At 38.1% G+C, this 72,089-nt stretch overlaps 1 protein-coding gene across 2 annotated transcripts; it reads left to right on the forward strand.

The window, feature by feature from the left end:
* The first annotated feature begins 6,748 nt into the window (after nucleotides 1-6,748).
* Nucleotides 6,749-55,799, forward strand: Pnpla8 (patatin like phospholipase domain containing 8). Of its 2 annotated transcripts, none has more exons than XM_051145218.1 (10): nucleotides 6,749-6,914; nucleotides 21,776-22,898; nucleotides 22,989-23,138; nucleotides 27,521-27,672; nucleotides 32,231-32,325; nucleotides 35,462-35,633; nucleotides 38,948-39,005; nucleotides 43,775-43,969; nucleotides 52,108-52,303; nucleotides 55,241-55,799. In XM_051145218.1, the coding sequence occupies exons 2-10, from the start codon at nucleotides 21,864-21,866 to the stop codon at nucleotides 55,513-55,515; spliced, it is 2,328 nt and encodes a 775-aa protein (XP_051001175.1). In that variant the 5' UTR covers nucleotides 6,749-6,914; nucleotides 21,776-21,863; the 3' UTR covers nucleotides 55,516-55,799. The 2 variants fall into 2 exon arrangements, with proteins under 2 accessions (XP_051001175.1, XP_051001184.1); XM_051145227.1 differs by having other exon boundaries at nucleotides 6,754-6,914; nucleotides 21,908-22,898.
* Nucleotides 55,800-72,089: the final 16,290 nt, after the last annotated feature.

Consider the following 72,089-nt stretch of genomic DNA (forward strand, 5'->3'; position numbering starts at 1 on the left):
AGTTAGATAAACTGATCTCAATTATATAGATAAGCAACTCTTGAAGGTTACTTGGGGGTGGTGAAGGAGTGATTTTATTAAGAGGCTAAAGAGGAAAAGAGTGTAACAGTCCTCATCATCTCCTTCAAGCTCTGCCCTCTCTCACTATCAAAAGCAATCTACTTACATTTTAATATATTATCCTTTTGCTTTAAAATCTGATTGGGACTCAAAGCACCTAGAATAACAAATGAAAATTCAGCCTCAGTGTTCAGTCAACCCTTTTATTACATTTCCAGTACTAGAGAAAAGGAACAGTCATTTTCATACACACATCATGATGAGCCCTCAATGATTATGTTCTTACCTAACTGCCTTTGATGATGATTGTTGAGGCCTGGTCTTTTGACATAGCTGCAGCCATTTCTATATTCAGCTTCCATTTTGTTTATAAGATGAAATTAAGTTTAAACTGCTTTAATGTTTTACTTCTGCTTCCTAGAAGTAGTTATTCACAGATGACACTAACATTCCCTGCCAGAAGATCAAGCTAACCTACACTAGAAGACTCAAAGCTGTAATAAGTCATACTTTGTTACCTACAAACTTCAATATAGTCTGGCTGCACTCTGGTTATACTTTTGTTATCTACACACCTGCCTACACTTTAGATGTACTCTAAAAGACCCTAACCACTACCTCACTCACTCACCTCACTTGGCACCAATCAGCTTAAAGGTTAGCTGAATATACTTTGTCTAGCTAGGCAAAAGTATAACACTGCATTGTATGGTTAGCCAAAATGTATTACTGCCCCTCCTTGTATTCTGCTCTTAGTTTTCCTATAAAATACTGCCTTGAGAACAGGTCGATGTCACAGGTAGGCTCCCGAGTCCTTACAGTGTTCCTGATCGATCAGCTTGGAAAAGGCATTAAAGTAAACCATCAATAGCTCCTGAGATAGTGGTGTGAGTGGTTTGTGTGACAATCCTTGTACTACAACCGTGATGTCCCTTCTCCCTAAAGCTCTAGACGTTTACTGTTTATCAGTACTGCATACAACACTGTCTGCTACCTACCTTCTAACAATTTTGTCTTTTTTGAGACGGGTTTCTCTGTGTAGCTTTGGCTGTCTTGAACTCACTTTGTAGACCAGGCTGGCCTCTGCCTCCCAATTGCTGGGATTACAGGTGTGTCACTGTGTTTGGCTCAATTTTATTTTTCAAAGACATGGTTTAAAACTTCCAAACCTGAAACCAACCCTTCAACTAAGTTTAACCTTGAGTTCCATGAAGGTGCCATTCTTCACACCCAGTGAAATGCTGATGCTAAGCATACAGAAGACACTCAGAAACGATTTGTTTTATGATTCTAATTGATTTTATATGCACTCACCAAATATTTACTGAGTGCCTATGAAGTACAACACCTCAGTGCTACAGTTTACATATCCAAATTACATGGAGCTGAGTTAATGAATTTTCTATCTGCTGAAACAAACACTATATAGTTAGTAGCTTAAAACAAGTTAAATGTATTTATATCACAGTTCTATAGATCAAAAGTTTGGTAGAATTACTAGCTGGTTGTTCTTTCATGGGTCTCAGAAGAATGAAATCAAGTTATCAGCAGACCTAAGCTTTTATATGAAGGTTCAAAGAAAGAATATGCTTTCACATTACTAGATCACAATTAAACCCATTATTTTGTACAATATACATTAATGAAAAAAGTGTATACATTTAAAGGTCTACTAGGTTGATGGGAAATTCAGATTCAGTTCCTGCTGCTAAGGACTTAAGGCCTCCCATTCCTTGTTGACTGTTAGCCAAGAGCTTCTCTTGGTTCTTTGAAGTCACCTAAATATGTGAACTAAAGTTTCTAGAAAAAAAAGAAAAGAGCATCTGTGTTAAAGACTATACAAGACTAAGTAGAAACACTGATTGCAGAGAGGTAGAATGTACAGGTCTGGAGCCAAATTGACTTGATCTATGTCTAGATTCTTGAATAGAGATAGCTTACTTTTGTATTTGACCAAATCTTTGACTATCAGGCAAAACAGACCACTACTTTCTACCAACCCAAACATCAAGAATGGTGCCAGGTAACATCTGAAACTTAGGACAGAGATTTCCATGATGGAAGCTGCCTGCCTGATAGTCCCAACAATACATTTTAAAGGTGCCTTGATCTGTTTTTCTTTTGTTCTGTGACTATAAAAACTTACAAAACTGTTGCTACATTGGAACATGGTAGTTGAGGCAAACGAATCCATGTGCAGAGGCCCTGGTCACTGGTGTTTGGCTCCAGGATGAATTATCTTTTATTTCTTTTGAGGTGAGAGCTCTGTTTTTAGATAAACACAGTTCCCTATCAAACTCCTCACTACCTCCTTACGCCTTGAATCTGACTTCATTTCTGACACATCTTTGCTACTGCTATAGGCTCTGCGGCTAGGCTGGCCGTGTGAGAATGCAATATTAGGTGCCTAGCTGTTGCTCAGGCCTCAGTGCCTTGCTCTTCCTCTCAGAAATCGACAGGAAACTCACTGAAGCCAGACTCTGTGAATCTCTAGTTAAGAGACTCATGGGTGCCAAGATCTCTCATTTGCGGAATAAATTTACATTAGATGAGGTATAAATGACTGGTGGAAGGACCCTGCAGTTTGAGGTTGCAGTCCTCCCAGTCGGGATAGCCTTTCTGAGCTTGGCATTAAGTGTCGGACTCCTCCTCCCCAGTGGGGCCTCCTACTTTCTGCCTGACTTCATGGAGAGAATGTCTTTAGGCGTAGATGTCCCTAACTACATTTGCTATATGGCCTTCGACACAGCTCCCTGCTTGCTCTCCCCTCCCTGTGCCTAATAGTATAATTGGGTCTTATGCCCCTGTCCATAAGGTAGGAGCATGCTGCCAAATGCAAAACAAGCAACCTTAAAGTATCTGGTTTCAAGCAATTATGTTACACCTATTGTGGAAGCTCCCCACCCACCTCCAAGCCTTTGTGGTTCCCATAGTGTTCCATCTCCTTCCTGCTCATGGCCTTCTAAGCTCTGTGGCCTCATCTTCTGCTCCTCCTGCCTTTGTGGGCTGGTGGCCAACAGCCACCAACAGCACCCGCACGGGAGGAGGAGAACCATAAACAACCATGCATCCTACCCTCTCACCCCTTGCCTGCTAATCAGAAAGTTTGGCATCAGGATTTGTAATCAGAAAGCTTGTCTTGTAAAACCACCCTCACCTTAGAAAGATATGAGACCCCTAGCTTCTGCCATGTAAGGCCTGCTTTCCTTTTCAGAGCCCCACTCATACTGTTGTCTGTCTACAGCTTTCATAACTCTTCTAATAAACTCTTTAGTCCCAACGCTCTGTCTTAGTGTTCCTCTTGAACCCGCATGGGAGTGTGTAGAGCGTACCCATGAATAATTTGAGGTAACTCTCTTTCTTCAAAGCTGTGATTTTAATCACTTAGAGAAGACTCCCTTGCCGTGGCAGCATAATATACTCACAGGCTCTAAGGACTGCATGTCACAGGACCTTAATAGGCCCCCAAAGCTTAGGACATCTGATAGAAACACCATCCAGGCCTTGAAATCCACCAACCCAATTCATGCCAAAAAAGGAACAAACACCTAGCCCCCCTGCTGAAGTGAGAACAAAGGTTAAGTCAGCATTCGGAATGTGGATAGGAAAGTCCCAGAGTGAAAAGTTCCTGAATGTACTAACCATGCCTTTTTCTTCTCTAACTGAAATGTGCCAACCGGTGTGTGTGTGTATATGTGTGTGTGTGTGTGTGTGTGTGTGTGTGTGTGTGTGTGTGTGTGCATAAAAATCTAAAAACTGTAAAGACACAGAGCTGCACAATTTGGGAAAGTTCCCCATATAGCCGCTGGAGTGCAATAAAGAGTTTCTTTTCGGCTTTAAGAGTTTCCATGTGGTAGTCTCTGGTGGGCTTACTCAAACCAGCTTATTCACATTTGGGGGGGGGCACCATTTTCTGCCTTCCATGGTGACTATCATGGGAATTATTTTCTGGCATATCTCTTACATAATTTGTGCAAATATCTTGCAGCATATGGCTAATTCATTTTGGTCACATTATTAAGATTTTTTGAACGAAGAAGAGATTAAAGGCTCTTTGAAGAAGTTATCTGAACTAGACTTTAACAGTTAATAGAAAGAGGAGGGAAATACCCAGAACAAGATAAAATAATCAATAAACCTTTAACTTACAATGAAAGGATCAAGTACATGATATGACAGCCATGTGGACACCTGTTTTACATAGGTGAAGAATGTGGCGTTAAACAATTACTGCATTTATCTTTACTCCAAGCATTAAGACATTACTCTAATGTATTAACACACAGGATAATCTACTTTATACATTACTGAATTTATTTATTTTGTTGAAGTTAAATGAAAAATTATTTTCTTCTCCAAACTTTGCCTAGTGTCCAAAGTATCATAAATTGATTTTATTTCCATCTTAACATAGCAAACTAGTGATTTTAATAAAATTAGAGTCAATTCCATAATACAGAATTCTAAAGTTGATTATTTGCTGGGTAATAAGACATATCAGAAGATATAAATATAACTGCTTTGTACTTCTGGCATGGAGTGAAAATACCAGCATTCATATTAATAAATTATAACAATGTGCAATGAGGAAGTTGGTGAAGCAGGTGCAAATAGAATAAACAGTTTGCTCTACGGGAGCAGGAAGGAAAGATTATTTTTGGTTGAAGTACAAGTCTGAAGGAGGATAGGACAGGAGGAAATCTAAGCCAAGGGCATGAACCTAGGCACTAATTAGGAAACGGCTGACAGCTTGTGGTGAAGTACAGGTGCTTCTGGCGGGTAAAAAAAATTACTGGGCAAGGGGTGGGAAGCCGGATAGTCAAGGGGTGAGAAGCCGGATAGTCAAAGCTTATCATGTCTTTGTGGTTTACCGAGATGCACCGCTGGTCCATGCTTTCTGCTCTGGGAAAACACATGATTGGATTTGCAGTTTTGAAAGGTGACTTTACCTGCACAAGAGACTGGGTTAGAGGTTAGTTACAAACAATAGAACCGGTTTATGTGAGACTGACAAACATCAAGCTCTACACTAAAGCAAAGGGAATGAGAACACAGAGCTGAAGAAAGTGCAAGAGATGGTAATGTATAATACAATTAAGCTTCATTACTGATTAAGAGTTACTGACCAGGGAGGGAAAGGGAAGAATAGGAATTGAGAGGTACACGGAAATTTCTGACATAGCGAGAAAATCCGGGTATATTATCTGACTAACTGAAGGAATGAAGGCACACAAAGGGAGAAGGGCCGACGTCACTCCTTTGCCAACATTTACTTACGTTCTTTTCATGCATCTTCACAGGTAGCTGTCATCCTTTGACTTCTACCTCAGGCCAGTCTGCAGCCAGTGTTAGCAAGATTCCTCTAAGCTGGAATAAAACGAATCCCCACCCTCAGTAACTGGTCATCTCATCATCCCACCTGCCCTCAGCAAGGATCTGATTCTGTTCAGCATGAATGTCTGGTATCTTTGCTGTGATGTCATCTCTAAATAAATTTCCATCCAATGACCACCCCCTCTGCCTACTGGCTCTAAGTTCCACTCTTTGTTGTGTCAGAACTTGGACCTGAGAGCTCACCATGATAATAATTCTGAACAATCTTTTCACCATTTCAATAGTGTTAGTCATTTTAATAGCTAAAAAAAAAAAAAAAAAAAAAAAAAAAAAAAAAAAACAAGAACTAAAGTTACTTCTAAGTTCTTCTAAATTTTAATTTGTGGAGTACATATTTTAACTGTTGTGCAGCTAATTAATAGTTAATACACGGCTAGGTTTTACTAAACATCATGGTGGACACAACTGAACATTTGCGTTTCCCAAAGCCTTTTTCCCCTTTCTTTCTTTGTTTCTTTGTTTCTTTCTTTTGTCCTTTTTAGGAGAAGGAAGTGTCAAGGTCTCCCAATGTCACACATGCTGGCCTCAAGTTTATAATCCCACTACATCCTTAACCTTTGTAATGCTTAACCTCTGTAGTTCATAACCACTTAATTAAAAATTGTCAGTGAATCTGGCAGCATATATAATAACCTTCTTAAAGGGAACCTTCATTTTACAGGGCTACAGCACTCTGCCACCCTTGAAGGTGAACACTGAGGACCTAATCTGATGGTCTAGTTAACTATTTAACACTAGAATTGTGGCTGATTGTAGTTTGCCTCCTTGGTACGCAAAAAATATTAGAATTTCAACGTTTTGATTACAGAACCATCGGTAGGGCAGTATGTGCTAACTTCTAAAGGATATGTGCAAAAAAGCTTTTTTGGGTTGGCAGACCTGGTAGCTATGCTAGAAACAGAAAAAGAGGAGGTGTTACCACAACAGGATGACAGGGTCCAGCCAGGGTGCTCACACCCAGCCTGCTGTTAAAGCAATTTCCAGGCACCTGGGCAACACAGAGCACGCGCAGAACCTTCTGGCATGCTCAACTCTGCTGACTAGGGATGATGACGGGGTAAGCAAACAGTCAGAGACTCTGAGACCCAGGACTGAGATAAAAAGATAGGGATCTCTGCCCATCCGCCACAACAGGCCATAAAAGCATAGCTTGTGGCTTCCCAAGCCAGGGCTCACCCACGCACTTAGCCCCACCTTGCTTCCCGCCCCCATCTTCCCCCCCCTCCCTCCCACAGCCACGCCCTATTGTGCACTCCTAGGAGGGCGGGAGTCAGAAAACCGGACCTAGGGGTTACGTCACTTCCGCTGGGGGCGTGGCGTGGCGGAGGGTGGTGCTTGTCGTCCCAATGTTTGGGGTCGGAACGCCGCAGATGCGAAAGGACGGCCCAGCTGGTGTGGACAACAGCGCCCGCGGGAGGCGAGTGGCGGCCGCGGCGCCCCTGACTGCTGCCTGCGTCCCGGTGAGTAACCGAGGGCCGGCTGGGTGACTGGGTGGCATGTGGCCTCCCGGGTAGAGGCCGGGCGCGCAGGCCATGGGTCCAGGCGAGCGCTGGGCCCTGCTGCCGGGTGCCGCGGGCGTGGCCGCGGGGTGTTTTGGTTGGTTGTGTCCGGCCCCCGCCGCCGGTAGTCCCGTCCAGTCCCTCTGCGGTGCTGCGCCGGGTCCGAGAGGCGGTGTTCTCTGGCAGTTCCCTGGAGAGTTCGACGGTTTCTCCTACTGGGCAGCATGCCCCTTGTGTTTTGGTGGGGCTGGATATTTTTACTTCTAGGCAATTTCATTTTCTTCCCAAATTTCCTCGCAAACGATCCTATCCCAGTTGCTTAAGCAGGATCAGGTGCGTGCCTTTTAAAAGATGAAGAAACTGTATGAGTCAGCAGGTTGTTGTGGCTCCTGTGCCTGTCATTTCCGTCATGATGCTGGGGGTAAACCAGTTTTCATTCCCAGTACAGTAATACTTTTAAAGAAAAGCGACACTCAAGGAATATCTAAGCGATAGACGTGACATAAGTAATTATCATAGGCTACGTTTAATATTACCATTTGTATTTTAGAGAATAGTTTGGGTTCTGGAGCTAAATTCCTGATTGTCAAAAATATACTTAAGGCTATCAAGACGGTACATTTCCACAACGAAATCTAAAGAGTTAAAATGTGAGGATTTTTATAAAAGTACATTATTTTGAGTTGGAAATGCTTACGTTTTAATGAAGCAGCTAATTGTATCAAATTCCACATAGCTCTATTGTGAAACTGGGTAAGCACATAAACTGTACCTTCATATAATGACATCAATTCATAGTTTGTGCTGGCCTCTCTATTTTCTATCTTGTTTTTCTATTTCTACATCTCATTTTAAAATCTTGCTAGCAATAGTCCTCCTCGCTAATGATGTTGGATTAATGAAAGGGTCATTTTCACTAGTTTGTATTAATACATCCATGTAGTGACATGAAGAATTGATAGAAGAACATCCTGTGCTTGGTGTTGGTTTTCTCCGCCAGTAAAGATGGATTTGTTGCTTCATTTGGGGAACATACATCTGCTAAAAGGTCAGAGCTAGACTCTTGTTTCCTCTCAGTTCCAGCTCACTCCCCATCTCTTGTATTTTATTCTGTTTAGAACCCATTGCTTTAAACAGTTGTTGCTGAATTTTATAGACATCTTTCCTTTAGGGCTTTCTGGTTTGCTTGAGTGCTTTTTTCTTCCTTTTCCTAACTTTGGGTGCCACTCAAAGCTCTATCTACGTTGTTCTCCTCAAACCAAGAGTTTAACTTTTGAAACCAAAGTCATCCTAATTGGCTCATGGGTATCCTAAAATGTTAAGGAAAATATAGAGTGTATTTATAGCTAAGCATTTTTTTTTTTTTTAAAAAGTATAGACCTTGTTTTTGTTAGGTCCTGTGTGTCCAAATACTGCAGGCCGTTCTTTGGTCAACCCATTTAGCCTTAAGGGTGCAGTTGTCATTGTGCTGGTTATTTCATACATAAATGCAGTCTCTGCCCTATCATTACTTCATTCTGTAAATTCAAAAGAAAATCTAGTTTTCTTTATATTAAACTGCCTTTTCAAGTCTTTCAGAATATTCACAAGTAGCATTTTTCCTTTGTGTCTGATAGGAAAAAAGAATTTTCCTGACAGCAACTTAGCCCACTGGTGCTTGTCACCAAGTCTTGTTTTTTAATATTTTATTTTTATCTTTAGTTGTATGTATATGTACGTGTCTGTTTGTAGTTAATGCAAACATGAGTGTGAGTGCCTGAAAAAACCAAAGAAGGGTGTTGGATTTCCTGGCAAGTACAGACGGTTGTGAGATGGTAGCTGTAGGCAGCTAGATGTTGGTTCTGGGAACCGAACTACAGTCCTCTAGAAGAGGAGCATACTCTTAACTACTGAGACATTTCTCCAACCCATATCTTTCTTTTACAATTATTCCCTCTCTCTTTACATCATCAAAATGTGCTTCACAGTATAGCCCACTTCTGTGTTCTTGCACTATTACTGTATTCAGACCCTTGTTGCCTTTTTGGTTACATTATTGCAATTATTAAATGACATACTCTGTATATTCATTCCATTCACTATTGGCCTCACACCTAGCATTTCCCTTAGTCTCTTAATATCCATTAGTAAAATTCTACTCCATTCCCATAGAGAAGAACTAAGTCTTCCAGTCCGCTTACACTTTCACTTGTGTTGATCTCTGCTCTTGTGTAGCTCTCTGCTCTTTCTAGCTCTTGTCCCAGTTCATAGCCCTCCTCACCTTTTCATGCTTCTGCTGTAACTTTTGTTGTGCACTAATTTCCACAAAGCATTTTCTTTGCATTTTCTAGTGCTGATATTTGTTCAGTAGCACAGAAGCTTCTTGTTCCTTTCTGTCTTAAGTAATTGTTGCTTGATAGTTGTGGTTTCTGATAGCTATAATTAACATCTCTTATTTGTTTACAGAATTGTCTTTCTGTAATGATTTCCTTTTTGGGGGGCTTTATTTTCTGTATATTGATGCCTAAATTGATAGGTATATATTCATAATTAGGTGATTATAGTTTTAAAACTTTCTCAACTTTTTTTTAGTTTTTTGAGACAGGGTTTCACTGTATAGCCCTGACTATCTTAGACTCGCTTTGTAGACCAGGCTGGCCTCGAACTCACAGAGACCTGCCTTTCTCTGCTTTCTAAATGCTGGGATTACAGGCATGCACTACTACAACCAGCATTCTTTAAAACTTTTAAAAGCACATTATGGTGTGTGTGTGTGTGTGTGTGCGTGCGCGCGTGTGTGTCTGTCTCAGGAATTGGTTCTTTCCTTTCAGTATGAGTTGCTGGGATTGAACTCAGATTGTCCAGTTTGCATGGCAAGTGCTTTTATCTGCTGAGCAAGACTGTATCTTGTTAGAAAGAAACAATGCAGACTATGTGATCATAGTCTAGTTCTGCATTGCTTTCTCTTCTGCCTCAGTCTTTGACTGATCACAGTGAATCTTCTCTGCCTTCAACTACCTTCAATATAAAAAGCTCATTCTGTCACTAAAATGTTGCTTATATTTTCTTCTGCCTAGAATTCTTCATCAAAACTCTCCTAAGAATTCATTTCCTCACTTTATTCAGAGAGCCACTAAAATGCCGAAGTATCAATTCTTCTGACGGTCCATCTAATTAATATTCATTGTGCCCTTCCCTTTCTGCTTTCCTTCATGACATTATTTCATTATTTATTGTGAGCACAAATTAATCAATATGTATGTAAGTGTTAATAATTTGTCTTGGTGTACAAGAATGCCTGAAGTTGAATAAGGTCATCACCTTACTGTACATGCTTCCCTTTTTCTCCTATGTAAGGTGTTTTCCCGTATAGGAGGCTTTTTTTTTTTTTTTTTTTTTTTTTTTACTATTTAAAATATTGTTAGTCCCAAACCACTCTCAGTCCTTATGAGTAGCTTATAGATATGTTTCTGAACTAGTATGTAGCAGCGAGTATTCACTTTTTAACATTTTAGTATTCTTCTTTACTCTATTCTTAGTTACTTTTTCTTTTTTTTCTTCTAGTAGTTTTATTCTTCCTGTTATCTTTGGACATTTAGCCTTAATTAATTTTGTCTGATTTTTAAAGCTTGGTTGCACATTTTCTTGTTGGCTGTATGTGCAGATCCTCTCTCTAGGTGATAGTTCATTCCATGGCGTATTTTGTAATCTTTCTGGGTTAATGTTCAGTGGTGGATGCCCATTGCCCAACATTTGGGCTGACTTTGCCTTGGAGTTTTAGTTGTCTTTGCTAGAATTCCATGAAATTAACCAACTCTGACCAGTTTTCATTTGTGTTGAGACACTATGAGGGTAGTAAGAGTGTAGACTCAGCCCTGTGGTACTGGTCTTAAGCATGGCTTTTGTTCAGTCTGGTTTATGTTGATGGAACCCAGGGCTTTCTTCATGTTAGGTAAGTAAGTGTTCTGCCAGTTGAACTATTCCCAGCCCCACAGAATGAGTTATCTACATTACTTTATTGAGTATTTCTTCTTTTCCTTTTTCTTTCTATTTCTTTTTCTTTTTTCTTTTTTCTTTTTTTTGTTGTTGTTGTTTTGGTTTCGTTTGGTTTGGTCTTTTTTTGAAACAGGGTTTCTCTGTTCAGCCTTGGTTGTCCTGGACTTGCTTTGTAGACCAGGCTGGCCTCAAACTCAAAGGGGTCCACCTACCTCTGCCTCTTTGAGTACTGGGATTACACGTGAGGCTTTTATCAAGTATTTCTGTGTGGTGGAAGTTGCCAGTTTTTATGCTAACTCAACTTTTATCACATTCATTGCAAGTCTTGAGAAGCTCAAAACAAAGAGACAGGAAGGCAGATAGGCTTTTGTCAACTTTCTGTTCTTCCTCTGTACAGGTGAGTGTGTTAAAATAACACATGAACCTACACTGTAGAAAAGATTTTAGTTCAGACTTTTCTTCCCTCTGCATAACTGCATTCAGTCCTTGTTTTGATTTTCTCAGTATGATTTTCTACTGCTCCCTTATATAAGGTACATCCTGAGTAAGAATACATTGTTTATTCATACATACATATATACACACACATATATATACGCACACACATAAATATACACATACATATATATACACACATATATACACACACACATAAAAATACACATACATATATATACACACATATATATACACACACACATAAATATACACATACATATATATATACACACACATAAATATACACATACATATATGTATTGCTCTGTAGCCCAGGCTGGCCTCAAGCTTGTGATCTTGCCTCACCTTCTTGAGTGTTGGAATTACAGGTATATGCTACTATGCTTAACACTTTGATTGTTTTAACCTAGCACTTAAAATGATTCCATTGTTTTTCTAACCAAGACCAGTTTCAACCAGTCAGGGCAGACTGAGGAGGTATATGTAGAGTTGGTGACTCAGGGCCAGAGCTTATGGCTCCTGGCAACTGAGGGCCAGTACTGCTTGTAACTGGTGAAAGATTCTGAGCTCTTTGAACTCTTTGGGGCAGGCCATCCATAAGGAAAACAGTAAAGGGGTGGGGGGTCATACATGTGCACGTACACACACACACACACACACACACACACACACACACACACACACACACACACAAATATGTGCATCTGCTAGATGGAGCAAATCCAACAAGCAGACTCCAGCAACTTTATTTTTCTCCCACAGCTTATATATATCCCAGCAAAATCTTTCAAGCAGTACAAAAATTACAATGAACTTACATTCTGTTTTTCTATAAGTGAACAATTATAATGAATATACATAAGAAAAATATGTTCCCCAATACCTTCAGGTGATCAAATGTTTTATGTATTATGGGTGAGAAACAAATATGAAAAACATATTAGTCCCAAGAACCCACATACATTTCTGGCTAAGTAACTTGTTATAGATTAACAAAGTATAAACAAGCAAGGTAATTTTTTTTCAGCCGGTCCTTCTTTACTGACAGGCTGTAATTTATAGTTACAAAGAAAGAATCAATTATCTTAAAAAGTAATTTTATAAAAATATTAAAAGAATCACACATCTAAACTTTTATATAAAAAACAATCAACCGTTTCTACTTTAAATGCTCAAGGTGCACATCTGTTCATTAGCAATTTTTATTGACTCCTGTCAGGAAGCTGAGGGCAAAAATGGGTATGAGAGATTAATGACCCTGAAATCCAGCTTCTGTGAGAGAGTCACATCATCCAGTACTAATTGCGATACTGTTTTTGCTCATTAACCTCAAAAAGTCTCCACCTCAAAAGAGTAAACTTTTTTTAACTTTAAATTGTTCCTCAAGATTTTCTACATCAGAGCCACTGACAAAAACATCTTAACCTAACTTTCTGAAACTGCCCAAGTCAAGTCAGGAATTCTGTAAAATCATTAATTCATCTAAACACTATTACTAACTTCGTCTTTATATTGCTTTGAAGGAAAATTATCCAATGAGTGGGCTGTTACCCAGGAAGCAGTCACACCAGACCATAGGCTCCGCACACCTAATCACACCATGCCAGGTATATGAGCATATAGCAGTGACAGCATGAGAAGGCACATCAGGAACAGGAAGCAATCCAGAGCCCTTGGGGCCATACATCTCCAAGGAAGTTCACCTGCCCACTGCAGCTCTTCCTGCATGGGGTCCCCCATTTTCTTTCCTAATATATTAGTCATAGCTTTAAAAGAATACATTTGTTTATTATGTGTGTACATGCAATTGCACATGGAGGCCAGAGGACAACTTTGTGAGTCAGTTCTCTCTTTCCATCATATAGGTTCTGGGAAGTCAAACTTGGGTCATCAGGCTTGGCAGCAAGTGCCTTTATCTATTTAGCCATCTCGCCAACCCTCAGTTATATCTCAAGAAAAAAATTAATGATTGTTCTTAGAGTTTGCAATATATAGTTGTAGTTAATCTAAATGCAGTTTGAAATAACACTGTACTTCATACATAGTGTGAGTAACTTAACACAGTTGCCTAATTCTTTCTTCCTTCCCTTGTGTCATCATCACTTGTTTCATCAGTCCATGAGCATTGGACTACTGCATATAAAATCAAACCTCTTTTTTAGTCCATATTAATTGTGTAAAGTTACTATTTTATTGTGACATTTTCACTCATGCACATAGCCTTTTATCACCACCTCCAAGGCTCTTGTCTTATGATCTTCTCTTACCCTTTCTCCTCCTACCTTGTCCTGATTTTCTTTTCTGTAATAGTTTCCCTTTTACTTTTATGCCATGAAACACTCACCCTTCAGATTTACCATGAGAGAAAACTTGTGATACTTTTCTGAGACTGTATTATTTTGCTTAACATGACATTACCAGTTCCATGTGTTTTCTGTTAAATAGTTTTGCTTTATGGATTAATATTACTCCATTGTGTGTCTGTATACTACATTGTACCTGAACTGTTTTCCATAACTTGGCTACTGTAAATAAAAAGGCAAGATATCGGAAGAAAAGGGAGCTTCTCACTCTGGATTTTGAGGAGATTACCTATGTTTTCTGATTCTCAGTATGTTAAGTACTTTGATTCCATTTTGAGGATAGTTTCTAGTTTCTGTATATGTATATCCAGCTTTTAGAATACATTTATTTACTTACTTATTTGTGTGGGAAGGTTGGTGCACATGGTGGTTGTCAAGAAACAGTTTGCTGGAGTTGGTTCTTCTCTTCCATCATGTGAGTCCAGGGGAGTGACCTTGTGCCGTGGTTGGTGTCAAGTGCCTTGGCCAACTGAGCCATCTCATTGACCTACATAGTTAGTTTTTGTAACACCATTTGCTACAGAGGTTGTCTTTAACATGTATTTTTGGCCCCTTTCTCAAGAATCAGATGGGTTTATTTCTTGACCCTCTGTTTTGTTCCATCTATTGGCATGTCTGCTTTATGCTAATACTATGCTTTTGTTACACCTCTAGAGTCCATTTCAGACTCAAATACTGTGATGTCTCCAACGTTGCTCCATTTGCCCAGGATTACTTTGGCCCTGGATTACTGTTTTGAATTTTAGGATAATTTTTCTACCTCCATAAAGAATATCATTGATATTTTGGTGGGAATATGTTGAATACTAACAGTGTTTTATCTTTTTTCTTCTTCAATATTTTATATTTTTACTGTAGAGCTCTATCATAAGCTTTGGTTTACTTCTAGGTATTTTCTTTGTAGTTGGCGGCTCTTTTGAATAAAATTAATTTTCTCTCTTTTTTTCTTAGCAAGTTCATTATTGGTGCATAGAAAAACTACTGATTAGGTAGGTCTAGTGGTACAAGTTTATAAACCTATCTGCCAGGGAAGCAGAGACTTAAGATAGCAAGCTTAAGCTTAGCACAGCTACAGAGTGAGTTAAAGTCACTTCATACAATTTAATGAGACCCTGTCAAAATAAAATGAAAAGAGGCTTTGATGTACATCTCAGTGGTAAAGAGCTTACTTAGCATGCAAGAAACCCTGGGTTCAATATCCCGTATTAGGAGAAAGGTGGGGATGGGAGGAGTGAAGAAGAGAGGAAAGAGAAGTGAAGCAGAGTGGAAGCAGGCAAGCTCCTGATATTTGTAGGTTCATTTGGTATCCCATTGCTTTGCTGAATTTATCTTATCATATCTAAGAATTTTCTGGTGATGATTTAAAGGTCATCTAAGTATAAGATCATGTTCTGTATAAAGAATGGTAGTTTGACTTTTCTTTCTCCTGTTTGTATCCCTTTTATTTATTAGATGTACCTCATTGTGGTAAGATTTCAAATAACATCCTGAGTAAGAGAGGTGAGGATGGACATCCTTTTCTCGTTGCACATTTTAAAGGAAATGCTTTAGTTTTTCCCTATTCAGTTGATATTGGCTGTGCATTTGTGTTGTGTAGACTTCATTATGTTGACATTTGGTCTTTCCATATTTAGTTTTCTTCCAGACTTTTCTCATGAAGGGATATTGAATTTTGTCAGAGCTGTTTTGTGTATGCATTATGATGATTGTGTGAATTATTCCTGAATTTAGGAATGTGCTATAGTACATTTATTGATTTGTATATGTTGAACTATCCTTGCATATCTGAAGTGAAAACCAGTATGACCTACCTGATACATGATCTGTTTAATGTATTGCTGAAGTTGGTTCACAGGTACTGAAGACCTTTTGCATTTATGTATGTCAAGACTATTAGTCTATAGTTTTACTTTTGTTCGGTCCACATTTGGTTGTGGTAGCAAGGTGCTACTGGGTTTGTGGAATGATTTTTAAAGTGTTTCTTCCCTTTCTATCTTACATATTGTTTTGTTGGAGCTTGTGTTGAATGGTAGATTTGACCAGGAACCTGTCCAGTCCTGCACTTTTCTTGTTTGGAAACCTTTTTTCATTAATTTATTTAATCACTTTATAGCCTGATCACAGCCCCTTCCCTTCTCTTCTCCTAGTCCCACCCTCAATACCGCATACACACCTCACCCATACCCCGTCTCCTTCTCATAGAAGAGAAGTGCCCCCTCATCCCCCAGGGTACCAATCCACTCTGGTGGACTGTGTCCTCTCCCACTGAGGCCAGACAAGGCAGCCCAGCCAGGAGAAAGGGATCGAAGGGCAGGCAACAGCATCAGAGAATACAGCTTCAGTCTCATTTCTTATTGACTGGTTTAGGTGGTGGTGGTGATGGTGGTTGTTCTTTCTCCTCCTCCTCTTTTCCTCCCCTTCCTTCTTTCCTTCCTCTCTTCTTTCCTCCTCCTTTCCTTCTCCCCTCTGCCGCCGCCTCCTCCTGTTTTCAGGTACACTCTTGATTCAGTTTTTACAAGTCATTAAGTGTCTAGAAATTTACCCATTTCTTTTAGATTTTTCTCTTGATTGGAATATAATATTTTAACAATATTACGCAAGGATCGTCTGGATTTTAGTGGGGTCTGTTGTAAAGGCGTATTACAGGGTAATTATTTTTTTGTATGTGTCTGGTTTTACTAACTTGTATATTCTTTGTCTTTTGGTTATTTTAGCTAAGTTCTTATCATCTTTGTTTTTTTTTCAATAAATCAATTCTTATTTCATTTTCCACTCTTAAGAGCTATGTTACACCCATTTGATCTGCTTTGATTTGATTGTGACTGTGCCCTGATTTTTCCCTCTTGAAGAAAGTATTTTATTGGCACCTACAGTTAAGAGACTGAATTTTTAAAAACTTTAGATTTTTTAAAAAGTTAGATATTTAAAGAGACTGAAATTTTAATGTCTTTGAACTTGTAAAGACTGTGGGACTTTAAAGTCATGTAGCTCTTTTTGAAGAATAAGGAAGAAAAGATTGTAGCTTAATAGTAATGTGTTTGTGTGTCAAGTTCACAAGGAGTCAGTTGTATTGGTTGGTTTTGTGTCACAACTTGACACAAGCTAGAGTCATCACAGAGAAAGGAGCCTCAGTTGAGGAAGTGCCACCATGAGATCCAGCTGTGGGGTATTTTCTCAATTAGTGATCAGTGGGAGAGGGCCCAGCCCACGGTGGGTGGTGCCATCCCAGGATTGATAGTCCTCGGTTTTATAAGAAGGCAGGTTAAGCAAGACAGTAAGCAGCACCCCTTCTTGGCCTCTGCATCAGTTCCTGCTTCCAGGTTCCAGCCCTGCTTGCGTTCTTGTTCTGACATCCTCTAATGATAGATTGTGATCTGGAAGTGTAAGCAAAATAATCCCTTTCTTCCCCAACTTGCTTTTTGGTCATGGCATTTTAAGTCACATAATAGAAACATGAACAAAGACAAAGGGGTCAGTTCTGAAGTTTTGATTTATGTTTTCCTGATGACTAAGGACGTTGAGCATTTCTTTAACTGCTTCTTCGCTGAAACTGCCATTTAATATTCCTGATTCTCTGTTTAGCTCTGTACCCCACTTTTTAATTGGCGTATTTAGTTTGGTGATGTTTCATTCCTTGAGTTCTTTATATATTTTGGCTATTAGCCCTTTGTTAGATGTAGGGTTGGTGAAGATCTTTTCCCAATCTGTAGGCTACCATTTTGTTCTGTTAACAGTGTCCTTTCTTTACAGAAGCTTTCAGTTCCAAGAGGTCCCATATATTAATTGTTGATCTTAGAGTCTTAACTGTTGGTTTTCTGTTCAGGAAGTTGTGTCTGTGCCAATGAGTTCAAAGCTCTACCCCACTTTCTTTTCTAATAGATTTAGTGGTTTTGGCATTGTGTTGAGGTCTTTGATCCACTTGGACTTTAGTTTTGTGCAGGGTGATAGATAGGGATCTATTTGCATTTTTCTACATGTAGACATCCAGTAAGGCAAGCACCATTTGTTGAAGATGCTGTCTTTTTCCCATTGGCTCCTTTGTCAAAAATCAGAAGTCTGTAGGTGAGGGTTTATTTCTGGGTCTTTGACTCAATTCCATTGATCAACCAGTTGATTTCTATGCCAATAACATGCAGTTTTTATTACTGTTGCTCTGTATTATACCTTGAAGTCAGGGATGGAGATACCTTCAGAAGTTCTTTTATTGTAAAGGATCGGTTTAGCTATTCAGGTTGTTTTGGTTTTCCATATGAAGTTGAGGATTATTCTTTCAGGGTCTCTAAAGAATTGTGTTGGTATATTGATGGGAATTGCATTGAATCTGGGGATTACATTGAATCTGCAGATTGCTTTTGGTGTGATAACATGTTATTTTTACCATGTTAATCCTACAGATCCATGAGCATAGGACATCTTTACCTCTTCTCATGTCTTCTTCAATTTCAGAGACTTGAAGTTCTTGTCATACAGGTTTTTTACTTTCTTGGTTAGAGTTATACCAAGATATTTTGTATTATTTGTGGCTATTGTAAAGGGTATAGTCTCCATAATTTCTTTCTTAACCCATTTGTATTTTGTATAATACAGGAAGGCTACTGATTTTGTTGATTTAATCTTGTATCCAGCCACTTTGCTAAAGGTATTTTTCATCTGTAGCATTCTCTAGTGGAATTTTTGGGATCACTTATGTATACTATCATATCATCTGTGAATAATGATGCTTTAACTCCTTCCTTTCCAACTTGTATCCCCTTGACCTCCTTTAATTGTCTTACTGCTCTAGCTAGAACTTCTAGTACTATATTGAATAGATATGAAGAGAGTGGGCAGCCTTGTCTTGTCCCTGATTTTAATGGAATTGCTTTGAGTTTCTCTTCATTTGGTTTGATGTTGAGAATCAGCTTATTGTATATAGTGTTTATTATGTTTAGGAATGAGCCTTGTATCCCTGATTGGTCCAAGACTTTTATCATGAAAGGGTGTTGGATTTTGTCAAAGGTTTTTTCTGCATCTAATGAGATGATCGTGTGTTGTTGTTGTTGTTTCCTTTCAGTTTGCTTATAGGGTGAACTACATTGATGGGTTTTCGTATTTTGAAGCATCCTTGCATCTCTGGGATAAAGTGTACTTGATCATGGAGGATGTATTTGATATGTTCTTGGATTTGGTTTGTGAATATTTTATTGAGTATTTTTGCATCAATGGTCAAGAGTGAAACTGGTCTGAAATTCTCTTTCTTTGTTGAGTCTTTGTGTGGTTTAGGATATCAGGGAGACTGTGACCTCATAGAATGAACTTGGCAATGTTCCTTCTGTTTCCATTTTCTGGAATAGTTTGAAGAGTATTGGTTTTAGCTCTTCTTTGAATGTCTAGTAGAATTATGCAGTAAAACCAACTGGCCTTAGGCTTTTATTGGTTGAGAGACATTTGATGGGTGCTTCTATTTCTTTTGGAGTCTTTTAGCTGTTTACCTTTTCTTGATTTAACTCTGGTAATTGAAATCTATCAAGAAAAATCATCCATTTCTTTAGATTTTTCCAATTTTGTGGACTATAGGCTTTTGAAGTAAGATCTAATGATGTTTTGGATGTCCTTAGGTCTGTTATGTTCCCGTTTCATTTCTGATTTTGCTAATTTGGGTATTTTCCTTCTGCCTTTTAGGTAATTTGGCTAAAGATTTGTCTATCTTGTTGATTTTCTGAAAGAACCAGCTCTATTATTTTCATTGATTTTTTTTTTTTTTTTTTTTTTTTTTTTTTTGTATTCTCTGTTTCTAATTTATTGATTTCAGCTCTGAGTTGGATGATTTCCTGTCATTTCCTCCTTTTTGGTGTGTTTTCTTCTAGAGCTTTCAGGTGTGCTGTTAAGTTGCTAGTATGGGCTATCTCCAATTTCTTTATGAAGGTGCTTAGTGCTATAAACTTTTCCTCTTAGCACTGCTTTCATTGTGTCCCATAACTTTGGATATGTTGTACCTTCATTTTCATTAAATTCTAGAAAGTCTTTAATTCTTTATTTTATCCCTGACTATGATGGATTAATGCTGGGTATGTTGTGCCTTCATTTTCATTGAATTCTAGGAAGTTTTTAATTTCTTTTTTTATTTCATCCCTGACCCAGAGATCATTGAGTAAGGAGTTGTTCAGTTTTCATGAGTTTGTAGACTTTCTGTTGTTTCTGTTGTTGTTGAATTACAGCTTTAATATGTAGTGGGTCTGATCATACACTAGGGGCTATTTTAGTCTTCTTGTATCTGTTGAGGCTTGCTTTGTGACCGAGTGCATGGTCAGTTTTGGAGAAGGTTCTGTGAGGTGGCTTATACTCCCATATCACTGTTCATCATCAAAACAAGTCCTGACAGGAACTCTCGGGACAGGAACTGATACAGAGGCTGTGGAAAGGTACTCTATACTAATTGCTTATCATGGCTTTTTCAGCTTGCTTTCTTATAGAACCCAGGACTACTAGCCCAGGCATAGCAACACTCCCTCCCTTTCCCTCCCACTCTCCCTCCCTCCCCTCCCTCTCCCCCTCTTTCCTTCTTTCTGACAGGGTTTCTCTATGTATCCTTGATGATCCTGGAACTTATTTTGTAGGCCAGGCTGGCCTCAGACTGGATCTGCTGTACAGGCAGTTTCTTAATTGAGGTTCCCACCTCTCAAGTAGGTTGTGTCAAAAGTTGACATAAAATTATGTCACAGGGATTAGTTTCTTTGAAAGCCATTCATTGCTCAGCCCCATGTCTGACCTAATATCTCTGTGACTGACAAGACATTTAAAATGGTTTTAAACATCACTAGTGTAGTAATGAGAATGGTTTCCATTGAGTTATGTATTTGTGTACTTGGTTCCCAGTTGATGGTACTACTTGAAAGGATTAGGAGGTATGGTGCTGTTGAAGATGTGTCACTGGTAGCTGGCTTTGAAGTTTCAAACACCTATACCATTCCTAGTTAGTTCTGTTTTGTGTTTGTAGATCAAATGTAATTTTTTCAGCTACTGACCTATCACCATGCATGCACACCTGTTCCCATGCCCTCTACCTTAATGGTCATGCACTCTAACCCTCTGAAACTATAAGCCACAAATAATCTTTTATTAGTTGCCTTGGACACAGTGTCTTATCACAGCAATAGAAAAGTAACAAAACTTTAGTTTGTACAAGGGAGTGCGCTATTGCTGATAGGCCTGATCATGTATTTTGGGGGTGAATGAGGGCTGCTTTGGGAGTTTGGATTAGGAAAGCAGTGCTTAACAGGCCATCCTAGTTTGCATGACAGTAGTGCCAGAAACAATGTGGATTATGAAGGCTTTGCTCAAGAAGTTTGAAAAGTAAATATCAACAACTGACCTAGAGAACGTTCTTATGATATTCTAGGGAAAACATGTAGTTGCTTTCTGCCTTTGTCCTGAAAAATCCCCTAACTTCTCACTGACATCTGCAGCAAACACTTACTTTATCTTATTTTAGAAATTGAGCCTCATAAGCTGTCTTGGAAGCATAGCATTTCATCTCTTAAAAATTTCATGTATTACCCGGGCACAGTGGCACATGAGTGTAATCCCAGCACTCTGGGAGGCAGAGGCCAGCAGATCTCTATGAGTTTGAGGCCAGCTGGGTCTACAAAGCGAGTCCAGGACATCCAGGGCCAGCTACACAGCGAAACCCTGTGTTGAAAACAACAACAAAAATTTTCATGTACTGTTATTTTTTATGTGTTTGAGTGTCTTGCCTGCATATATGTCTGTGCACCACATTTGTGGTGCCCTTGGAGGCCACAAAAGGGTATCTGATCACCCAGAACTGGGGGTTATAGACAGCTAGGCTGTGAACTGGGAATTGAACCCTGGGTCTTCTACAAGAGCAACAAGTGTTCTCTATTGCCGAGCCATCTCTCCAGCTTTATTCCATCTTTCTTTGAGATGGCTTGTTGTGGTACAAAGTCATATGTATTAACTCAACTTTGATTCTTTTTTTAAAACTTGAATACTAATTAATCTTTTTTCTTTTTTTAACCATTTCAGGTAAGACCATGAATTATGGGATTCTTAAATGAAGCATTCAGGAGTGAAAGTAAAGAATGTCATATAGAAAATAAATGATTTTTAAGTTATGTCTATTAATTTGACTCTAGATATATATATTTACCTCCTTAGTAATGCAAGAAGTCTTTGTGGGAAGCAAAGAAGCAAACAGCTGCATTTTGTGTGTTCTAAACATTATTGGCGCATGAGCCATATCAATGTGTACAGAGATTTTCACACAAGTAAGAAAGGCTGTAAATGGAACAAAAGTGAAGCACATTGCAGTAAGCACTGGCACTCTGCAAGCAACTATGGGTTACATGTTGGAATTTTGAAACTTAGCACTTCTGCTCCCAAGAGACTTCCAAAAGTGAGCATTCATATGTCCCGTATTAAAAGTACTTTGAATTCTGTTTCAAAGGCTATTTTTGGCAGTCAAAATGAAATGGTTTCACGGTTAGCTCAATTTAAGCCAAGTTCTCGAATATTAAGAAAAGTATCAGATAGGGGCTGGTTAAAACAAAAAAATGTTAAACAAGCCATCGAATCTCTGAAAAACTATAGTGATAAATCAGCAGAAAAGAATTCTTTTGTGGAACAGAAAAGTTACCTCGCAGATAAAGAAGATTTAGGTAAACACGGCCTTTTTCATTACACATACAATATAACCACCAGATTTGGAGAGTCATTCTACTTTTTAGCGAATCATATTAATTCATACTTCAAGGGCAAGGAAAATATGTCTCAAGCAAAGGAAGATAAACATCTTCAGGACAAACCAGAACTTGAAGAAGGAAAATCCAGTTCACCTGGCTCTGACATCCTGACAGACATGCCAGACTCAGGACCTCTCCTAGATGCTGAAGACAAACCTTCCAGCCCTAGCCAGATGCTTGAGGTTCTCCCAGTGTCTACAAAACAAAGTATCGCTAGCTTCCTTTCTCGTCCCACGGAAGGAGTACAAGCCTTAGTCGGTGGGTACATTGGTGGACTTGTACCCAAATTAAAGTCTGACTCAAAGGGTCAGCCAGAAGGACAGGAAGAACCTGCTAAAACTGAGCACGGTGTTAGCAAAGACAAGAAGGCAGAGGAGAAAAAGCGTATGTCACTCCAGCGAGAAAAGGCAAGTCGTTATTCAGTGTGGGGCTAAAAAGTGTTAAGCATTTGTAGAGTAACTTCACCTTCTAATCACATGTTTCATATGACTTTGTAGATTATTGCAAGAGTGAGTATTGATAACAGAACTCGAGCCTTAGTTCAGGCCTTAAGAAGAACAACCGACCCAAAGCTCTGTATTACTAGAGTTGAAGAACTGACTTTTCATCTTCTAGAATTTCCTGAAGGAAAAGGAGTGGCCGTCAAGGTAATTCTAACTTATTTAATATTTGTCCTGAAATAAAAATTTTAATAAAGCTTTCAAAGTAGAGAATTCAAGGCCTTTTTTTTTTTTTTTTTTTTTTTCCCGAGACAGCTTTGTAGACCAGGCTGGCCTTGAACTCACAGCGATCCGCCTGCCTCTGTCTCCCGAGTGCTGGGATTAAAGGCGTGCACCACCACGCCCGGCTCTCAAGGCCTTTTTTATTTAAACATTTTTGTCTTTTTAAATCATACAATATATATCCAGCAATTGCCTCCTTATTTTATGATACACATTAGGCTAATGAGTTCCTTTTATTCTTTGACATAAATTCTGCTATGATTGTGAATAATTATACTTTGAACTTGACATATGTAAAAATGGAGCATAAGTTTAAATATGTTAGTTGCATTGCCTAATAATTGTCAACTTCTTAATTGCAATGCAGATATTTTTTACTATGTATTCACTTTCTGGAGATAGGAAATAGCGAGGTGTGGCCAAACACTTTTAATTCCACTGTTTGGGAGACTGAGGCAAGAGGATCCTATGTGTGAGACCAGCCTAGGCTATGTAACAAGATTCTGTCTAAAAGCAAAAGACATGAAACATAATACAGAAAACTATTGTTGATGTTTATTTCATCATCTCATGGTCTCCCTACATTTCAAGTCCAAAAATTTTAACTAATAATTGAATTGTTGAAGTAATTAGTTTCCTTGCCTCAATATTCTGTAGAGACAGCAGTGAACAAAGTTGAGGCTTCAGTAAGTAGGCCATTTAAAGAGAAGCTAAATGACTAAGGAAGGTGAGTCTCCTTGTCTGTACTTGTATACTCAATAGTTTAATACCATGTGACTTTGTTACAGCTTCATTAAAACTGTTAGTGCTTTTTCTTTTCTTTTCCTTTTTTTTTTTTTTTTTTTTTTCTTTTCAAGACAGGGTTTCTCTGTAACAGAGCCTTGGTTGTCCTGAACTCACTTTGCAGACCAGGCTGGCTACCAAATCACAGAGATCCTCTTGCCTCTGCCTCCCAAGTGCTGAGATTAAAGGCATGAGCCACCATTCCCAGCATTTCAATATTTCATATTCCTAAAATTTGAAATTTATCTTTCATATATAGATGTATCTTTTAGAGATAAGTTTTTGAAATATATGCATGCTATTAAAGAAAGTGTTCATGTCAGGGATAGCCAGAAAGGAGAGGTCTAAAATATAATTACTGTTTCAGGCAACTAAGTTGCTATAACAAAATATCATACACTGGGTAAGTTGCACCTGACAGAAATCTCTTTCTGCTAATATGCATACTGAGAGGTCCAGGAAAAGTGTTAGCCAGTGTTGGGTCTGGTGTATGTTTGTTCGCTGTATGCTGTAGCTTGTGACTCATTCACATGGCAGAATTCATAACGCAGCCCCTCTTCCAAGATCTCTACACTCACACGTAAGCAGAGTTCTCATGACCTAATCACTTACTGAAAGACACTACTTTTTAAAATCAGTGCACTAGGAACTTAATTCCAATGTTAATTTTACAAGAAGCCTAGCATTCAGACATGCTTTAAAGAATGATTTAGTATCTTATGCAAGAATAACATGAGTCCCTTTGTAAGTGTGAAGTGTGCCAGTGTCCCTAAAGTCCTTCTTCTCACCAAAGTTGTAGTCAGCAGAAAAGGTTATTTTGCACTCCATATGTGGTTACTTTTTTCCCCTCAGCATGTCAGTAGGATTTAGTCACAGTGTGCTAGGAGTTGTAAATGATTTGTTCTCCTTTTATTTATTAGTGTGGGCCATAATTTGTTGTTTGTACTGTTAATAGATTTCTGGATAGTTTTCAGCTTTAGTCTGTTAGAATTATCATGATAGTTGAACTCTTGAGGATTCCCTTATTTAAGAACAGATCCCAAATCTTTAAAAAAACAAACAAACAAAAAACAAACAAACAAACAAAAAAACCTTCAGAAACAGGAAGAAATGTGTTTCTGTTTAGATCAGTCAGAAATGAAAGTCTACATAGTTGGGAAAATATTAGCACCTTTCCCATAAATAATAACCTAAAAACAATGAACTGAAGAAATTGAGTCATGTGTTACTTGGCTGTGAGGTTTCCCAAGTAAATTTTTCTTCTTGCCAATTTCTCCCACTGTTTTAAGCAGCTTTTTCTTCTTTGTATTCTTCAGGTAGCTTCATTATGTGAGTTTAGCCAGGCCTATGTAACTCATGCTGGACTGAACGTCATCCTCCTGCCTCTGCCTTTCAAGTGCTAGATTGGTAAGTATGCACCACCACAGAGAGGGTTAAACAGCTTTTCCACTGATTGATGCAGTTCTTTTGTATTAAGTTCTCCAGGAGAGTATGTACACCGTGGGTTACCCACTTGTGCTTATCTTTTCAATCTTTTTAAAAAAGGAACAAATGCTAGTTTTAATTTAGCCTAGTTTATATGTATTTATGTGTTCTATTAAAGAAATACTCGAATCTCCATATTTTGCCGGAGGAGTTACAGATGGCAGTGAGTGGAAATGGTAGTGAGCTTCCATGTGGATGCTGGGAATGGGAACCAGGTCCTTGGGAAGAGCAGCCAGTGTTCTTAGTCACTCACCCATCTATAGTCCCTGCTTTGACTATTCTTAACATGCCATGTTTCCATATGAATGTTAAAAAGGAGAATAAAATTATGCTAGAATTGCATTGAGTAAACAAGACAGTTTAGGGTAAATGAAATATCAATTTGATCTTTGTTTTCTCTCAAGTGTTTAAAAACTCTTTAGTGTGAGCACCCTGTGCATCTTTCATTGGGCTTATTTTGTATGTGATGCTTCGAGGTGTAATTGTATTAATGTCACTGTGATTAAGCATCTTTTATTTGTAATTCGTAATTACCCCTGGCCTTTGACTATATCATACTGATATAGCGTGACTTTTCTGTATGCTGGGCATTGTGAGCTTCAAAAACTGCATAAGATCTAGATTTCTTTTTTCAGAGAATTACTTTGCTCCTCAGCTGACATAGAAAATGGAACAGTAATAGCTGTCAGTAAGTTAGGACAGAACTGACTTAAGGCTGGTTAAAGTTGGAAAAGACTCCTAGTTTTTCCTGTTCTTAGTGTATATTCCTACACTACCACCATGCCTTGGGTCCTTCAAACTCACGAATACAAAGCATGTTTTTTGTTTTTTGTTTTCTCCCCAGAAGGCTTGAGTTTAGCATTTTTTCTTCCTGTACATCCTACTTTAAAAATTCTGCAGGTGTGTTAAGTTGAAATCAGCCATACAATGCAAGCCTTCCTCCCCCTGCCACCTGCCCTCCCCCGCCAGCCACCTCCCCAATGAGACCACATGCTTAGCTGAGTTCTCTCTTTCTTTGTAATCCTCCCTAAACCAAGCTGAACTTTTCTATCCTTTGTCTTCTCAGAATCAGCAAATGCCTGAAGGGAGAGCAAATTTAGCAGCTTTCTTGGCAGCACTTGTCCCTCTTGTGGTGGAAAGGTGTTCTGCAGCTACTTGAGCAGATCTGTAGTGCACTTAAAAGGTGGTCTGCTTTAGTTCACCCTGGCTTTTCTAGTTGCTCTTGGCATGAGCATTTACCTCTAACTAATTGTTCTATCCTAACCAGAAATGGAAATTTGCCTTTGTAGCCTCTGCCATTGTTCATATTCCTGTAGGGGTCCTTTGGTGCTTAATACTTGCTAGGGCAAAAAACAGAACAACAATAGTATTTCAAATTTGGTTCAGAAAGAAGCAAGGTGTATTATTCACCTTGCTTCTTTCTGAACCAAATTTGAAATACTTCAGTTCATTAAACATTGTACAGCTCAGCTTTTCCCTCAAATTTGTGAAATTTTTTTGTAAAAATTACTGCTAATTGTATTAAGATAGTTATATTTTCTGTATTGAGTAGTGGATGTTTTCTTTTTTTAAAGGCTGTCTTGTTATGTAATCTGGAGTTTATTCTGTAGCCCAGGCTAGCCTCGCTCACAGTTCTCCCACTTTAGACTCCTGAGTGCTGGGATTACAAGTATGTGTTTTACCATCTGGCACTGCACATTTCAATCAAGAAAATACTTGGGCAGAGGCTGTTTTTTGTCTTCAAATTAGTAAAAAATATATGCTAATTTGTTACTGATATTAGTGTGTCATAATGTAATTATTTTTAACTACAGAAAAAGCAGTAAATACATTTTGATTTTATGATCTACTCATGTCAGCTAAAAATACTTTTCTTTTTGTTACAGGGTATCATTGTTTATCCCAGGCTGGTTTTGAACTCTAGATTTCCCTGCTTCTATCTCTCCAGCGTTGGGATTCTACAAGTGTGCTGCCATGCCAGCTACATGATTCTCCTTGTTTTGACATAGGTAACAAAATAACTTTTTTTCTCAATGTAGGAAAAAATTATTCCATATTTATTACGACTGAGGCAAATTAAGGATGAAACTCTTCAGGCTGCAGTTAGAGAAATTTTGGCCTTAATTGGTTATGTGGATCCAGTGAAAGGCAGAGGAATCCGAATCCTTACAATTGATGGTGGAGGAACGAGGTAAGGCTAGAAAAAAAATGGGTTTTAAGACTACAGATTTAATCCAGCTTTAGAGATTTTAAAGAAAATGTGGTTTAATATAATTATCATAAATTAAGTTTTAAAAGTAATATGTAAAGCCACTTTTATTTATGAATATAAAAGCTATATGGTGACGTATATTTGGATCATTTGTTATTTTGATTTTATCTTTTTTGTGTTACAGATTTGGTCTTTAGAATCTTACCAGCCATTCTCAGAAAATTAACAATGATTTTTAACTTTATTTGGTTGTGGTTAGCTTTTCCACATAGGCAGTTAGTCAGTTAGTCACATAATAAGGTGACGATTAGAAGGAGAATCTACACTGTCAACTTGGTGCTTCTCCCTTTCTTCCCTTGATGCCAGTTTTGGTGTAAATACAAACAATAAAAATAAATACATTCTTTGTTCAGGAAACAATTTCACTATCAGTCTTAATTCTTACTACCTGTAATCATCTGTGCTTATTCTTTGATAGTTGACTTTGTCATAGTTACCTAGTTTCTGGTCTTGTCTTTTAAATCTTTTCTCTAGAATTTTCTATGCCAGGTTCTTGTTTCCTTTGACTTTTCCCTTTCCCTTTTATTTTTGTGCTCCTGTGTGCTTGTACACTTCTGTGTTCAAGCAGTGCCCCTTTTGTTACATTTCACAATTCTACCTTTCAGTCAAGCCCTTCACACTTTGACTTGAATATAAAAGTGAAATAGTAGATGAGAGAGGTAATCTATTTTAGAATGTAGGCATAAGACAATTAATTACTAACCTCAGACAATGGCCATGGCAATTCTGAAGTAGGAAGAAAGGATATGTAAGACATTTTTGAAGAAAACGAGACTAGATATAGTACAAATCAGTAAAGATCATGTTCAAGTATAAACCCTGTGAGTGATAACAGAATTACAGAGCCAGAGAGCATGTTGAATATAAGGTTACATATATCTGTAAAGAGATGCTTGATTGTCAAAAAAGACCCAACAGAAGAGAGAAAAGTCATGAGATTTAGATGGATATTTTGTTTTAAGGTTACAGAGTTTTACCATGGCTCGAGCTGGCTTCCAACTGGTGATCCTCACTGGAGCTGAGATTTCATGTGTGTCACCACACGCAGCTAGCATGGTGGCTAGTTAATGGAAAGTTAAGTAATCCACTAAGGTGTTCTTTCTTGTGTGTTAATAGAAAACATCAATGAATTGTAGAGAATTGTTACACTTCATTAAATTAGTCCCAAGGCTAAGAGGTGAAAAAGGCAGAAGAGTCCCCTTTATTATTATGATGAGGGGAGTTAGGATGGGTGATTTCATTCATTGAGTTAGCTGGTTGAATGCCTTCTGTGTGATAGAAACTTACTCAGGTCTTGGAAACATTGCGTAACAACAGAGAAAACCTTTGTCTTGACAGTGCTTCTGTTCTAGAGGATAAAAGAAATAAATAGGAAAATCAAAAAATGTGCTACTGGGTCCTCTTGAGTGCTATGAAGGGAAGCAAAGCAAAGGCAAGTGTAGAAAGTGATAGTGCTCTCATAAACATTATAATGATTAACCTTACATAAAAGAACTAATGTTTATCAGTCTGAAAAACTCACACATCAGCACCATTTTCTTTAAAGTGAGAGCTACAGTATATTGGAAAAGATAGTAATATGTTGGAAAAGATATCACTTCTAGTGGGAGTGCAAACTGGTGTAGTCACCCTGGAAATCAATTTGATGATTCCTAAAAAAGTGCTAGAAACTCATCTGCCATATGACTTAGCGATAGCACTTCTGGTCATACACCCAAAGCCTCCGGATCCTACAAAAGAGATGCTTGTTCATCCATATTCATTGCTACTGTGTTCACAATAGCTAGGAAGGGGAACAGCCTAGATATACACCAACTGATGGATAGTCAAAATATCATGCATATACAAATGGAATTTTATTCAGTTGCAAAGAAAACTGAAATCATAATATTTGCTTAAAAGTGGATGAAACTGGAAAAATTCTGAATGAGGAATCCCAGACCCAAAAAGACAAATTTCATATGTTCTGTCATGTCTGGATTTTAGATTTGTGTTCTTAACATGAAATGCTTGTAAAAGACAGGAAACTGGAAAGGGGCCACTTGGCCAGGGGGGAAGAAAGACTTTAAGGGACCATAGTAGAGCACAGTTGGCAAGTGAAGTGAGGTGATGTGGACCCAAAGGAATAAGGGTCCTGAATAGTGAAGGGTCAAATGGGAGACCGGGGGTGAGAAAAAAAAGAAGGCAAAAGCAATAGCTGGGACCAGGTCTTGCATAAGCTGATGGCTTAGACCAAGCAAGTTTATTAAGAAGTACAGCATCCAATACAGTATTAGCAGGTTAGCAGAGAGCTAAATCAGACGATATTGGCAAAGAGAACACAGGAGTGCCATATAAGCAGTCCTCCTGGAGGTGTCTGGAGATGATTAGGGCTGTCATCCTACATGCAATGGAAAGTTTCCCAGAACAGTGTTAGCTGACCCAGAGAGTCCCTCATTCTACAGTTGAGAAACTTGTGTATAGGAAACTAAAGAGAGATTTGTCTTGAAGCCCTGTGGTGCAAGGGATTGTAAAAGAACCCACATCTTTCTTCTCTGATTGGTTTTGTTTCTTGAAATGGGGTCTCACTGTGCAACCCAGGTGGCTTGCAACTATCCATGTAGCTATTCTTTTAACTCACAATCCTCAGGCCTCAGCCTCCCAGGTGCTGGGTTTATAAGTGTGACTTCACACCTGGCCTGAGAATTATGTCTTTAATGTGTATGTGTAAGAAACCCCAGTTGTAGTGTTAGGAATACCCTAGCAACCTAACAAGTCTCTATATATTATTGATTCTGAATTCATTTATAAGTACTGCTTTTTTATTGGTTTATTTAGATAAAGTCACTCCTTTCCCCTTCTATATGTGTACTTAGAAAATTTTGGGAAGGAAAGAGAAAAGACAATCCATAAATCAAAACTTCAGTATTATTTTAATATTTTATTTTCTTCAAGTGTTTTTCTTATGGATACATACCCACACACACACACACACACACAAACACACACACACACACAAACACTCCCCCCCACATACATATTCATGCTTAATTCCTTTGCAAAAAAAATAATGGATGTCACATTGTTAGATCTGTTTTATACAGCAGCATCGTTAATTCTTCATGTCTTACTCAGAATTATAATGTGGCAGCTCTTATATAAGCCACTATCTGACAGCTCCTGAAATCAACATTACTTATCCCAGCTTTAAAAAAAAAAAAAAAGGCTGAGTGTGGTGGTGCAACACCTGTAATCCCGACACTTGAGAGGCAGAGGCAGGGGGAATCTCTGAGTTTAAGGTCACTTAAGACTATATAGTGAGACTGTGCCAAGAGGGAGGGAGGGAGGGAGGGAGGGAGAAGAAAGAGAAAGAGAAGGGGGAGGGAGGGAAAGAAAAGAAAAGAGATAAACAAACCAAAAGTCAAAAGTCAACACGTTTGGTCTTCAACTATACGCTTTAGATATTTGCTAATGACCTCTGTTGGTCCCCATCAAGGTACAGTTTAAAACTCTTCCATTGTCTTATAGTACTGACCTACCCTGCATCACGTAGTGGGAACTGTACTTGTTATTTTTCTTAGAATTGTCAACATATGTTATACAGCCTAAGTAAGCTGAAGCCCCCTAGACTGCTTTTACATTCTCATTCTCTCATGAAGCTATTAACTACCTTTAGTAAAGATTCAAAAATGAAAAGTGTCAGTAGTATTAACTAATAGACTTTTTTTGTTGTTGTTTTGTTTTTTGTTTTGTTTTTCGAGACAAGGTTTCTCTGTGTAGCTTTGGCTGTCCTGGATTCGCTTTGTAGACCAGGCTGGCCTTTAACTCAGAGCGATCCACCTGCCTCTGTGCGCCACCACACCTGGCCTAATAGACTCTTAATGTAGAAGATGGTTCTAAGTTTATTGTTTAAAAAAATTAATAAATAAAAGGTACTGTGAAAATCTGACCAGTGAAACATAAATACAAATATATAGAATTATAGGTGATCAACTATATTAATAAAAGAAGAAAATAGTTTATAGTACCCCAGAACTACTGAGGATGGTTTTTAGGTGTTTTTCAGAATTGAGGTTTTAAAAATATATCTAAACTGGCTTATCTTTATATTACTTAAAAATATTATGATATAGCTGAGTGCAGTGGCACACACCTGTAATCCCAGCAGTCGAGGAGGCAGAAGCAGGTGGATGTCTGAGTTCGAGGACAGCCTGTTCTACGAAGTGAGTCCAGGACAGCCAAGGCTACACAGAGAAACCCTGTCTCAAAAAAAACAAAAACCAGAACCAAGTATGCTGCTGCCATTGCACAGGCTTTGTATTTATATTTGTATTTTGAAGTGCTCCTAAAATTTGGTCAGATGATTTTTGTTGATGCTAGTTTAAATTAAGTTTTCATGTTAGCATATAATCTGAAAAAGCAGTTTTATAGAATTGTTTTATTCTGTAACTTGAATTTGCCTTGAACAGAAATTATCAATTTGTTTTCTTTTTCACAGAGGTGTGGTAGCTCTTCAGACTCTGCGGAAGTTGGTTGAACTTACTCAGAAGCCAATTCATCAGCTCTTTGATTACATCTGCGGTGTAAGCACAGGTAATTCCCATCACGAACATGGGAGTGTTGCACCAGTGGATCACAGGCGAGAGCATGAAGCACGGGTTTGGGATCATGGCCTTCTCTGAAATAATGGGCAGTAATTTCACAACTTTAATGATGACTAATCCTTGATGTAGTAAAATTTTAAAACTGCTTAGTGTTTAAATATGTAACTTTAAGTTTAAGCATTTATGAATGACTTAATTTTATTGTTTTCAACAAGTTGCACTGACAAATAATTACTAATTACTGGTTTTTGGCAGAGTTACTGTAAGGAGATGATGTTAGAAGTGGTAGGTAGTCAGATGGCATTTGTGCTAATAGAAAATAAAGGTGGGAAAAGGAATATCATTGAATAAGTTGTTTTATATATTATTTTATGGTGGTTTGAAACTAGAACGTTTTACTTTTAAAAAGCTATTTGTAAAGATGGATAGTTGGTATATATATGAAATTGAGGTCTTATGTTTATTTTATTTTATTTTTTACATTTATTTTTACTAATTTATTCAGATTATAACTAAATTGTTATCCCATCACTTGTATCCTGAGGTTTTATGTTTATATAGAAGAATTTTTCAGCTTAAAATAATTGTTAGTTTATCTTAATGTTCTACTTGGTTTCTCCCTTTATTGGGCTCTTGACAAAGTTTATATCTATGCTTTATTCTTCTGAATTATGATATCCCTAGAGATCACTAAGAACATGGCCAGAGATTCCTCTATATGATGAGTGTTAAGTATGGCATATTCCCAGAGAGCAAGCCAGTTGTCCTCCAGTTGCAAAGACTACATGATGAGAAATGCTGCAAGGATGGTTCTGAGTAGAAAGGTACTGGAGTCAGGGCCACAGAACTTTGGGTGTTAGCAAACACGGAGAATGACGGCGAGAAGGACGGAGAGAACCTTTCTCTGCAGAGGTCTCTCAGGATGCTGAAAGTGTTTTTTCTTGTATATTTCTTAGCTGGGCAGTGGTGGCCCATGTCTTTAATCTCAGCACTCAAGAAGCAGAGGCAGGTGGATTTTTGTGAGTTCCAGGCCAGCCTGGTCTACAATAGAGCGAGGGCCAGGATGGCTAAGACTATAGAGAAACCTTGTCTTGGAAAAAAATAAAAAATAAAAAGTTGTCCCAAGTTCAGTTCAGACTCAGCGAATAGGAAAGTGGGATCTGCATCTGGAAAGGCAGAGAGCTATGACGTTACTATAAAGAAAGATGCCCGGCCAGGCGTGGTGCCACTCATCTGTACTCTCAGTACTCTAGAGGCTGAGGCAGGAAGATCGTGAGTTCTAGGCCAGCCTAGGCTCCATAGATTTCTTTTAATATGTTAGAATGTATTGTGACTTTTAAAATAAGAAGATAAAGTATATATCCAAAGGTGACTTGACTCTGAAAATTTCTCGGAGAGATACTTCCCAAGACTAGTATTGTGTATAGGTTTGTTTTGAAACATTACCCATTTCTGTTAACTTTGGAATGGTCCTGGCAGTTGAAACATCTAAAGGTAGCTACAAGCTCACTTCTTGCTTTGGCTTCTTGTTGGATGACTACTACAGTAGAGCCCCGCGAATCAGTGACCAGTCATGATATTGTGTAACATGTAGGCTTCTGAGTCTGCAGCCTTTCTTTCCACTGCACTTTCTAACTTGTAGGTGCTTTATAATTTACCTTCATTTTTCCATTTTGCTTATTCCTGAGTTGGTTTTATATGTGATTGATTGATTGATTATTTATTTATTTATTATCTATACAGTGCTCTGCTTGGATGAAGGCCTGCAGGCCAGAAGAAGGCATTACATCACATGACAGATGGTTGTGAGTCACCATGTGGTTGCTGGGAATTGAACTCAGGACCTCTGGAAGAGTAGACAGTGCTCTTAACCTCTGAGTTAATAAATGCATACTTAGTTTAAGGATAGTATCTTTACTAGCTTAATAAAACTAATTCATTTAAAAATATCTGTTTATCTTTATAGCAGTTTTTTTTTTTTTTTTTTTAAAGTACTTTCCAAGCACTTGGGAGGCAGAGACAGGAGGACCTCTGAGAGTTTGAGAACAGCCTGGTATACATTGCAAACTCTAGGACAGCCAAGGCTACAAGAGAGACCCCTCCTCTCTCTAAGAAAAAAAGATTTAATTTTTAAACATTATTTGTTATGTTTATTAGGAATATTCTCCAAATTATAAATGTTTTTATATAGTTTGAGCCATAACATTGTACTAAATTATCAGTTATCTAATCTTGATACCAGTTACAATAAAAACCTTTCTGGGCAGGAGAGATGGCTTGGGAATTAAGAGAGCACTGCCTGAATTTCTGCAAGACCAGGATTCAATTTACAGCCATTTCTAATTCCAGTCCAGGAAATCCAGTGCCCTTTTCTGAACTTCATGAGTACTAGGTACATATGTGGTGTGCAAACATAAATGCATTAAGAACACTTATACACATAAATTAAAAACTTTAAAAACTAAAAAACATTTAAACTACATTGTTGTTTATTTCTTTACAGGTTAAGTGGTTAAGCAGGTTTTGCCTGTCTTGCTGACTTCTCATACCCCAAAACTCCATTTTCCTCTTTAGTTTGGAATTAGGCAAAGTAGAACCACTAGGTGGCAGTGTGTCCCACCAATTACAATGGTACGTGAAATCAGCTATTTAAAAAGACACCCTAGAATACCTAATTTCTTTCCTCACATTGATTCCAGGACCAAACTGAAGGAGAGATTGCTTAATGAGTTGATGAGTTGTCAAATACATTTTTAGTAAAACATGCTTTTACTTTCCATGGTATCTTATATATAATCTAATTTAGTATAAAAGAGCATTTTGATGTATCCTAAAATTACTGTCATTGCCATCTTAAAGTCATTGACTGCTGTAAGTCTCACCTTTTGGGACCTGGAAAAGCTTTTTAGATGTATTATTATTCAATGGTAATGAACTTACAAGCTGTAGCTATTATTTATACTCATTTCGCAGATGGAAAACTTAGGACTCTGAGAAGAGATTTGTCCCAAGTCCAGTTAGAAAGTATTAGAGCTAGAATTTTAGCAGGTTGGTTGCTTGGAGCCATGTGTACCCATGTGAGCAGTTACATCTCTAATGATAAAGACTAAGAATGTTCTTTCCAGGGGCCATATTGGCATTTATGCTGGGATTGTTTCACATGCCACTGGATGAATGTGAGGAACTCTATCGAAAGTTGGGCTCAGACATCTTCTCACAGAATGTTATTGTCGGGACCGTCAAAATGAGTTGGAGCCATGCATTTTATGACAGTCACACGTGGGAAAAGATCCTTAAGTGAGTTTCAGTTCTTTTCTAAAATATTTGTTTATATAGTTGTTTATGAATATTAAGATTTGAGAACTACAAGAGAATGATATTTCCACTAATTTGAAATAACCACTATCTCTCTTTCAGTGAGTCATATTTTAGTCACAGATTCTTGAGTTTTTGTATGTAAGATTTGTATATAGAAATTTGGGGGGTAAAAGAGGATATATGTTCATATGTTCATCTCTATATGTGTTATATGTGTGGGAGCCCATGCACGTGTATGCAGATGTGTGTGTACATATAAGTAGAAGCCAGAGATGGATGTTCAGTGTCCTCCTGTATCACCTATTTTGTTTATCTATCATTGTGTGTATGACATGTAGGCATGCATTACTATGGCACATATGTGAAGGTCAAAGGACGTCTTTCTGGAGTCAGTTCTCTTGGTCCACCTTTTTATTGGAATTTGGAGATTAAAGCCAGGCTGCCAGGCTTGTGAAGGAACCATCTTCCTAGCTTTACTTATTTTTCGAGACAGGGTCTTTCCCTAAACCTGGAGGTCACCAATTTGGCTAGACTGACAGGTCAGCAAGCCCCTGTCTCCACCTCCCCAGTGCTAGAATTACAGGTATAGACCACCATGCCTAGCTCTTACATGGGTTCTCAGAACCTGAACTCAGGTCTTGTGAGCAGGCATTTTATAGGTGGAGTTTTCTCTTTAGCCCTTGGTAACTACTTTTTTAAAAAAAGATGAGGTCATAGTTTACATAGATGTTTATTTGTAAACTGTTGTTTTTCTTTGATGTCTTACAGTCTTTCAAGTCATTATTCTGAAAGAGCAAGTAATATTAAAATTTTTTCCAGATGCAATAAAATCAAAACTATAAGTGGAAAGTAGGAATTTAAATCACCCCAAACTTACTATTGAAAGCTGTGGGACTTGTAATATATTTAATTTTTTTCTTGATTAGATTTGTGTTGGCGGGGTGGCATGTTTGTGTGTAGGGTGTGCATATGTGGATTCCTGCATGTGCAAGTGCAGGAGGAAGTCAGAGGTAGGTCTCCAATATCATTCCTCAGACACCTTCATCCTTTGCTTGATCCTCTCATTAAGTAGGAGCTTGGCCAAGTAGGCTAGCCTGGTTGGCCATGAAACTCTAGGGAGTCCTTTGTCTCTACCTCTCTCATCTCGCCATTGCTGGCATTACAGGCAGATGCCCAGCTTTCTGTGTGAATTCTGAGAATCCAAACTCAAGTCCTCATGTTTGCCACACTAAGACATCTATCTCCTTAGCTTATTCTGTTTTTCCCATCTATTTTGTATAGATGAAGTTACTTTATACTTGTAAATTGTATCCTTATCCTTATTTTCAATGTTATTAAAACTAATAGCACCTTTGAAAGACTACACTGTATTCTAGAGTGTGGTGGTATCATATTTTCTTAACCTTTTCTATCTAAGATATTTATTTATTTGCTTGTTTGTTTTGCAAATCATTTTTTATTTAATTAATTTATTCATATTACATCTCAATTGTTGTTCCATCCCTTGTATCCTCCCATTCCTTCCTCCCTCCCATTTTCCCCTTAATCCCCTCCCCTATGACTGTGACTGAGTGGGACCTCCTCCCCCTGTATATGCTCATAGGGTATCAAGTCTCTTCTTGGTAACCTGCTATCCTTCCTCTGAGTGCCACCAGGCCTCCCCATCCAGGGGACGTGGTCAAATATGGGGCACCAGAAATCGTTAAGAAAATACGAGAGTCGTTCCCCACTCTCCATTCCTACTTAGGATATTTATGAACATCTGAAACATTTTTATTTTTCTGCCTTTTGTGATTAGGATCAGCTATAGTAGAAAATTGTAAACTTATGCCAACATTTCAGAATGTGTCATTCTTGTTAATTTATAGGAAACACTCATTTGTTTAAATGCTGTTTTTTATTTTTTAATCTTGAAACATTAAAAAAAAAAAAAACACTGAAAATAACCTATAATCCCGCCAAGAAAGTAGCATTTAATATTCCCTTTTAGGACTTACAGCCAAATGAGTGTGTGCTTGTGTGCATGTGTTTTCCTCCTCCCCAACAATTGGGATGATAACGCACACCTCCTGCACTTCCATTTAGTGTCTGTCACAGGTGACCAAGCTATCATTCATATTCTTTGAAAGCATTATTTATTTCTTTATTTTTTGAGTCAGGATTTCTCTCTGTAGCCTTGACTGTCCTGGACTTTGTAGCCCAGGCTGGCCTCAAACTCAACAGCAATCCTCTTGTCTCTGCCTCCCAAGTGCTGGGATTACAGGCATGTGTGCCACCACACCTGGCTTTTGAAAATATCTTTAATGGTTGTTCATTATCTCATTTTATGAATATGTTATTTTTAGTTTAACATATTTCCTACTAGAAAAGGACACATAAGAAGTCTTTTTTTTTTTTTTTTTTTTTGTACTTTACAGATGGTCATGGACATCTCATATACCATCTTATGTCTCCTGATATCTTTAAAGGAAAATCCTAGGCATAAAACTCTATGTCAGAAATGTTATACATGTTGTAAAAGTCTTGAGAAAAAAAGAGCACATGAATTTGGGGTGGAGAGTGGTGGTGTGGAGAGCGGAGGAATTGGAGGGTAAGGAGTCAGAGTAGATCTGATCCAAACATATTAATGCATATATGAAATTCTCAGACAATAGTTCTTGAGATATATGCATATAATAGCTGAATTGTTCTTAAAGATAGGATCCTGGTTTACTCATCTGCCATCATCAAATTTTTTATTTTTAATTTACAAAGTATTTAAAATACCAAGTAACTTAAATTTTATAATATCTGAATATTTGAGAGTTTAAAGTGACCATGAACCTTCTTTGTATTTTTATTACATTATCTTTGTGAATATTATGGGTATGGTCTTTTGCTCATTTGTGTTCAGTTGTTTTCTTACATTTATTTATTGTGCATGTATATATCTGTCTATGGGTATTTGTGCCACACTGTTCTCTCTACCTTGTGCATTCCTGCAGTGAACTCAGATCATAAGGCTTGATAACAAACACGCTGAGCCATATAATGGGTCCAGCATATTTTTTTTTTTAAAGAACACCCTTCATTTATTCCTATTTTCTCTTTAATGTAAATTTTTTTTTAGAGGAAATTTGTCCTAGTTTGCTTTCTGTTGCTGTGATCAAGCATGATGGACAAAAGCATTTAGGGAAGGAAGGGTTGATTTCACTGGCACACCCTAATCACAAAGCTATAGACAAATGGATACTCTGTGATTGTTAAGACATAAAACAGTTTTGATGTAACTCATGTATTCCTGTTTAATAAAGGGATAGAATGGGATCTACACTAATGATTGAAACAGCACGAGATCCAGCATGCCCCAAGGTAAGTCTGAAGGTCTCTTAGGTAGAGCATCACAGAGCTGGGAGACGTCTGCTCTGAATAGCCAATAAGGAGAAGCACCCTAAGAAGTTTTTTAGTAGATGTTATTTATTTAGTAGACTTTATCTATTAGGTCATTCTATAAAAATACAAAATATAACCATTAGATTGTTTATGTAGCAAAATTGTAATTAAAGGTTTAAAATGAATTGAAACTGAAAATACAGAATTTTTATCTAATTATTTTTTAAAAATCTGGTGGTTTAAGGAAAATTATCTTCTACCTTAGATTTTTTAAAATAGAAGTTTTATATAATATATAAAATCAACAGGATTATATTAATGTACAAATAGAATTCCTATTTTTAAAGCTTGAGTCATTTAGGTATGTTTCTATGTAGTTCTTTATTCATTATTGAAACTACACAATCTGAAATTGCTTTAGGTTGGTTTTAATACCAATTGTTTGACTGAAGATTATAATCAGTGTCCCTCAGAATTCCACATGGCTTGTATTTATTCTTGAATGGCAAATTACAAGGTTGAAAAATGAAGACAACCACCCCCTCTTCTGTTCTTTATCTTCATCACTGTCATGCTTTCATTTTTTTGAATGCTATGTGCCTTTGAGGCATAGCTGAATTTGTCAGAATAATGCTGTGGCTTTACTAAGATCATAATACTTGCAAAGTATATAAAAACAATGACTAATTTGTAAATATGCTGTATTTTTAATCTTTAGTGGTTTTTATTAATGATAATATTGTATAAGTTATTACATTAGAATAATAAAGTAAGCTAGACACATGGAATTACAGGCCTGTGGATTACTTCACATATCTCAGTAATCACATTAAATAAATAATCTCAGAAATGAAGTACTTTCCTGCAATGGATACTGTGGAACACATTAATAGTTCACTGAAAGCATACATTGCAAGGGATGTAACGAAGGCTACTTTGTGAGAACTCATTGTAAAGGCTAGTAAGTAGGAGCATTCCTGGCAAAAGGACAAAGAGAATGGTCTGTGTACGGCTCAAAGAGAATTCCAGGAACTGCAAGCTTTCCTGAAGACTAGGGCCCAAGGATCTGAGGGCAGCATGTGGGATGAGACTGGAACAGTAGGCAGATTAGATCACACACTGACCTTGAAAGCCATGACAAAGAGATGACTTCATTCCTTGTGAGAGGACCCTAGGATATGCCCTACCTACCCCTCTCATTTGTTCTTCTGGATCACTAGGTCCCTGTGTTTGTTTGAATATTTGCTTCCAAATTGTAGAAGTTGTCAACCTTGGGTAAAGGAATAGATGTGAGCATGGGGAAACTTGAGCCGTGTGCAGAGGTTTTTTGTTGTACTAAAGGGAGCAGGCAGCTCTATAGGATCCCTAATCCCTCCCCCCCTTTTTTTAAATCCCAGTTATAGAAAGACCCTCTGAATTTTAGTGGATGGCCAGGTGGAACCTATAGATGCCAAGAGTCATGAATTACTTACAAAATTTTAGGATAGGACCTTTGTTTATTTTATTTTTTTATTATTGGGGAAGGGGTGAGACAGGGTTTCTTTGTGTAGCCCTGGCTGTCCTGGACCAGTTTGTAGACCAGGCTGGCCTTGAACTCAAAGAGATTCGCCTGCCTCTGCTTCCCAGAGTGCTGGACCTTTCTTTATTAGATAACAAGCAAACAGGGCCTTGGCAGGGCTTGGCACAAGACAGAAAACCTTAGACCTGTGATTTGAAAGCTTTGGGAATTTGCTAAAATCATAACATTTTCATTTTTTCTCCACTTTTTTTTTATTGAAAATAGATTCTTTTCTCATACACTATGTCGTGGTTACAATTTTTCCTCCCTCTATTCCAAGTTACTCCTCACCTCCCTTCCCTTAAGGATCCACTCCCTTTCTGTCTCTCATTAGAAAAAAAAAAACAGACTTCTAAGAGATAACAGCCAGACATGAAATAATAAAATATAATAAGATAAAGCAAAGTCTATCACAATGAGCCTGGACAAAGCATCCCAACAGAAAGAAAAATGCCCCAGGAGCAGGCACAGGAAGCTGAAACCCACTTGTTTGTGCACTTAAAAGGAGTCCCATAAGAATACTAAACTGAAAGCTATCACGTATATGCAGAGGACCTGGTGCAGACCTATGTAGGCCCTGTGCTTGCTGCTTTGTTCTCCGTAAGTTTATATGAGCCTTGCTCAGTTAATTCAAAGGGTCTTGTATTCTAGTGTTCTTTATCTTCTCTGGCTCTTATACTTTTTTTACCTCTGTTTACTACTCTAGTTGGTTGTAGAACCTGGGAGAATGGAGCCAATAAATGATGCAGACTAAAATCTCATGCAATAGCCAGCTTTATTCAGAGCATTAGACAGTTTATACCCTGAGGATTAAGAGTGGTCCGTCACCTGAGTAAAGTTCTCATGACCCCACTCTATATATAATCACAGGGACAAGCTGCAAGTGGCTTGCATACATAGACATCCATAGACATACAAACAAGTAATATCCAGTTGTAATGAATAAACTGAAGTAAACTATCACATCCATGACACCTGGGAGGGGGCACATTCCAAAGCAATCCATGTTACGGAGGAACAGAAGTTACAAGACTTTTGTCTTGTTTACTTGGAGTGTTCTCACAAGGTCTCAGAAATCTCACACAGCTTCATTCTCAGACCATAGTCCAAAATGACTCCTCTTCTGAGAGGTTCCCTAAGCACTAAGGGGAGGGATTTGATGGAGACATCCCATTTAGAGCTGTGTGTTTCAAGGACTCTCTCCACATATGGGTCTCTGCATATTTATGTCTGCTCCAAGAAGCAGCTTCTCTGATAGCTGAATAAGGTACTTATTTATGGGTTTAGGAGTCATTTTTCTTTTAGATGGGAATAGTTTGGTTCTACCCTGGGTCTTTGGGCTATCTAGTCTCTGGTTCCTGGTCACCCAACCAGTATTGGGCATGGGTTCTGTCTTGTGTAGTAGGCCTTACGTCAAAGCAGATATTCATTTACTGCATCCACAAGTTCTGTGCTACCATTGCTGTAGCATATTTTGCAGGGAAGGTGTTTCTTTTGGGAGCCTGTAGCATACCTTTCTGCACCAAAGACACAGGTAGGGGTGAAAGCACCATGTAGGCACCAGCTCAACTGCTCCATGTTCAATGAGTTGTGCTGGTGTTGTCCTCTGCAATGGGGCTCCCGTGTCAGTTTGTGGAGAACAACCCATTGTCTAAGAAACAGCCTGGCTTGTTTGGCATTTCCATGGGACTCTCTTGGCCAACAACTCAAATGAATGCAACATAGTTCTGATACTGGAAGCCTTGTTTGGTGACAAGAGATGGGACTCCCCTATTAGGATACTTCATTAGGATTGCCTTCATCTGTTTTAGAAATTTTCTACTGTACTAGGTTTCCATGTCATCCCTCAAGTGTCCCTCAATTTCATCTGTTTCTCCTGCATTCTCTCCCTCAACCTTACTGCCTCTCTCCCTCCCCATTTGATTCTCTTATTCCAGCTCCTGCCTGCCCTCAGTGTACCTGTAAAGGCTATTCTGTTTCCTCCTCCTAGGGAGACCCATATGTTCCCCTTGGTCCCTTCCCTTATACTTAACCTCTTTAGGACTACAGATTATAGGTTGGTTATCATTTATTAATGACTAACATTCGCATACAAGTTAATACATACTATATTAATGTTTCTGCGTCTGGGTTACCTTACTTAGCATGTTTTCTTTGAGCTCCATCTATTTGCCTGCAAATTTCATGATGCCATTGTTTTTTAACAGCTGAGTAATACTCCATTGTGTAAATGTACCACATTTTGCTTATTCATTGTTCCAATGATTGACATAAGGTTGTTTCCAGTTTCTGACTGTTATGAATAGAGCAGCAGTGAACATGGTTTAACAAGTGTCCTTGTGGTAGGATGAAGCATCCTTTGGATATATGCCCAAGAGAAGTGTTGCAGGGTCTTGAGGTAGATAGGGTCCCAATTTTTTGAAGAACTGCCATATTGATTTCCATAGTGGCTGTGCCAGTTTTCACTCCCACCAGCAATGGAGGAGTGCTCCCCTTATTCCACATCCTTTTAATCATGAGTTGGCACTTGTGTTATTGGTCTTAACCAGTCTGACAAGTGTAAGATAGAATCTCAAAGTAGTTTTGTAAAATCAGATTTTCAAAGCACAGAAAATTTGTCGTAAACAATGTTGAAATACTGCATTTGTTGATTTTTAATTATTTATTAATTGTTGACACTGTTGCATAAGTTACTACTTTAGAAATGTGTGCCTTTCTGAGTATTTTTAAATACATCATGTATTCATGTGCATCTTCTATTATTGTTCTCATCTAATATATCTCAATTGTCTTGTGACTTAGGCTTTTTTTAACCTTTGTTTCTTTTATAACAAACTTGTAGTTTCCTTTTAGTATTTTGTGTTACATATTGATCTTGCTGGTCTTGTATGTATATATATATATATATATATATATATATATATATAAAACTAAATAGTATTCAGCTGGCAATGGCAGTTCACACCTGTAATTGCAGCACTCAGGAGGTTTAGGCAAGAGAATTATACAAGTTCAAGGTCAGCATAGATTATATGGTGAATTTTAAGCCAATCAGGGCTACAGGATGAGGGTCCTTTCCCTTAAAAAAGAAAATAATAATAATAATAATAAATGGCAATAAATAGTATTGTTTCTAAAGATTCTAGGTATTGTGGTTAATAGTCATATTGTTTACTTTTTAACTTTCCAGGTTGCTGCTGTAAGTACCATAGTAAACAGAGGACTAACACCAAAAGCTTTTGTGTTCAGAAACTATGGTCATTTTCCTGGCATCAACTCTCACTACTTGGGAGGCTGTCAGTATAAAATGTGGCAGGCCATTAGAGCCTCATCAGCTGCTCCAGGCTACTTTGCAGAATATGCTCTGGGGAATGATCTTCATCAAGTAAGTTGACCTATGCGGCTGTCTTTAAAACTCTTAAGTGTTTGAGGCAGCAAGGAGGGTTATGTGGGAGGGTTTTGAGGGAGGAAAGGGAAGGAGAAAAAGGAAGGAAATGATACAATCTTTAAAAATAAAGATATGTTTTAAAGTCGGCATTTATTAACTGTCACTGAACTTCACAAAGATCAACAAAGGGAATTTCTTCCTGTTTTCACCTAGGTCAAAAGTTCTGTAATTCAAGAAACTTTATGCTGGGCGTGGTGGCACATGCCTTTAATCCGAGCACTTGGGAGACAAAGGCAGGCTAATCTTTCAGAGTTCAAGGCCAGCCTGGCCTACAAGAGAGCCCAGGACAGTCAAGGCTGTTACATGAAAAAACCCTGTCTTGAACCTAAAAAAAAAAAAAAGAGAGAGAGAGAGAGAGAAAGAAAGAAAGAAACTTTACTTTTAATTAATATGCCTTCTGATGAAGAGTATGGTTTAGGAAAACTTTTTTATTTCTATTTTATATTGTGTGGTTGATAAATGCAGTAACTATTGATGAAAAATGAGATAGTGTGCATGACCCTTATGCCGACATGATGAGCACTGATAAATTTCCTGGCGGTTTAGGCTGTGTGACAGTTTTGGAGGGCGGACTGTGTAGGGAAGGGTGTTGTCACATAGTAGTAAGTACTCACTAAGCCAGCTGTGTGCTAGACAGTGCTTCACATGTACTGACTCACCTGTTACATGGCCCCACCCGGAGACAGCTGTTTGCATTCGTAAATAAGAGCTGTTGAGAGAGAGACCAGAGACAAAGCCACAAAGTTGCAGGATGTAGTTTCTAGCCATGGTGTTTCAAGTCTGTGGATGAATTAACTAGAAAGCTGAGTATTCTTGGTAATTCTTTTTCGGTGTTTTGCTTCATTTACTTAACTTGCTTCTCTGTCAAGTTTTTCACACTGTATAGAAATCTGTATTCTTAACTTACACTAGATAGTAAAAATAAAGACGATTAAAGCTTTTAACCTAACACTTCTAAAACACATATCTTTTACCTAGCTAAATTTTCATGTGACTTTTCACTTAAAATCAGTATTAACTGAAGGAATCATGAAGTCTTTCTTCTCTAATCATCAAAGTATATGTGTCCTCTTTATGATAATCAGTTATGAGGGAAAAAGTGTTCTATTAGTGACAAGAACCTTCGGATAACATTCAAACCCTGCCATAGATCTTCTGTATATAATCTGTCAGCTATAGAAACTTGAAAACTTCCTCATAGAGAATTTTAGTTTATATGTGTCAGAGCTACAAAATAATTTAAAGTATTTTTTTTTAATTTTGTTCTACATTTTGATAAAATACCATTCTAAAATGTTGGTCAATTAATTTTAGTTTTTACAAGTAATCTTTGTTGTTAGATTAAAGCACAGTTCTTTCGTCTTTGGCATCATTTCAAACTATTTCTTATTCTGTCACATGTTGTTGAATTATGTAAAGCACTTCTCCTTTGGTTTTTTTCTTTTTTTTTCTTTTTTCTTTTTTTTTTCCTTCCCTCTCTCGGGGCAGAACATGTTATATCTCAAGGGTTTTTTTTTAGCCCCCTCTGTATCTTAATATGTACTTTTCTGTTATCAGTAACTTCCTCCTTTCTTATATTATTATTACTGTGTCCCAGGTGAAAAATCATTTAATATTTTTAAATGTTAGGTTTATAAATTGTAATTTTTATATAGTTATCATGCTACAGACCTGCAATAAAAAGTCATATACTCACAGACATTTTCTTTCTTCCTCCCTCACCCCATCTTACCAATTATCTAGAGCATTGAACTCCTTGGTTGTTCCAGGTTAGCTCTGGTCTCAAAATCCTACCTTAGCTTTTATTTTTATCTCAGGGGAAGCAGATCTAACATTTAACTAAAGTGCTTTGTTGGCTTCTTTTCTATTTTACATAGACTAATAATATTTCTTTTCATGCTTGACCATTTTTATGCTGACAACTATAATCTATCACTTTATTTTAAGCTACTGATAAAATAATTTCTGTAAAGTATATAACTACATGGACTAGCCAGGTGCAGTGGCACAAACCTGTAATTTCATCACTTGAGGAGGCAGAAACAGTCAGATCTCTGTGAGTTCAAGGCTAGCGTGGTCTACAAAGTGAGCCCAGGACAGAGAAACCCTGTTTCTAAATGAACAAACAAACAAACTACATGGACTAAGAAATAGAATTTGTAACCAGTGGACTCCAGAAACAATGACACATTTATCCGAAAAAGAATATTCAAGTGGGATCTGTAATTTAAGACCCTACTTAAATACACACTTTATTTTATAGTTTCTTGAAAATCTCAAGAAATAGGATAGTTCCCCCTTAAAAGATAATAACATTTATTCTAAAATATGAATGATCTTGGTTGCTTAAATAAAAGAAAACTTGGAAGTAAAGCAAAGTTAGTCTCTGTTTCTTACCCCTTAGGAAACTGCCAAAGATAACATTAAAATACAATACTTGTATAGCCTTCTTGTACTAAATTCTTTAAGTTTATATTGTATTTATAATCTCATTTTAAAAATACATTTTTAACTGTCATGGCTACAGATACCTCATTTTTGGTCTTTCATATTCTTTTGGAGGCAGGTCAAATATAACTTATGGCGTGGAATGTGGTGCCAGCCATTATTCTCAATATTCAGAAGACAGAGCTAGGTGGATCTCTGTTAGTTCAGTACTAGCCTGGTATATATAGCAAGTTCCAGGACAACAAGCTGTGTAGTAAGACCCTGGATAGAGGAGGGAAATGAGGGATTGAGGAAAGTGAGAGAAGAGAGGAAGTGGGGAGGCAGAGTGGAGAAAGGGGACTGGTTAGAGGGATGGGAGAGAACAAGTATAAATTATGGGTTGGTATTCTATTTGAACAATTACTGGAAATACTGCTGTACTTAGGAGGGTTGAATAGATGGATAAAATTCCATTTGCCTTTGACTCTAAAAAGAATTACAACACTTACAAATTATTTACTTTGGAAAACTGCTTTAGTTTCATGTCAGCATATGCCATTTAGGAAGAAGAAATCTTAATCAAGAAAATACTTTCTTAGGATTGGCCTATAGGAACGTGCATAGGGCATTTTCTTGGTTGATGATTCATTAGTCATCAAATTGGGACGGTTAAGTGAAATAAACCCTTTCCTGCCCAAGTTACTTTTATTTTCCAAGTTACTTTTAGTTATGGTGTTTTATCACAGCAGTAGAACCCCTAAGACAAAATCAAAGCAGGGATTCTTTCTGCCCTTTGTCAGAAAGTAGCATAGTATTTATCTTGAAGTAGTAATTTTCGTACAAAATTGTTCTCTTTTTTTCATCTCCTCTTCCAAAATAATTTTTTCTTTTTCTTTTTTTCTTTTCTTTTCTTTTTCTTTTTGGTGTTTTGAGACAAGGTTTCTCTGTTATCTTGGCTGTCCTGGACTTGCTTTGTAGACCAGGCTGGCCTTGAACTCATAGTAATCTGCTTGCGTCTGCCTCCCGAGTTCTGGGATTAAAGGCGTGCACCTCCATAACCAGCTCAAGATTAAATTCTTACCATCCCATCTTTGGTTAAAAACAATCTGATACATCATTATATTAGCCAGGGTTCTCTAGACTAACAGAATACACAGAATGAATCTCTTTCTTCATGGATCCTGCTAAAAGGCAAAGCTGAATTCAGCCAAATAACTCAGACTAGACCATGGACTGAAGTGATAAAGATTGCCAAATAATACAGATGTGGTTTATTCTTTACAAAGATGCTTTCATTTGAGTTGTTGTTTAGAGAAAGAGTGGTCAATTAAATAGAGGAAAATGGGGAAGGATTACATAGTTTGGATAAAGATGGTTTTGGAAACATTACAAATAAAAGTTTCAGGACAATGTAAAGGTAACTAATGCCATTGACTTATGCCCTTAAAATGAGTTATATCCTTTAAATTTTGCCTATATTTAATTTATTATGAAAAAAAAACCTGAAAACAAAAACAACAACAACAACAAAAACTCAAAAACAAGCCAAAACCATAGGAAGGGTTTTAACCACTGAGAGGTGGCTCAGTAATATTTCAGAGTTACCACTGCTCTTTTAGAGGACTTGAGTGTGGTTGCCAGCACTCCCAACAGGTGGTTCACACTCATTTTTGTAGCTCCAGCTCCAGGGGTGTCTGATACCTTTGACTTCCCAGGACACCTGAGTGCACATATACACATAATTTAAAACAGTAAAACTATGGCACTAAAAAGAAACCAAGAAGAAAGTACCCATGCCTGCCCAGAAGGTAAAGTGGGAAGATCACGAGTTCAGGGATAGCGTAGGCTCTACATCATCGTGGTATCAGAAAGAAAACAGCATTTTCAGAAGGTGAGGTTGCACTGTGAATTTAAACCATGAATATTTTTCTTAGAGCATATGGAAACATCTTAAGGTATGTAGAGGAAGAGAAGAAGACTGTTATCATTGGCAAGAAAGAACAGAGAACTCATGTATTGAGGGGACAGCGACATGCAGAGTACATAGTCTTTGAGGAAAATGAGCCTACCAGCCGAAAAAGTTATTTCATATAGTGATTCATTATACTAGCTAAAGGCTCAGTTCATTCTCAGAGCTGTCATCACTGTAAGCTTTTTGATCTGCCACCAGGTATACAGATGGTTATTTAGGCTTTTCATGAATGAACTGATGTAATATACTTGGCAATAGAGAATCAGTCTCAACACACACACACACACACACACACACACACACACACTTTCTGCTGTGTGTTTAACCACAAGGCCTCAGCCATGCTAGGTAAGTGCTCTCATATCTTTAATGTGTACTTTGACTTTAGTTTAGGGTTTTGCTTTGTGTATTCTCTGCCATGTTACTTTGAGTTTAGGAACGATAACTATTTAACTAAACCACTAAGAAACACATTGAAACTTCAGAGTGTTGACTCCATAAACAAATAAAGCATCACCCCTGAGTAAATGCCAGCTATGCTTTCCTAGTCCAGTTCTCAATACAAGTTGCCCTCTTCCTAGACTCGGCCAAAGGGCAGAGATGTCAGTGCTTTTAGGACAGTCAGTCAAGCGGAAAACAGGGCAAAGTGTTTTCTCTCATCCCAGATGTGTGCCTTTCATAGACTAGTTTTCTGTGGTTTTAGTTTCAGTGGCTATCAGTACTCAGCACCATGGAAAGAGCTATGGTGTGAAATGTTCACACTTACTCTTAAGAAGTACCTCCTATTGCTGTTATTTGTTGTCTTAATAGAGGGTCTTGCTGTACAGCCCTGGTTGGCCCCGTATTACCTGTGTAGCTGAGGTAGTGTTTAAAATCACAGTAGTCCTCCTTCCTCAGCCTCCAGAATGCTGGCTAGTATGTGCACTGCAGTGCCCAACTAGAGATATCTTTTAAAAGAATATCCTCTGGGCCCAGGGGTCCTGCTCAAACTATGACAACAGCCAAGGACAATACGGGAAGTAAACTTCGAGCCCCTACTCAGATCTAGCCAATGGGCAGGACATTCTCCACCATTGAGTGGAGAGTGGGGACAGACTTTCACACGAACTCTGGTGCCCCATTTTTTACCATGTCCCCTTAATGAGGAGGCCTGGTGCCACCCAGAGGAAGGATAGCAGCCTACCAAGAAGAGCATATACAGGGGGAGGAGGTCCCCCTCAGTCACAGACATAGGGGAGGAGAATAGGGGGAAAGTGGGAGGGAGGGAGGAATGGGAGGATACAAGGGATGGGCTAACAATTGAGATGTAATATGAATAAATTAATAAAATATTAAAATTTTAAAAAAGAATGTCCTCCTGTGAAAGTCATAGAAATGTATGGCGCAGTCTTCCAAAGGCATGTAGTAAAGGTGGAGGCCAGCAATTCAGAGATAGAAATTAGACTATAAAATCACAACTAACAGCCCATACTAAAAGGTATAAGCAATGAGAAGATGTAACTACACTCCTTCTCTCAGAATCTGATAGCCTTGTGTTGCCCTGCACTCTCAAAAATATAATGAAGCTTTATATTAGTGACCACTAACTTTTTGTGTAGTTGGCCTTCTAATGTGAGTACATGTTGAGAGTATTATTTGAGGAAGTTAGGGTTGTGTGTGTGTGTGTGTGTGTGTGAAATAGAACAGAGTCTAGGAATAGACTTACATGCATATGGCCTTTATCTCTGCTAAAGACACAAAGCAGTTCACAGGATAGTCCTTTTGTGGAGCAGGCTTTGCATGTGTGGATAGTACATGTGAGTAATCTGTATGAATACCAGAGATTGGCGTCAAGTGTCTTTGTTCTCCACCTGTTTGTTCAGACAAACTCTCTCCCTGAACTTAAAGCTTACCAGTTGAGGAAACTGGCTGGTCCGTAGGCCCCAGGGATCTGCCTGTCTCTACTCTTCAGTGCTGAGGTTACAGATACAATAAGTGCCACCACACCTGGCTTTTACTAGGTGCTTGGTATCTGAACTCAGGTCCTCTTCCTTGAAAGCAGGCACTTTACCTACTAATGCCCCAAGGATAATACCCCAAGGATAATCTCAACAAATTGCTTTGAAATACATTGCTGTTGTTGCCCTCGCTCTCCCCCACCCCAAGACACACACCAAAACCTTGACAATAAACCTCATTGCTTATTCTAAGAATATATAATGGGTTGTAATTTTGATGTAAGCCTCCCAGGTTATGCCAAGATTATTCAGTGGATTGTAGTTTTTTTGTTTTGTTTATTTGTTTTGGTTTTTTTCCCCAGAGACAAAGTTTCTCTGTGTAACCTTGGCTGTCCCAGACTTGCTTTGTAGACCAGGCTGCCCTTGAACTCACAACAATCTGCCTGCCTCTGCCTCCAGAGTGCTGGGATTAAAGGTGTGTGCCACCATGCCCAGCTGGATTGTAGTTTCAAGTGTAAAATGTTTAGAAGAAAGAAAAAAAGTACTGTGGTCTATGGTTAAATAGACTTCTAACAGTTATTTTTAAAAAGTTACTGCCCATTCACAAAAACACTGGTACACCAGACTTTATCAAAATTAAAAAGTTTTACTTTGCAGAGTTAGTCTCAGAAACTCAAAAGATAAGTGACTCACAGGAAGAAAGTACAGATTATTGAAATATGGTACATCTACAAAGGAATATATGTAGAATATATGTAGAAGCTATATAGGAAAAAACCTAAGTATTACTTAAAATATCTTCAGTCAGATGTATGTCCCTAGATTTTTAAGCTCAATATGCAATATAGTAATCAAATAGATTTAAATATTGTGTGATTCATTCTGTTATAGTTTGGCTATAATTTTAAGTACTTTTTTATTTTTATAGTATTCTATCAGCATATTTTACATTACTTTTTGAATGCCTCAAAATTATGTTGATCGTGATAAGCACTTAGAACAGTGGTTCTCAATCTTGCTAATGCTGTGACTTAAACTGTTTAATACAGTTCCTTATGTTGTAGTAACCCCCACCATAAAAATTGTTGTTTGCTAGTTTATAATTTTGCTACTGTTATAAATCACAATATAAATACCCATTTTCCAGTGGTCTCAGGTGATCCCTGTGAAAGGGTTACTTGACCCCCTAAGGGGTCATGACCCACAGATTTAGAACTACTGACTTCGATGTTCAAAGTTTCTCCTGCTTTCTTTAGGTTATAGCTGTACTGTGGATATGATACCTTAAAGTTGTTTTGTTTAAATTTCAATTACTTTGATTATAATGAACTTGTGAGAAATTGTTTTTCTTCTTATTAATTATTAACTATTCTTGTATCTTTAAAAAATTGTTTGGTTCAGGGACCAGCAAGATGACTCAGTGGTTAGAGGTATTTGCTACCAAGTCCAGTGACCCACATGGATGACCCATCTGACCTTCATGTGGATGCATACATAATAAATAAATAGGCATGAAAATGTTTTAGGTTTTTCAGTTCGTCTTAGTATTTTTTGAGCAGCATATAAAAAGTTCTCCAAAATAGGAAGCTAAAAATCTTCTTAGATGGTGTGTTTCTCAGTTGTAGCATAGGGGTAAATTCATTTGAAGGGATCTTCTTGTTATAAATCACTCAGTACATTGATAGCTTTTTCCTGTAGTAAATACTGAACTGACTGTTCTTACGGCTTGTGTTTTACAGGATGGAGGTTTACTTCTGAATAACCCTTCAGCCCTGGCCATGCATGAGTGTAAATGTATCTGGCCAGATGCCCCATTAGAGTGCATAGTATCTCTGGGCACAGGACGGTACGAAAGTGATGTGAAGAATACCGCAACATATACAAGCCTGAAGACCAAGCTCTCTAATGTTATCAGCAGTGCTACAGACACAGAGGGTTAGTTTTACTGTTATAACCTTCAGGCACTTCAACTGATAGTACTCTGATTTTGGTAAAGTGTGATGTCAACTGTGAAAGAGTGGTTTGGGCTGTATTGTGGGCTTAGGAAGCACATAGGAGCTTCAGTCATGCTGAAGAAACTACGCTTCTCCTGGCAGTTAGTGCCTTGTTTGCTAGTTTAGGGTTAGAGAAGTATGTACTGCTGACCTGGCTCAGACACACAGGTGGGTACCTCCCAGTTAAGAAAAGGAAAAGCAGCAAGGGTCAGATAGGGTTAAACGTTCATAGAATAACCAGGAGACAGTTGGAAGCAAAAAGAGAATTGGATTCTGACAAATGCGGAAGTCACCTAGCATTAGAATACATTCTTGTTTCTACTCTTGGTGTTCTTCTAGTAAGTAGTCTTCTTAAAAACACCAGCATGACCCATTTAAAGTCTATTTAAAATAGCAGTTGTCTTTCCTCTTCTTAAAGTCTTCTCGGCTTTCTGTCTGTGAATAAAATCCAAAAGCCTTCTTCCTCTAAAATTTTCACACCTTACAAACTGAACTGCTGAGTATCTAGCTACAATCTGACTGTTCTCCTTTACTTTCTAAGAGCTCAGGGGCCTCATGGTCTCTCCTATTGGTCTCCATATAAGGCACTCTACCCAGATAAATGTGTGTCCTTTGCTTCCTTCAGGCTGTCTACTACAAGTTCCTCACCATCTTACTCCGGCCACTTACCCAGCCACTTCTCTTCCCCTCCCCCTCTCAAAGCCCATTTCTTCTTATGGGTATATATTACATGTATTTATCTATTGCACATCTCTCTGTGCCAGTAAAATATAAGGCAATGGTGGAGGTATAGCTCAGTATTAGAGTCGTTGCCTAGCATGTGTGAGACCCTGAGATTCATCCTCATACCTTAAAATTCAAAATTGGTTTATCACTGATTTCAGTCCATAGCACATATTGAGACTTTGACAAGTGTTTGTTGAATTTTGAGTTTTGAACCTTAGTTTTACTTAGATCTCGTTATCTTACTGCTTTCCTTTTAAATCCTAAAATGGGTTATTAATTTCCTAAAGTAGCATTTAGCAGCTCCATGTTTAAGCCTTTTTGTCTCTTTCAGCATGTTTTTAGTTAAGTCAATAACTTAGGCTCTTCAGCTCTCTGTTAAGGACTTTTATCTTTTAAAAGGTAAACCACAAATACATGATAAACTGGACTTTTTCACTTTCTGAAAAGTTCTTTTGCTAATTTAGTAAGATATCTTTTTCATTTTGTTAAGTTAAAACTGACATAAACTGTATATATAAGGTGTACAGTGTGTTCTTTAAATTTAAGTATACTCTGTAACAATTACCACACACAAGATAAGAAATTCCATTTCCTAGTATAATTAACTATGGTTACCATACTGTACATTTAAAACACTAGTATTCTTTCAGCTGTAGTAAATGAATGTTTATGACCTTTGTCCAGTATTTTCCCTATCCCCAAACTCCAGGACAGCTAGCATTGTACACCATCTTTTCTCTACACTTGACTATTTTAGATTCTATATACAAATATTATACATGATTTGTCTTCATGTATCTGGCTTGTCTCAATAAGTATGTTGTTCTACAAACTCATTCAGATGTAGCAGATAACAGGATTTTTTTCTCTGCCTTAAGGCTTAACATCCTACCACATGTAAAATATACATATTGGTATGCATATCTTGATGGTTGTGAATAGTGCGGTGAACATGGTATGACAAATATCTCTTAAAGATTCTGATTTCATTTTCTTCAGATATATACCCAGAGTGGGATTTCATACGGTAGAAATGTAGTTCTGTGAAGCACCTCTTTATTTTTATTTTTATTTTATTTATGTATTTATTTATTTACTTATTTGCAAAGTCGGTTTTACCAGTTTGCGTTCCTACTAATAATGGACTATGGCCTTTTTTCCATATCCTCAGCAACACTTCTTTTATCTCTTATCCTTTAATAAGAGCCAGCATTGTAGTGTGAGTGTATGGTTTTGATTTGCATTTGTGATGATTCAATACAGTTTTCTTATAATAGGCCATCTGCTCAGGCAGATAGACTTTAGTGAACCAGTCTCATACTGCTTATGTCTATAGTTCAGACAGTGATGAGCTCTATAGGAAATTTTGGAAGATGCTCTAGTTAATGACACAAATATAGAGGTTTAATTGTAATAGTTAACTTTGAAAACAGACACAAGCATTACATTGAGACATATATTATATATTATATGAGACATATATAATAATTTATAATAAATTGTTACAGAAGTACAAAAATAAGCAGTTTTATTTGGCTCACTCTAATCTGGACAATTACTATTAAATGGTGAATATGTGTGTGTGTGTGTGTGTGTGTGTGTGTGTGTGTGTGTGTATTTATTTATTTATATATTTGTGATTAAGAGGAAGATAAGACGACTAACATGATTCTGTTTGTCTGACATTCTTTAAAAAAGAGGGAGTATGAGATGGCTCACTGTTGGAGACTCAGAAACCTTTGGGGGTCATAGGCCTGCTCATGACTTGTGGTTGTAAAACATTTTTATCCATTACCAGGCTTTGCCAAATTATGCAATTAAAACTGGCAAATTTTAACATGCATAAATGTATAGTATAATGAAAAGCAAAAGAAAAGTAACGCATTTCAAAAAGAAAAGCTTAGTCAAGCAAGATCCCCAGCTAAGCAAAATAATGAAGTATTTGAAAAGTGAATTGAAATTTGTAGACTTGCTCGTATTGTAGATTTCTTGAACCTATCGTGAGTTGGGGTGGTAAAATAAGCACATGTTCATAATGTGCATAAAAGATGATAATTATAAGTAAAGAAAAAGTTAATCATTCATTCCAAAATAACTTATCTCACACCTTCTTTTGTTATTCAGCCTTTCTTGTTCATTTTTCTTTTAACAGAAGTCCATATAATGCTTGATGGTCTGTTACCTCCTGACACATATTTTAGATTCAATCCTGTCATGTGTGAAAACATACCCCTAGATGAAAGTCGAAATGAAAAGCTGGACCAGCTGCAGCTAGAAGGGATGAAGTATATAGAAAGAAATGAACAAAAGATGAAAAAAGTTGCAAAAATATTAAGTCAAGAGAAAACTACACTTCAGAAGATCAATGACTGGATAAAGCTGAAAACTGACATGTATGAAGGCCTTCCATTCTTTTCAAAGTTGTAAGTAGGGCACACGTGTTCTCATAAACGAAGGCCGTCAAGAGGCCCACCAAATAGAATACGGAACTGTGAGAAAACAACACGAGTTCTCTGTGAGATACTTAGTGAATTCAGGCAAACCCTGAAACACAGGTAATATTTTGATCAGCTTACAAGCTCACAAAAGATATGTTTGGCTATGGAAGTTATGGAAAGTTATATGGGAACTAGGTATTTAAAGTGTTCATAACCTTTAAGCATTTTATTACTATGCTAGTTGGTTTTAGTATCGTATCTATTGGCCTTAAATTGTTTGATGTTTGAAAATTTATGAATATATGTGCCAAACAAGAAGTGGAAAGTCTTGTACTTTATGCCTTGCTTTTAGTCATTTCAATCATGTGAAAGTTGTGTGACTGTTGATTTTCTTTCATGTGGAAAAGGTGATTTCTCTTTACATCTATACTGTTTAGCATTTTACAAGGTGGACCTACAATCTATGTGTTACCTTTCACTGTAGTATCATTTAAAGAGATGGAGAAAATGGGGTTTTGTTTATTAAAATACCTTTATGTTTAAAATACAAAAGAACTGGACACAGTTTTCTATTCAAAAAGATTGATAGGTTTCTAGTGAGCTAACTTTCCTCTTGAAATTTCAAGATAATGTTCACTTTTGTAGATTGAATGCTATCTTATCATTCACTGTTAAAGAATCAATTGTTCAATTTCATTGAGAAAATATTCTTATCATTAACAAAAATAAACTATTGAAGTGATCAGTTGTCCAAGGCTAATGCCATTGTCAAGGCTTTTCTTGCTCATGATTGCCCAGTTTTTTATAGCATTTACAAAGAAATATTAGTCTAGTTGGGTTTAATTCAGTAATCCCTTTAACCATTTGGGTTTTACAGAAGCCAAAACATGGTGCTGTAGACCAAATATACTAATCTTTGGTTTATTATTTTTCTTGTAAATCTTTACATTGTGTTGAAATTTTCCATGAAAAGTGAAACCAAGGTGGGTACCCTTGCTGAATACACATAAACTAACACTGCCCCTGCTGCCTGTGTTATCCTGGTGATTGCAGTGCTGGCTCACTGAAGTGTAAGAAGGGTGTGAGCTGTGGAGGGACTGAGAATGTGGGTGTTCAGCTGCTGTCTGCTGCATAGTCAGCCTTTGCTCATGACCTTGAGCACAGTGGACAGTTTGTGAGATTCAGCTCTATCACTTGTAAAAGGAGAAAAGCTAATTGTCAAATTTTGTGGCTTCTTGTTTATTTTTTAAGAACAAGATAAATAAGCTTCCAATTATTTTGGAAGAGAATTCATCCTTTTTAGACCATAGGTCTAATGCAACTAGACTGACTTTCTAGTGTAAGAAAAATAAACATTAATGGGAATTTGCATATTCTGGAGATTCTGTATAATAGCAGATTTCAAGCACAAGCTGCTGTGTGGCCCACATAAGTTTACCTTGTGAAGTTCTCTTGTGCTACTGTGGTGTAGTTCATACTTTGCAGCTTAAATCTACTTTTCATCATTTGTGCTTTCTAGTACACAGGGAGGGTACCTGTGGTCATTGCTGAGGGTAATCAGGCCACAGTTTCTTCAGCCACATATCTTGGGTGCCACATATCATCTTTCATCCTAACAAAGTGTAGCCATATGTGTGCTATACAAGTTTTTGTTTGATCTTGTCTCAATTGGTACGTGATACTGGTTACCCAAACAACTGAGTAGTTTCCTGAGATAACTTTCATTTTGAAATGAAGCCAGTGCAAAAGCAGCCTATGGAAGCGAGATAGTTCTCTCTCTCATGGATTAAAAGAAAAATCTTTATCAAAGAAGCAGTAATGGAAGACTTTTGTGAAATATAAATTGTCCCATTGTACTAAGAAAATGTATTATTTTGATGCTCAGACCTTGTTGACTATCTCAGAAATAAAATTTAAAAAGAAATACATGTTTTTTTTTTTTTTTTTTAAGTAAATGGAAGATACTATTCCTTTTGGGGTGGGAGGAATGGTGTTTGGAGACAAGGTGTCTCTGTGTAGCCTTGACTCTCCTGGACTTGCTTTGTAGACTAGGCTGGCCTTCAACTCACAGAGATCTGCCTCCTTGAATGCTGGGATTAAAGACATTGCAACATTATCACTAGAGGCCAGAAGGGTGGAGCGCTCTCTAGCTAGGTTAAAATTAACACTCTGAACTTGACTCCTCCCATACCCTTTCATCCATGAGAAATTAGACATCATTGGAGTTTTTTGAGAGGAAAAGAAGTCACAAAAAGCCTGAATGCATTCTGAGAGGATATGGGACTCATCCACCTTTGGTAACAGGAGGGAGCTTTTTCATTTACGATGCAGCTTATAATTGTTAAAGTAGTTAGGAGCCCTTAAGTTTGAGGCCCAAAATTTGTGCTTACTCCCTGTGTACTAGAAATAGTTCTAATCAGCAGGGCATGGAGGTGTATTCCTATAATCAAAACACTACAAAGCCATAACAGATGATCAAGAGCTCATTGCTAGCCTGGGATTCACAACTACTCAGTGTTAAGCTCAGCTACATAGTGAGTTCTAAGTCAGCCTGGACTATACAAAGTAAAAATACCTCAAAAAAGAAATATAGAAGCCTGTAATGTGTCTCAGCAGGTAAAAACCCTTTGGTCCCTGGGACCCACATTCTGAAAGGAGAGCATCAACTCTCATCGGTTGTCCCCTGACCTCCACATTTGTGTTATGGCATGCGCCACACACAAATCTAAGTAAAGATGTGTTTTTAATTAAAAAGGGAGGAAAGGAAAGGGGAGAGAAGGCATGAGGAGGGATGGGGAGGATTAGTTACAATCTGTAGGAAGTATTCCACAAGCATCACTGGGCAGTAGTTTGACTAAGAGCCTACCAGATATATGCAGCTTAGTGAGTACCAGTAAAGGGGCTTAAGGAACTGAATCTGTATGATGCTGGCTTTAGTCTGTGAGGAAATGTTCTTATTTCAGTATGTGTCACCCCAGTCTTCATGACCTCAGAGCTTTTTGCAAAAGTAAATTGTGTCAGTGTTCAGTTTTGTGAATGTATCTTGTGTCTGTATTTAGCTATCCTGGGCTCCATGGTTCTGTATAGTAGTGCCCTACTAGTGATGACTCATAAATCTATGGAGAGGAGGTCAGAGGAAAGGATGCCTGAACTTTCCTACTCAGTATGCCAACATTGCAGCCTTTCAGAAGGAGCTGCCTGTCCACAGAGTGTCCACAAATGCTGTAATGAATTTCTTCTACAGGAAATTGAAGCTGTCCTCTGTGGAGTTTAGGATACATAAACCATTTGGAAAATTCCATTTTGGTTCTGTCCCAACAAATTCGCACATTCATTGCTCTGTGTTCTTTTTTGTTATTGTTTCTTGCCAAGTTTAACTACAACAGAGCTGTTCACTTAATTTGACTTTTTTGACGCAAATCTATGGCAATTACTCTTTCATGACAAGGAAATAGGAAGCACATCAAAAAACAGTTTGTTCTGTTCCTGGCAGGAGCTATCCACCATCCAAAAAGGAGTCCCAGACTACAGATGCCCCTGGGCTAGACTGTTTGCATGTGTTGGTCTACCAATTTGATAAATGTGTCATTCAGAAGTCACATTGATTGCTTTCTTCACTATAACCTTTATTCAACTGGTGTGAATAGTTTGAAATTTATCACATCCCATTTATGCATTAATAGTTTGGTTAATTAGTTCATTAAATATAATACTAGACCAGTGAGATGGTCCAGTGTATAAAGGCACTTGTCACCAAGTCTGCTAATAGGAGTTGAATTCCAAACCCACATAGGAGAACTGGCTCCCAAAATTTGGCCCCTGGTCACCATACAGTGTGCATGTGCATATATACAAATGTGCTCATGTGTGCACACAGAGTTAAAAAATAAAATAATACACCAGATAAGATGGTGTAGATCTGTAATCACAACATATGGAAAGCAGAGACAGGGTTGTCAGGATATTTCAAGGTTAGCTTGGCCTACATAATAAGATTTAAAGCCAATCTGGGCTATGTGAGGCTCTTCTGGGAGTGGGGGATAAAATATTGACTGTGATGTTGACTTTTTTCATTTCTTCTTTGCAGTTAGATACTCCACACTATGAGGTATGACAGTTAATATTGTCAACTTGACAGAGTCTAGAATAACTTGGGAGGTAATTCTGTGAGCATACCCATGACTGTTCCATGGTCTCAAGTAAAAGAGAAGCAGCTGAACACTAGCATTTCTGCTTTCGGGCTATAGATGCGATGTAACCAGCTGCCTCATGCACCTGTCTCTGCCTTCCTGACCCATGTGAGCCAAAATAAACTCTTCCTTAATTTACTTTTTTTCACACATTTTGTTGCAGCAACAAGGCAAGTCAGTAATACAGATTGCAGAATACATTTTAAAGATTACAGTCTGATTTAATATAAACAGGCTAGGCAGTCAAAATGGTTGATAGTCTAAAAACTGACGTTTTTATAACCCTAAGCATCATCACTATTCTTAATCTATGTGGTATTGCTGAGATGAAAATAATACAAGGTAGTTTTTAACTTTATTTTCAATGTCATTAGGACATTAAACCCCTAATATAAATGTGTCTTTAATCTTTCAAAAATTAAATACAGTGTCTGGGATGGAAAATATCATCCTATCCTTTCAGATTCTATAATATCTACACATTTAAAATGCCTGATTTATTAATGAGCTTTTTAACAATCAAAGTGAAATGCATCTCTTTCATAGAAGAAAAAAGAAATGCTAACAAAGGCTGAAGAGATGGTTCAAACAGTTCAGTGCATATACTATTCCAGAAAACCTAAGTTCAGTTCTTAGCACCTGCATTAGGCGGCTTACAACCACTAGTAACACCACCTCCAGGGAGCTTCTTCAGGAACCTTCACTCATAAGTGCATGCACACACACACACACACACACACACACACACACACGGAGAAGGGGGGGGAGAGGGAGGAGGAGGGAAGAAGAGAGGAGGAGGAGAGAGAGAGAGAGAGAGAGAGAGAGAGAGAGAGAGAGAGAGAGAGAGAGAAACTTTGCCAGATAGGGCAAATGCTTCTACTCCTAGCACTCGGGGCAAAGGAAGGCAATCCCGTTGAGTTCTAGGCCATCTGGTCTACATAGTTAGTTTCGGGATAGCCAGGGCTGCGTAGTAAAGAGACCCTATTGCAAAGCAAAACAAAGCAAAGCAAAGAAAAACAAACTTTAAAAAATAACAGTCAACAAGTACTCTTATTTTTTTAATAGCAAGCATGTACTATACTATGTTCATGAAAGAAAGTGATTGACAACAATCCAAAAGTCCATCCACTTACATGAGAAGAAAGGCATATCCTCTCATATTAATTATATCACATTGAATTCTCTATTAGTTCAGACATAGTCCTAGCTACATAAGTAATGAAAAGAGAGATGGAAAGAAAGACACATCATGACAAACTAGAATATTAAGAAAAGGAGGAAAGTGATCAGATAGTCTGTGTCATGATATATAGCTTTGATTTTCATCTATGATACCTTGCTAAGCAAAGGTTTTATATTTCTGTTGTACTATTGAGTTGTTCCTGAAAAAAAGCATTCTAGGGTAACAGTCATTTTGCTTTCGTGTTGATGGTAACATATTACCACTCTTAAGGAATTCTTAATAATCTCTCAAGTTAAAAAAGTAAAAACTAGTGCAGTTTACACCTCTCTCTGCTCTTCAGATTAGTCTTAACATGCTTTTTTTTTTTTTTTCATAATGCTGGTAAATTGAGACATTTAGGACTGACTTGCTTGTTCTGTTCTCAGTCATTGAAGCCACATTCTTCTTCATCACAGGTGCTGCTATTTTGCTGGTTTTAAATGACCATGTTTGATATCGGGATACAGTTAATCCACACACATCTAAACATGCCCTATGTGTCCATTGCCATGGTTGATTATGTGGAAAATGCCCAGTGCCTAGCGCTCAAAACTGTAAACGCGATGGAATGTTGGGCTGTGTTAGTCTGGTTTTATCTGTTGGTAGACTATAATGATGAATCACATACTTGAAGAGTTCCGGTGAAGTTTAGGTAGGGATAGATTGACAATAGCATTCTCCCCCCTCCCCCCTAGTCCTCCCCACCCCCCCCCCCAGAAAATTTTGACATCCTGGTCTTCAGTACCGCTTGGAAAAAAAATGTAGACACCCAAGGAGACAAGCTCAGAAATGTTACCAAAAAATAAAATTGATTTAAAAAAACTTTTTTTAAAACATGAAGCTAAACTTATATTTGATTCTTTATGGCTCATTAGGTCACTCTCTAGTACACATAACTGCTCAAGAATCCATTTCCCTTCTCCTGGACTGCATTTTAGTATCCTAGGCTCAAGGACATAAATACACATAGGTAAAAGTTGGAAGTGAAGATCTGCTAATGAGAGAATGTGATGTTCACCTTTGTGAACCTGGGTCACCAAAAGTGAAATTCTTAGTGAGCAGTATATAACTCATGACATGTTTCCAATTCAGCTTGCCACCGACTTTTTGGAGGTATATCACACTTCTTCAAGCCCTGCTACATGTGTTACGGTCTTTAATCTTTTCCTTAAGTTGGACTAAACCAAATCATTTGCCTGCATCATTATGCAAAGTTGGACCAATTAAAAAAATTTTTTTAAAGTACCCTTTGAAACTATTTCTTAAGTGAAACTTGGTGCCTGTTCTGGGAGGCAGACTCAAGGCTGGGATCCCTTCCATTTCTAGAAAGTGTCAGATTACAGACTTGTCCTGTCCTTTGACCTGGTGCCTGAGGAAAACTTCCTTTATACCTTTGAAAGTCTTATATATCAACAGGAACTCAGAGGCCCTTGGGCGCAGAACAAAAGGTTTCTTTTGTTTGAAGACTGAGCTTTCTTATATCTCTTTGTGAGTAGTATCTACTCATTCTAAAAAACTGTCTAAAACATCTTCAGGCATGCTTCCTCATATTATTCTAACTATTGTTTGGGCTTGATACGTCCAGCAATTATTCCACAAAAATTTATGCAAAATACAGCACTATGTAAGACCAAAGTCAATGGCTTTACAGCTCAGGACTTGTCTACTGCTTTTTAGATAATAAGGACTAGGTACAAATTGGGGTGAGGAGTGGATACAATTCACAAGTATCAATTATAGTGGTAATTTGCACATTTCTGTATTTTTTTTTTTTTTTACAAAAATGTGAGGAGCAGGGAGTGCAACTTGCTGAAGTTGGCTCTTCCGTCATGTGAGTTTCAGAAATGATACTCAGTATTTCTAGCTTGACATAAGGCACCTTTTTCCACTGAGTCACCGCATGAGTCCAAAAAATGTATTTCTGTGGAAAACAGAATTTTTTTGTTATCTAAATGATACTTCTTGTCATCTCTATTAACTTGTCACTTGTTTCAGTTTGTCAAAGAACACTTTCTCTAATGAATTGAAGTTCTAGGATAAAAAAATAATGCAGTGAAGAACGTATTTTACATTGTAAAAGTACAGAGACAGTTGTGATGTTTCCTGCCTTTAATCCCAGTACTGGGGAGGCAGAAGCAGGTGGATCTCTGTGTTCAAAACTAGCCTGGTCTACACAGTCAGTTCTAGGATAGCTAGGACTACACAGGAAGCCCCATCTTGAAAAAACAACAAGAAAAGGGTAGAATAAAGTAGGTTTTATAAATATATAACTTTTCGGTTTCATAGCTATTTTCTCTAAAGTACCTGGTCATAGCACATGGGAATTGATGAGTTTTTATATTCACATGAAGGGCTTTGGCAAATAAATAAATGGAATATGGTGCATAAATTAGCAACAGACATCAGATGAATGTTAATAGATGGGGGGGAAAGCCTTCCATAAAGCTCAACATCCCTTCATAGAAAGTCCCTGAAGAAACAAAGCACAGGGAAAACATACCTTAACATAATAAAGGATAGATGGCAAACCTACAGAGCTCATTCAGTGGGGAAAATCGAAAGCAGTTTTCTTCACCATCCAGAACAGTAAACATACCTCCCTCCTCTTTTGCTCTGGGTGAACTTTTAGAGCAATAAAGCAAAAGAAAGAAAACAAAAACAGGAAAGAGAACTCTGAGTATTCCTATTTGCAGATGATGTGATTTCATACTTAAACAACCCTATAAATTTGGTCATTCAGGTTTGATAAACATTTTCAGAAAAGTAGCAAGATTTTTTTGAAATCCACATATAAAACTCAAGAGCTTTCCAATATTCCATTAATGAAGTTGTCAAGAAAGAAATCAGGAAAAATATCTTCAGGAGAGTTTAAAAATAATTAAATTTCATTAACAAATAGGGGGAGTTCTGTAGTATAAGTCACTGAAGAAAGAGATTAAAGGTACTGGAAAAGAGACCTCCCACTCTTATGGTTTGGCAGAATCAGTAGTGTGGCACTGATTGTGGTATCAAAAGCAACCTGTAAATGTAACACAGTCCCCTACCAAGATCCAAAGACATTAATCACAGAAAAAGAAAGAAATAATCCTACTATTCATGTGAATCACAAAGCCTTTTATTGTTAACCAAGCTTAAACATCCCTGACGGAAGAGGAACTTCAGCCTCCCTTACCTCTTACTGCTGTGTCTCTGGAGTAGAATCTGATACACAATAGATACTCAATAATCTTGACGGCTATTAATGCAGTGATGGGACAAATGTGTCTGATTCAAATCACTGCCGAAACTTCTATGTGACATTAAGCAATGTACTGAGCTTCCTTAGGACCCCTATTTTACAAATGTTGAGTTTTCTTCTGTAGTAATATTCCAAATGTGGAAAGTAATGATTAGGTAATATACTCAGTTGTTTAGTTAGCATAACAGACAACTATCCATCGATATTTACATTTTGATAATTGAAAAAGATATACCTTCAATTAAGTATTTTATTTTATTTTTTTTATTTTTTTATTAATTTATTCTTGTTACATCTCAATGTTTATCCCATCCCTTGTATCCTCCCAAGTATTTTATTTTATACTTTGTATAATACATGTATTCTCATGTGTCTTAAGCTGATACTAAAAATTTTTATTCAAGTACTCAATGTTTTATATAGGCTGTGATGCTATTTAAGATATTGCTAATTTAAACTAATATAAAAAGTGGAAATTTTTGAGACATTTGTCTACTAGGACAAAATATTTCAGGATTCTTAGCCAAAAATTAAGATAGCATTAGTCATTTCCAAGAAAATATTATGGTTCCAATTAATTTTGCCTCCCATCCTGTTGCCTACACATGGGGGAAAACAATTAGGGCTAGATACATTTATGTACAAATTGTTACTAATCTGATTACTTTTACTCAGAGATAACTATGATATCTGCATAATAACTCTGAGTGTACTTGTAACGTTTGGAAAGAGGTTCACTTCCCTAATAAATGGGAGCTTGAAGACAATTGGAGAACTGTATGTCCAGACATTCAAAATTAAAGACTTGGAGTCAAGGCCAAGGTTTGAGTTTAGAATTCTTAGATACTTGTGGGTTCTATGATAGAATGCTTGTGACTTGGGAGGTGGAATTAACCCATCATTCCAGCCTTACTTGGTTCATAAACTTTGAGTCCTCAAATGCAGGAAGTGAAACACCTTAGCCTATGCCCAAGTTCAGTCCCCACCTTTGCAGACACTGCCACATTCCTGCACCAGGTTTCAGGTCTGCACACCAGAACTGCCATTGTTCGAAGCAAGTGAAAAAAGTTTTGTAGATCCTGATGGAATTTTTCAATCCTTGGAACCTGGATATGGTCTAAAATAGGTGTGGAATGAGCCCAGGAGGAACCAGAACAGGGCCTTCAAAAGCACTGCACTTGCTTGATCCTCTGGAACTTTTACACAATAAAATACTGGAAGACAGTACACTCATTAGGATGGTTATGCTCTAAAAATGTCATTTATAAATGGAGATGCTCTGCAGAATTGGATAATGCTCCCAGAAGCCAGAGCTATTAAGCAAAAAATCCCCAGAAGCATGTAGAATATACTTCCATATAAAATATGCTCATATAGTCCCAGAGATCCTCAAAATAACAAAGGGCATTTCCATCGTTCTTGGTTGCCCCCAGAGCTAGGTGATAAGACCTCCTTGATGAATATACCCAATAGTTTGGGAGCAGTACACAAATCAAACTGGAAGTGAATTGGAAGCTTCCTTGCTAGCTAACATTTACAGTGTTGGGGGATACTATGCAAACCACTGGAGGAGAAAAGGCACCAGTGGTCATACACAGCTCTGGATCTACCAGGCAATAAATACCCATTTGTTCAATAGTAACATGACTTACGGGAGCAACCAACTGGTCTTTGATTGTAGTTGAGTTTTGTTCCTTAGAAGGGATTCATGCCTGGTACTATAAATCTGATCAAAGCCCCATGGATGAATGAGAAGGTCACAGGCCATAGTGAAGAATTTACTAGAGTTATTTTGGTAAATGGACAAGTTCTCAAACAGCTTCTAAATATGTATGTTTATATGCATAGAACAGTGTTTTGTACTGGGTAGTAGCTAATGCAGAGACTCATAACTGGTCAAAGACTAAGAATAAGTGACTGTCGAGTGCTCAGTCCTGAATACATCACCACTTCCAAGGGTCAGGAAACATCTTGAAAGATTGGGCAGAAAAATAAATCTAAGAGCTGGAGAATGAGGAGTGCTCGAAAATGCTGTCCTCTGGGCAAGACATGGTCATTGCAGTCAACTTAGAGCTGTAGTTAACTGCACTAGACTGGCACAAGACTTTTCCCATCAACATTCCATCATAGGTGAGGAGGAGTCTTGTGTCCCACCCTTCTTTGAGGGGAGTCATTTTCCTCAGTGGTTGTTCAAACTCCAATAAACAACCCCTTCCCCCAGTGTGTGCTTGCCTGCTGCTTAACACCACCATGTCCTGTCATTGGAAAGAGGTGGTATGCAAGTAAGTGGAGGAAAGTGTGACTCATAGGGGCTGCCATGTGAATTTCTTCTCAGAGAGCCCACGAGTCACCATTTTTGGTTCAGTGTCCCCCTCCCCCAGGCCCAGGGAACCAAGTTACAAAGAAAGACACAGTAGGTCACAAAAAGGACATGAAAGCAAGGGGAAACTAGTTGCAAAGAAGGAGTTAAGCAAGAGATGGGGAAGACAAGAGAAAGTAATGGGATGTGTACCTGACCAAACTATGCCCAATGGTTGTATTAAACTAAAAACCACAAACCTCTTGTTGTATACATGTATAAAATTGTTTTTAAAGTGTAAAGATTTGTTAAGGATAGAAATGTGTAATCCTTGTGCACAGCTAAGAGAAATGTAAAGAGTTACATCCACTGTGGAAAACAATACAAATATGTAGAAAAATAAATATTGTATGACTAGCAAATGTCACATCTGTGTATGCAGCTAAAATAATTTAAAACAAGATCTCAGTGATTCTCATATATTCATGTTCATAGCATTATGAAAGCCAAGAGGTAGATGAAACCAAGTGTCCATCAACAGATGAACAAGTAAACAAAATGTGATTTGTGTTTACAATAGAGTATTATTGAGCCACAAGGAAGGAAATTCTGATGCATACTACAAACCTTTAGTATGTTAGGCTAGTCACCAAAATATGGTATTATTTCATTTATATGAAATGCTTACAGCAGTCAGATTTGTAGACACATCAAGATCAGTAGTGGATAGTGGAGCCTGGGGAGAGAACAGTGGGGAGATGTTTAGAGGCTAGAAAGGTGCAGCTTTCTAAGATGAAACTTCTGGAGACAGATGGCAATAATACTGTCGAACTACACTCAAAATAGTTACGATGGTAAATTCTATGCTGTGTATTAAAAACAGCCTGTGTTTAAATCAAGGCTTAAAAGAAAGTACAACCAGAAAAATATCAATGTATATTAACCTAAGACGCTCTTTCTTCTTAAACTGCAGCAAAACAGATTAGAAATCTGCTGAATCACTTATTCATTTAAACTTCAGTGTAGTGTATCGGAGTATTTTCTTTCCTCCAGGGAAAATTCACCTTCATTTTACCTGTCATCTGTGCCCTGTAAGCCAGCAATGAAGGGTGCACACCGAGAGTGACTTTCAGCATGTCTATTTTCCCTAAGAAGCAGTTTCCCATTCCAGTCCACACTATCTACAATGGCTGGTTGCTCATTGACCTTGGCTAGCCTTAAATCTAGTCAGCCAAACTGCTGTACATTCCTGTAAATAGAAACCTTGGGTACAATGGATGCATTGGTTATAGGAGCATGCTTATTACTGTTGAAAATGTCCTTCTTTCTAACTTGGTTCCCTGGGCCTGAGGGAGGGGGACACTGAACCAAAACTGGTGACTCATGGGCTCCCTGAGAAAAAATTCACATGGTAGCCCCTATGAGTCACACCTTCCCCCACTTACTTGCATACCATCTCTTTCAGATAGATGACAGGACATGGTATTGCTAAGCAGCAGGCAAATGGGTTTCAAATTTCTGGCTTCATCTGACATGTGCCCACATGGCATCAGGCTAGCTGGAAGTCTGTGGTTGCATAGCAGATGGCGAGGAGAAGTGTGAGGGAGCAACTGGTGTTGTGCAACTGTGGAATCTTTCTACTGCTCACTGGTCATGTGACATACAGCACCTCTGATTATTAGTTACATATGAACATTCAACTGTACATCCGCAGTGGATAGTCACCACCCACGAGGAATCTCTAAGAGCTAGGCCAGCTGAGACTGGATGGCAGCCAAAAGGAGAAAGGTGCATTTGGGCGGGGCACTGAAGATGGCTCATCTTGTCTGTGAGAGCTAAGTGTGACTAGGTGGGCACTACTGAGACAAATTTCATTCAAATCACATGGGTATTTCATCTGTCCCACAATTGTTTCTTCATCTGGCACTGTTTTGTACCTTGTGACAATGGCAGTTGATCATTTTGCAAAAAATGGCAACACCACAATGCTCTGAAACATCTGTGTGATGATTAGCAGCTGACAGTAGCAACGTTTCTCCTCAGACAGAGTCTTTGGCTCCAGAACCAAGCGTTGCTTCACTGAGGCTTCTGGCTCAGGACCTCCGATGAGGTTGCAACCAAGGAGTAGGCCTGGACTAGAGTCATCTCAGGGTTTGACTGGGACAACTGGACTCACTGGGCTAGCCAAAACAATTAAGATGCAGTCTAACTTTTGAACCAATAACCTCAGTTCTTCACAGTCTGGTGGCCGGAGGCTTCCCTCAAGAAGGGCATCTGTCCTCATAGGGCATATCTTATGTGGCAACTGATGTCTCTCAGTTCAAGGGAGCAAAAGAATAAGAAATCAGGACAATTATAACCTAAAATCAGGAGTGTCAACCAACTGCTCTGGCAAATTCTGTTCATTAGAAGCACATCACTGGGACTAAGCTGCACTTTGCTGCTTTGCGCTGAACTGTTCCCAAAAGCCTGTGTTAAAGCTTTAGCGCTTGCTCAGCTTGGTGCTGTTGATGGGGTGGTAGCACCTTTCAGAGTATAGCCTAGTGGGAGTGCTTTAGGTCATTAGATGTGTATTGTGGAAGAAAATTGTGTACCCATCTTCTATGTTTTGCCTCCTTGCTTATGGTGAGCAGCTGTGCCACCTCACAGTCTCCTACAATGATGTGTGGCCATACCAAAAACAATAGGATCAGCTGGCCATGGGTCCTGTTACATGGCTTTTGAAACTGAGCAACATGAATACTCTTTAAGTCTGTTAATTATCTTAGGCATTTGTCGTAGTCATCGTAGTTTTGTATAGTTATTATATATTTTTTGAGACAGGGTTTCTCTGTGTAGCCTGAGTCCTAGACTCAGTTTGTAGACCAGGTTGACCTCAAACTCACAGCGATCTGCTTGCCTCTGCCTCCTGAGTGCTAGGATTAAAGGCGTTCACCGCCATGCCCAGCTTTGTTATAGTGATTGAGATAACACTCAGCGTGGGGAGGGACTGCATCCTGGTATTAATAAAGTCGGCAGCCAGTAGAAATTACATCATAAGCTGAAATACATGAAAACTATAATTTTGACAATATTGGATTCTAATGTCCTTTCAAATAGATGACATTTAAAAATTACTATTGTCAAAACAAAAAAAAATTACTATTGTCAACATATATGCCAGAATCTGAAGATAATGGTGACAGGTAAATGCCACTCTTGTAGCAGATTACTTAGTGGTGATAATATATGAATTTTTTAAAATGCTCTTAACTTTCTGACCTGGAGTTCACCAACCTTTCATTTGAGTTTTGCTAGGGGTAGTTGGTGGTAAAAGAAATGTTCTGGTCTACCAAAAAGGGACACAGTTAAAACCAAATACCTGTGTTCATCTAGTCTAAAATGTTCATTTCATGGGGTTGGATCAGGTGGAGAGGGGAACGTCAGATGTTGGCGGGCACACTGCTTATTACTAGTGTAGCCAGGCATAATGTTGGTTACAGGAAACTTGAGGTCAAGTTGTAGGGCAGAGTCTCTCTGAGGGGCTACAGTATGGATAAGGATTAAGAAAAAAAAGGGAAAGGGGAGGGGAAGAAATCTAGGAAGACAGAAGTGAAAAATAGGGAAGGAAAAAGTGTAAAGCTTGTTCACTCTAGGTGCCACTGGAGGGCTCCTCGCCTCTCTATGGATGTGCTCCTCCCATGGAAGGAAACAAATGGTGTGTGCTCTCATTGACAGGCAGCAAGGCACAGTGGTAAAGACTGGGTTTGGGGATCAAATTTGAATCCCATCTCTACTGCCAGATGTGTGACCTCCTTCCAAAAGACTTAATCTCACTTGCTTCATTTTCTGAATGGCGGATGATAATACTATACACTGTATGGCCTCTCCATCAAACAAAATGCTTTAATAAATGCAAAGAACTCATAACACCAGGGAGCTCCCGTGAAGTTCTGTTGTTACTGAGGGATGAGGTCAAACACCCTACCTTGTTCCCAGTCCTCATCTGTTTGAAGTTGAAGGGGACTTTAGCATAGAGGATGGGTGGAGCACAGGCTTAGGGGGAGGATGAAACTGGGTGTTTGTGCATATCCATAGCAATATGCAGTCATATCAGAGTGTGTGGTGTGCCACCCAGCAAGTCACACAGACTGTTTCAGAAAGTCCTTTTGCCCACTCAGCCATCTTCCTAATCCTTTTTCAAGTCATTCTATCTCTCCTTCACTTGCCCCCTTCATTCCAGCTTCTTAGGCTGTGTCTATCCAGTTCTCCCTGTAGTTTCTCTTCCAGGACAATAATCTCTAGCAATGTAGAGTTGTCATTTAATTGACACAACAAATTGGAAACCAAAACTACATAATTTCATATGAACATAACTATTATAAAAACCACTTAATTTTATGCTGCCAGTGTGGTTCCTGTTACCTCCAAATAAATTTTCTTTGCTGATTTTTAATTGAAACATTTATTTGACAAATATCAAAAATTTCTGTTCAAACTAGAACTTGCTAAGCACTTTGTAATTCCTTATTGTGAGAGTTTCTTCTATTGTGAGATGTCTCCCCATTCCTCAAAAAGTCCCAGTGACAACTCAAACGCTCGACTCCACAAAAGGTCATCTGGGAAATTCATGCATTGATTGTCCTTACTTACAGAACATAGATAAGGGGTAGCTCACAGGAGCATGGATGACCCCAGAGAAACCACACTTCATCCAGCATGGGTAGTGACTTACCCGCAGTCACATAGATGGAGATGCCATTCAATTAGTCGCCCGCCCCCACCAATATACTCTAGTAGTCCTAAGGCCACAAGCAATTAGATCAGAATAGATGAATACAATTTCAGGTAAGGGCCTAATACCTCCTTCTCCACATACATACACAAACACCCTCCCTCCTTCTGTGAGGAAATGTTAACAGTGAACATGGACAAGGCTGATGGTTTCTTGCAAGCAGACATGACTGATACAATAAAGATAGCTGCTGCTTTTCTCTGACGACTATTTCTACAACACTCTTATACACATTGCAGTGTTTAAATTGAACCACATAGTAACCGTGCATGCTAATGTTCTACAAATAGATGAGGAGAACTGTGCCCAAAGAAGCTGTCTGTCACTTGCCTAGGATTCGATTAAGATGATGGAGTAGCTCTTATCTTAACTGATCTCAGAGGAAGCAGGACAGGCCTGGACCTCACTAGAACCTGATTCTATCTGTCACATATTGACTTCATGGACCATGACCCAGGCCTAAAAGGAGAGAAATTCTAAGCAGAAGTTGAAGTTGTCTAAGAGGGATGTTTATGAGATTGTGGTATAACTGCTGTGTAGGCACAGACCAAGACCTGAAGAGAGGCAGCCACAAAGTTTTTACCTCACAAGTTTTGTCCTACAGGTTTCAATGAATGTGGTTAGGGAATTACTGAGCTCCAATCTCAGTAGGAAGTGAAGTGACGGCACCAGAGTACAGAGCTGGATACAAGAAAGACAGGTAGGAACGCTCCATCACCCAGAGCGCGCTGCAGAGGTGGGCAATGATGCAGAGTGCTGTCAGTCTTTTTGACTAATTTGCAGCTTCATATCTCTTGATGGAGAATCAAGTCAAATAAAAATAAAGACAAATTGTTCTTG

This window comes from Acomys russatus, chromosome 1, assembly GCF_903995435.1.
Source record: "Acomys russatus chromosome 1, mAcoRus1.1, whole genome shotgun sequence".
NCBI lineage: Eukaryota > Metazoa > Chordata > Mammalia > Rodentia > Muridae > Acomys > Acomys russatus.

Excerpts from the sequence above, each read along its gene's own strand:
- Pnpla8 (XM_051145218.1), top strand. The coding sequence starts at position 21,864 with ATGTCTATTAATTTGACTCTAGATATATATATTTACCTCCTTAGTAAT. Across the intron at positions 27,673-32,230 it reads ATTGATGGTGGAGGAACGAG|AGGTGTGGTAGCTCTTCAGA; the intron begins GTAAGGCTAGAA and ends TCTTTTTCACAG. Across the intron at positions 32,326-35,461 it reads CATCTGCGGTGTAAGCACAG|GGGCCATATTGGCATTTATG; the intron begins GTAATTCCCATC and ends TGTTCTTTCCAG.